At 40.6% G+C, this 72,089-nt stretch overlaps 2 protein-coding genes across 4 annotated transcripts in view; both read right to left on the bottom strand.

Annotated features, from left to right (window-relative positions):
• The window catches only part of CFAP20 (cilia and flagella associated protein 20), an 11,905-nt gene extending 4,366 nt beyond the window's left edge, over positions 1 to 7,539 (bottom strand). Inside the window, exon 1 of the mRNA XM_010967260.3 lies at positions 7,184 to 7,539. Coding sequence (XP_010965562.1) covers positions 7,184 to 7,267 — 84 coding nt within the window. The 5' untranslated portion in view covers positions 7,268 to 7,539. The remainder of the gene's footprint in view (positions 1 to 7,183) is intronic.
• Positions 7,540 to 18,352: 10,813 nt separating this feature from the next.
• On the bottom strand, positions 18,353 to 56,785 carry CSNK2A2 (casein kinase 2 alpha 2). 3 transcript variants are annotated; one of them, XM_010967258.3, is made up of 12 exons: positions 56,371 to 56,776; positions 55,488 to 55,599; positions 46,297 to 46,398; positions 43,853 to 43,903; positions 34,794 to 34,853; positions 29,939 to 30,022; positions 29,022 to 29,132; positions 27,343 to 27,444; positions 26,713 to 26,813; positions 25,793 to 25,941; positions 24,426 to 24,519; positions 18,353 to 18,800 (listed from the first exon to the last, which is right to left on the bottom strand). In XM_010967258.3, exons 1-11 carry the CDS (start codon positions 56,472 to 56,474, stop codon positions 24,443 to 24,445), a joined length of 1,053 nt encoding a protein of 350 aa, XP_010965560.1. In that variant the 5' UTR covers positions 56,475 to 56,776; the 3' UTR covers positions 18,353 to 18,800; positions 24,426 to 24,442. The 3 variants fall into 3 exon arrangements, with proteins under 3 accessions (XP_010965560.1, XP_045360479.1, XP_045360478.1); XM_045504523.2 differs by lacking the exon at positions 29,939 to 30,022 and having other exon boundaries at positions 56,371 to 56,785; XM_045504522.2 differs by lacking the exon at positions 18,353 to 18,800 and having other exon boundaries at positions 19,907 to 24,519; positions 56,371 to 56,781.
• Positions 56,786 to 72,089: the final 15,304 nt, after the last annotated feature.

Raw genomic sequence — 72,089 nt, 5'->3', positions numbered from 1 at the left:
CAGTGTTGAGTCTGATAGTCATATTGCTCAACATAGATTAGTATTAATATTATGGTATTCTGTCTTTAGATATCAGTCTTGTGAGCTCTGTTACTGTGAATTTGATCCACTCATGGTGTGTTCGGTGTTCCCCAAGTGACATCTGATATCACTGCTCATTTTTTTCTGCAAGATGCAAGTGAGCCTTATCGTCTCAAAAAATAAGCTCAAGGGCACAGATCAAGTGCTAAGCAACATTTGTATGTTCTACAATGCTTAGCACTCTGCTAAGCATAAACTAAGCATTCAAATATTTGCTGACTTCTGGATTTGTCACCCTAAGAGTTGGCACATATGAAGAGATTCAAGGAGGATTTTTTTTTTAAATTCCTGGATAACATATCCACCATGGACTATTATAGGAAGCCAGAGATCCTAGGGTATATCACAAAGCCACTGAGGTTGCCAGCATGAAGAATGCCTTCCCACAAATCATCCTTTGGTACCCACTGTCAGAGACAGAATGCCCCAGATCTCTGCCAATGTAGCATTTCTGGATTCTCAAGTCACAAACATCACATTGATGTGCTTCTCAAACAAAGCTGGCAACATCCAATGCCCTCCTGCTTTGAATTCTGGGCCTCTTTCCAAGGGAGATTAAGAGCACAAAGGCTTGGATCTGTATAGCACATGCCAACACTGCCCACCTCATTTCCCATATAAACGCTCCCAAAGTGACAATATTCCTCCTCTATTTGCTAGCCCACAGCTGCTGTGAAAAGTCAGGCAAACTTGTTGGTGAAGGAGGAATTCATCAAGAAATTTTTTCCAAATAATATGACTCAGCCACATTGATAAGAGCTGGCAGCATTCCAACAAAATGCAAACACTAATTTTATAACATAGCACTAATTATTCTCTATAACTTCATTCTTAAAAAGGCACAGAATGCAACAAACCAAACAGATGATTAAATTAAAAGGATGAAGTAATTAGGGCCCAAGGCAACACACTGCAATTTATCCAACAATGTTGAAAGCATGGCCTCAAATCTTACATCCCCTCAGGTCTCTCAGACCAGAGTGAATGGGAAGCTGCCCTCAGCTCCAGAAAACCCATCCACATTGCACAGGAAGAAGTGTTAGGAAACTTGCCTTCTGCCCATCTCAAAGTTTACAGCAGATGACATCGCTCCAGTAAATTTGACTAGTTAGGTCTTTACAGAAGAAAACAATGCCTTACACTGTACACAGAAGACAACAGACTGAAAGCCAAAACAGAGGCAAACTAACTTTTCAGTTGGATTTTCAGTTAACTTCTAAAGAGAAAAATGTCTTTCACAACACATCAACAACCACACTCAAACTTAATTCTTACCAAATTAATTAACACAGCCCATAAAACAAGAAAACCCAGAGGGGGGAAAAGGCAGCTTTTTTGAAGGGATGTCCATCAGTCCCTTCTTGTCCATCAGTCTTGCTAGAGTTTTAACCTGCCTGGTGGTGAGAACGAGCTAAATAGAACTTTGCCAAGGAGAAAGTTCAGTCCTCAAAGAACAAAACTGCAAGTAGTCTCATATCACATGCTGCCAGTGCTTTAAAATCATATTAAGCTGATTCCTTAGTGAATTATGATTTTTCTTCTTTATTAAGTTCAAAGGGCTGCAAACACAAATTGAATGGAAAAAAAAGAGTGGAGCAGGGGTGAGGGTGAAATTAATCAGCAATATGAGCACTTTGAGGATGGGAGGCCTCCCAAAATCTTTCTCTAGGCTCTAAAACTAAGATCAACGGGGAAAGGGAGGTGGACAAATTGGGGCAAGGCCTCTCACCCCTGCCCCACCTTGGCAATCTGGCTGTCACTGCCTTAAGTTATAAAGGTCTTCCAGGAAGCAACCCCCTCCTCAGCCCAGCTTCTGACAAACACGTATAACAAGATACATGGCCTCAGAAGAAATATCAACTTCCTTTCCTTAGTTCCTTCCAGTTCAGAGGCCAATAGGCAGGCCTGGCTTTGAAATGAAGATAAAATGAACTGGTCAGCATTCATTGCTCATGGTGGAAGTAGGTTGTATTTTACTTCCCTCTCTAAATTATAAAGTGCCAATTGTTCTAGAGTTGTTAATTCTTTTTATTTCACAACACATTCCTGCAGTGTGGCCTATGAGTGTTTTATTCCTCCAAAAAATAAGTCAATCTTGTATTTTTTAATTTCATAAGGTCCTCCTCTTTCTTCTTCTCCCCACTGCCAACTCCAACAATGAGCTGGAGGTTCTTTAGAAGCTTCAGAACCCAGACTACTGGCAATTAACAATCAGAATGGTTCTCAGACTCTGCAGACAGCAAGAAGGGAAACTTCAAGCCCTTCTTACGATCACTCTCCTGGGCTTTCCATGGTTGCTGGGGCAACTAATAAAGAACGCTGGGTTGTGTTTTTGTTTTTTTTTTTTTCTTTTTATTCAATGCAAGCCCCAGGGAGGAGGGTCAAGCCAAGGAGGGAAAAATACTACTAGGATAGGGAGGAAGCTGGCCAATGCTCTATATTTCGTTAAGCACTTTAAAAATAACACATGAATTGCATCCATTCCCTACTCCAATCTTTCATTTTTCTGGCCCCACCCACTTATCCTGGCAGACAGTTGAGCCCTCAGCCATCTGGCATGCTAGTCTTAAGGACACATGTTCCAATTTACATTAAGCCATTAGAGCTGTCCACTTCAGCTCTGGGCTAGGGCTGGGCTCTAAGTCAGAGAACAGGCAGAGGGAGACCTCTGTGGGGAGAGCTGGGCATAGCTCTGACTCAAGGCCTGGACCTTGCAGGCTCCAATGGATCAAAGGCTTCTCTCCCTTTGTGACACTTAACAGGGACTATCCTTCAGCAGACAGGCAACTCTGGGCATTTACAAACAGCCCCTTAGTTAAAAGTGAGGACAATTATGTGTATTACTAACTATTCTCTTCCTAACAATGCCTTGAAAGGGCAAGTGTAACTAAAACCCATGCCTTTGCCCAATTGTAGTAAAGGCTATTATTCGGAATAATGAAGAATATCCTCAGATTGACCCAGGGACAATCTGAAGAAAAGTTTTTGTACTTTCATGTCCAAATGCTCTCAATTCTACTACTGGAAATTGTATTAGTTTAACATGTACCAAGATTTGCTAATTAAAAGCTAGGGTGTGGAAACTTTTTTTCTGGAGAGAGATTTTGTTCATTTTTAAAATTATGAACTGGGAATGGGAATCTAATATTTTCAAGCAACAACCACAAAAATTCTGCTTCTAATATTTCATTTGGGAATGCGGGAGGACCAGAAGCAGCTGAGAGAAAGACAAGTTGAGAGGAGAGAAAGATAGACAAGCTTGTATGAATTAACATTCTCATCTAGTAGACTTTCAGGATATTATCAGTAGAGACTGAAAATTGTATGTTTTACACAGGCATAAGTGGGAATAGAACTTCCTGGTATTTTCTTTACAAACCAGAAGTAATGTTTATATTAAACATAAGAGTCCTTTAATAATGTATTATTTGCTGGTCCCAGAAGTTAAGGGAATATTAAGAAACCCTTAATTTCTCCTAAGCTCTTGGTCTGAAAAATTACAAAGGTCTCTATCAGGAAGCTTACAGTCCAGTCAGGAATAAAGACCTTGAGAAGCTAATTTCAAGTATGACCAGTATGATGAGAAGGAAGCAGAGGTTCTATAACTGGATTTAAATTAACTTAACCTGAGAAAGTGCCTCTGAGCTGTGACCCAGAGACTAGGGGTGAAAAAGGGGAGGACTGGGTCCCAGCAGAGGGATCCACAAGTAGAAAAGCCTGAAGCTGACAGAAAGCAGACTTCTCTCAGTTCAGGAGAAGGTCACTGCTAAGAGGGAGGCAGGCCTGGAGAACTAGCTAAGAGGCACTAGACCACAGGCTACGTGGCCTTAGAGCCCTGTTGAGGTTTTGGACTGGGAAAGCCATGGTACAATGACTAAATTATTTTAATTTCAGATGTCTGGTTTTACTGTACTTCCTATTCCTACACATCTGATAATCAAGCTTAATTGTAAATTTCTCACTTACTCTTGACCAAATGCCTCAGGTCCCTGCCCTATTTAATAATACTGTATGCCACAACTGTTGCTAAGCATTTTATATACATCTTCATTTAATTTCCATAACCATGAAAAGGAAGTGGCATTATTTCAAAATTAGAAAACTGAGTAGTTAAGTACTTGCCCAAGGTTGCACAGCACAGGACATATGACAGAGCCAGTATGCAAATCCAAGGTGTCTGATCACACTCCAGCACTGGGGTTTCAAGGTAAGATACTATTCTTCCCCTCAAGGAACCTGTAGTCTAGTGGGGGTGTACATTAAATGAGCAGCTGCCATACAGTGTGGTATAAAGCGCCACAGGAGCACAGAGGAGACCTAACTTAAGTTGCCAGTGAAATTATGTTTAAGCTGAGATTAGATGGATGAGATGGGAGGAGGAACGGAGTACTTCAGAGTGTCAGATAAATGCAAGTGTTGCAAATGTAGCCACACTCACAAAACTGCAGTTTGTAAATTCACTGGTATTGTGAATATGGCATTCACTCCTCATATTCATAAGGAGACAGAGTCTAAACAGAAGCCAAATCTAATTTTGCCAAGATTGTTCTTCATAGTAAACAAATTACAGAAATTCTCTCTCCATAAACTCAGGAAGACAAATAGTACAGCTTTGTGAAATCAAAATATGTAATGACTAAAAATAGACACTTACAGCCAATACGTACCTACTAGCAGAGGGCAGGATCATTTCCAGACAAATGTGGACAGTCCTTCCCTCCCTTCATCAAACTCTGCCCTTATTATAAGTTGGCCTTATTCCATGGGAGCAGGAAAAATGTCTTCTCCAACTCTGTATCTCCTCAGATCTACACAATGCCTGTCCCTTAGCTGTTGCTCAATAAATCTGTGATAAGAATTTCAATTCCCAGTGTTTCCCTGACTGAACTGGATTCCCAGCACTTTCTGAAGACTTTATAACATAGTCGAGAAATAGCACATATACACCACAGCCTACGGATCTGGCCCCAAACTATCCCTTTTTTCCTCCCTTTCCTTCTTCTGCCTCAAGGGGGGGAAAATTACATTTTTCAATCTAGTCTAAGAAGAAGAGTAGAAACATGTAATTCATTTTTTTACTACTATAAGAATTTTGCTTAAAATGAGTGTTCTTCTAAAGGTTCTCTTTGCCAAAATGCCTGCTTAATTCACTCCATGTAATTCTGCCAGTCGATCTAGCAATGTTTTCACACGTGTTTATGTCATTAAGTTACCATCCGACCTCTAGTGGTGTTGTTAAGGGACACAGTGCACCATGGTTACTTTGCTTTTATATTCCATGTGTAAACATGTTGACTAGTCAAAAAGCTGCATTTGAAAAATAAAACACATTTCAGAAGATCAAGCCCAGAAAGGATAAAATGGGGCAACTCTAATAAAAGTTTCACTTAATAGAAATGCTGAGGCCTCCCTGCACTAGAATTCATTCTTTCAGTGTTGGTAAATTCACTCACCTGCTCTGAAAACCTCTCCTCCTAGATCAAGTCCATTCTCTATCTCAATTGCCTCATATTGACAGTTTTTTTATAATTCCAAGTTCAACTAGGCACCATCCACTCTCTCCATCCCTTCTGACAGTCCATAACTAAGTCAAGCCACGGCTGAAAAGCCATCATCCTTACAAAGCTCCCAGGTATGCTCATTCCGGGTTCTCTTTGTAGAGGTACAATTTCAGAGTTTACAATGTTTTTTATTCCAATGTGAACAAAACCATGGAACTGAAAAGCTCAGTTATATAGGAAAACAATTAAGGAACTGCTTTCCTATGTAATGAGTAACTCTTGTCATTATCTCTAGCTTGAGGATAGAATCACTGAAAGAAGAGAGCTGGTCAGATTTTTCACATATGCTTAAGGCCAAACTCATTATATTCAGATCTTTCAACTATCTTATAAAAATAACATTGTGTACACACCACCCCAAAGCTGCTCTCAGAATGCAGACTTCCCTAGTGGTGACAGGCAGAAAAGGCCTAATCTCTACATGGCCCAAAACTTTTATCTGTGGATATGGGAAGATGAAAAAGATGAAATCCAAACTTCTTGGCCTCATTACCAATAAACTGCTTTTTTCAGATTATCCCACATCCACCTCTATAAAAACAGCATTCAACATAACCACCTCTCCGTATTTTCCCAGGAGGAGGGTAGTACTAGGGTTATATCCTAAATCATCTATCTTCCACAGCAGAGTGCCTTATATTAACTTACATTTAAAAAAAAATTCAGATGATTGAATGGGAATTTGCATGAAAAAGGAAATATCAATGTAATAAAATGCAGACCAACTCAGATTGCTAGACACACATGTCCCCTAATCAACATCTCCAAGAAAGTAGGCAAGGTTACCATCTCCTGGAGTCAGTGAAAGTATCATCCAGTGGATGCCTTAATAAAGATGATGAGGTTCGTACGTGGCTTTGAGCTTGTTAACCCAGGCAAGACTATCACCATCTTGCAATTTTCCTGAGGGAGAAGTCAGCCACTGAAGACAGAGTACAGACCCCAAGTCACAGTGAGTGTGGAGATGGTGCCAAAGGTCATCTAATTCTGGCTTCTTTGGGATCAGTGGGAGGAAGGGAGCAAATGAATGAACCCAAACATAACTGAGTTCTGGCTGTGCCTTTATAAGGGGGCCTGGAACAAAGGCTCTGTGTCTAGTGCCCAGTACAGTGCCTGGCACAACGCAGGGTATCAGTAAATATTTGTGAAATCAGTTAACAGCAATCCTTTCATCTGCACGTCCCCAAAGCAACCTCACGTGAAGGTGCGCTTTTCATGCTATGAGACGGGCACTATCAACCCCACCATTTGGATGGGAAAACCGAGGCCAAGTAACCTAACGGCCCAGGTCAAGTATGCGCCGAGGGACCACAGTTCTAACCACACCACGGCCGCAGGACATTTGAACCCCAGCCACGCCCACCCTACACGCACCCCAGCTGCTTACACCTGACGCCCCCATCTAGCGCCTCAGTCACGACAGGCTGGGGACGGCACAGCAGCGACCGCCTGGCCTCCCCCAGAGCCCCAACTCGACACAACTACCCGCCACTCCGGGCCCAGCCCCCGAACCCCACCCGCCGCCGCCCCCAGCCACTGACCTTTTTGTCCCAGATCTGCAGGGGCTTGCTGCCTATGCTGTAGAGGATGGAGAGGAAGCCGCTTTGGAACGTGTTTTTGAACATCTTGCCGCCGGCCTTCTCCTCAGCCGCGCCGGAGCCAACCTAGATTTGGGCACCAAGTGGCGAAGGCAAAACAGGGGGCTGGCTCTGGTCCGAAAAAGGGACGCTGAGTTCCCGAACTCTGTATCAGCAGCCACCGACAGCCGAAATTGAAAGGGAGACGCCACGTCTGTGAGCTTCAGGTCCCAGAAGAACTAACCCACCTCAGCATAGAAACCACAGCAACCGCCAACCGCGGCGCTCTCCCCTCCTTAAATGGTGGCGGCGAGCCGCCCGCCGCTTGAGATGGATCCCTCCGCCCACTTGAGCCCGCCCCCCCTAGAGCGCAGGACCCAATCCCGCCACAGGGATCACAGACTTCCTGTTCCTTCCGCTCTTAATCCCCGCCGTAGTCCCGCCTCCTCATGGAAAGAACTAGGTAGCAAAGGAACTATTTTCCCATCGTAATCTCTGAGCGCTGCTTTTAGAAAGCGGAAGGAGACAGAGGATTATAGAACGTCTTATTAGTACCTGCGTGGTGTCATGGGAACCTGGAGGGTGGGGTCAAAGGGCGTGAAAACCGGGCCCCATCCCCTACGGAGCTAGGAGGAGTTACAAGAGTGAAAGAAACGTGCGGAAAGGGACGGAAGGTGGCTTGGATAAGCAAGTGCTTATCTGGTGTCCTGCGAATAATAAATAAATGCTTTTTGGACAGTACAGGATAAGGTTAAAGCAGCTAACCAGTACTGCACACTAACTGTGCCCTGAACACTAAATTTGCATCATTGATTCAATTATTAACAGAATCGCTATGAATGCACCTTATTTGCATCATTTTTCATCATTGTTTTAATTATTAATAGGATTGCTGTGACTGCACCACATAGCTTAATTTGTGGAATGCAGTCAAAGCAATAGTTTGAGGAAAATTTCTCGCCTTAAATACATTAGAAAACAAGAAAGCCTAAACATTATGATAAGAGAAATTAATACAATTAAAATACGGTTGGGTTGGTTGACTCAACAGCTTTTTTTTTTTTTAATCAATTAATTCCTAGAACATTTTCTAAAAGACACAAAATGAACTACGATATTTCAGGTGTGGAAGAAATACCTAATGCTGGAAAAGTCATGGAGAAATAAAAAGATCAGTGCTTAAGCCAGGGGTTGTGGGTGAGGAAAGATGAATAGCTAGAGCACAGAGGATTTGGGGGCAGTGAAAATATTCTGAATGGTAACATAATGATGGATACATGTCACTATACAGTTGTCCAAACCCATAGAATGTATAACACAAAAGTGAACTCCAAAGTAGACTATGGACTTCGGGTGATTATGATGTGTCAATACAGGTGCATTAATTGTTAACAAAGGTACCGCTCTTGTAGGGGATGTTGATAATAAGGGAGGCCATGCATGTGTGGAGCCAGGGGATATATGGGCAATCTGTGTACCTTCCCCTCAATTTTTCTGTGAACCTAAAACTGCTCCAAAAAATAAGTTCTTAAAAAGAAAAAAATCCTTAGAAATATCTTCTAGACCTTCAGGTAGATAAGGATTTCTTAAATAGGACACCAAGTGTACTAATATAAAAGAAACTATTGAAAAATTGAACTTCACTGTAATTTTTAAAGTCTGTTAATTAAAAGACAACATTAGGAAAGTGAAAAGGCATACATACCACAATCTGGGAGAAGGTATATGCAATACATATATCAGACAAAAAATCTTTTATCCAGAATATATAAAAAAAAACTCCCACAAATTAATAAGAAAAAGAAAACCTAATTTTGAAAAATTGATCAAAGTCTTGGAGAGGTACTGTACAAAAGAAAATATCCAAATGATCAACAAGCTTAGGGAAAGATGCTCACCATATCTGGTCATCAGGAAAATGCAAATTTAAATCATGAAACATTACTACATACCAACCAGAATGGCTAAAATTAAATGGACTGACAATAATACCAAGTGATGGGAAGAATATGGAGCAGCTGGAACACTCATAACTTTTTTTTTTCTTTTTACAGTGTTTTTTTTTTAAATTGAAGTATAGTTGCTGTACAATATTATACATTACAAGTATACAATATAGTGATTCACAATTTTTAAAGGTTACATTCCAGTTATAGTTATTATAAAATCCTAGCTGTATTCCCCAGGTTGTACAATATACCCTTTTAGCTTATTTTATACCTAATAGTTTACACCTCTTATACCCCTACCCCTATGTTTCTCCTCCCCTCTGCCCGCTGGTAACCACTAGTTTGTTCTCTATATCTGTAAGCCTGCTTCTTTTTTGTTTTATTCACTAATTTGTTATGTTTTTTAGATTCCACACATAAGTGATATCATGTAGATTTTTCTTTCTCTGTCTGACATTTCACTTAGCATAATGCTTTCCACAGCCATCCATATTGCTGCAAATGGCAACATTTCCTTCTTTTGTATGGCTGAGTAGTATTCCACTGTATGTATATAATTACATCTTCTTTTTCCATTCATCTGTTAATGAATGGATAGGTTGCTTAGATTGCTTTCGTATTTGGCAATTGTAAATAATGCTGCTATGAACATTGGGGTGTGTATATATTATGAATTAGTGCTTTTTTTTTTTTTGGATATATACCAAGGAGTGGAATTGCTGGATTATATGGTAGCTATATTTTTAGTTTTTTGAGAAACCTCTATACTGTTTTCCACACTACCTGCATCAATTTACATTCCCACCAGCAGTATACAAGAGTTCCCTTTTCTTTGCATCCTCTTTTGTTATTTGTGTGGAACTTCATAGCTTCTTCATGGAAGTTTAAATTGGTATAGCCACTTTTGAAAATTGTTTGACCATGTCTAATATATATATACATTCTGTGACTGAGAAATTTTAATGCTGGGTACCAAACAGAAATGCTTGATAAAAGACATGTACAGGAATGTGCTTAGCAACATCATTTATAATAACTCTAAACTAGAAACAACTGAAATGTCCATCAGCAGTAGATGGATGAGTTGTGATATATTTATTCAGTGAAATACTATGGAACAGTGAAAATAATGAACCAACGCTCCACTCAATAACATGGATAATATGTCTCACAGAAATAATGTTGAACAAAAAATGTCAGACAAAATAAACCAGACTGTGTGATTTCACTTACTGAATATTAAAAAAAAAAAAAAGTTAAACTAATCTATAGTAATGAATCTTGCTATGGTCTCTAACTAGTATATGAACTAGTTCCTCTGTTCTCCATGGTCCCCGCTCCCAGACTCCAGGTCAGTCATCCCATAGCATTCTCTGCTCCTGTTAATCTGCTGCCCTTGGGTAAAGTCCAAATTCTTGCCCTACATTTAAAGTCCTCAGAACTCACCAGCTGAGTATCTAGGTTTCGTGGTGATCACCTCTTTATAAGACATAGGTTTGTAATATCATTTTTATAAAGAGAATAGGATAACTGAGTCTATCATGGTTGATGGAAGGATTCATAAAACATGCATCTTTTAAATAAATTAAAATAAAATAATTTTTAAAAATTTTAGAACAAAAAAGTTAAAAATAAAAATAATAAATTAATTTTAAAAAACATGCAACTTCACCCACATATGTGCCACTGCTTGTAGTACTGCTACTTGTTTGTGCCCTCCAAACACAGGGACTGATTCATTCTATTTTGCATGAGTTTTACTTCTTAAAAAAAAGTTTAAAAAGGAGAAAAACCCGTTGTATGTTTATAACTATATACCCTGCATTATTGATTTTATTTCTGATGGGAAGGAAGTGCCATTTTGACTCAGCTTTGATGAGATCCAAATAATCTGCTTGCCTTTGCAGATTTTACAAAATTGTATGGAACACTTCAATAAATTGCCAAGGCCCCTCCCAGGGCCTTGGTAAGGGCCCAGAAAGTGAGAGGTCCTGATGCTTGAGTTTCATCACAGTGAATATACCTCTGCTTCTCTCATATTATTCCCTTACTGGTACAAAGTTCAGCCAGAATGGTCTTTGACATTTCCCAGAAATAAGCACTTTCTCTCCTTATTTCCTGCCCATGCCACTCCCTCCTTCACTTTGTCTACTTATTCCCAGGAGGTATGGCTTCCCCCTCAAGCCTCTTAAGTGAGGGTGACTTTTCCTTTGTACCCCTCAACCACTGGGTCTAGAGGTGGGACATGCATCCTCCTTGTTCTTCATCACTCTTCCCAGACCACTGCCTTTTTCTCATTCCCAAAACCTCCATCTACCTTGAAATTTATTCACTCACGGTTCAGGTGGCTAGAAGTCCATAGTCAGGGTGTCGACAGAGTCATGCTGTGCCTAAGGCTCTAGGGAAGAATCATTCCTTGCCTCTTTCAGCTTCTGGTGGCCCTAGGCATTCCTTGGCTTGAGGCAGCATCACTCCAGTCTCAGCCTCCATCTTCACATGGCCTTCTTCTCTCTGTATCTGTGTCCTCTCCTCCTCTTATAAAGATACCAGTCAAGTCATTGGATTCAGGATAAGTCTGAATCCAATGATATCATCTTGAGATCTCCAACTAATTACATTCACAAAAGTCTTCTTTCCAAAAAAATTCACATTCCGAGGTTCTGGGTGGAGGTGAATTTGGAGGGGACACTATTCAACCCTCTATACTTCTTTATCAGGAAGGACTTCTTTTACAACCAATCTGAAATAGCACTCCCTCCATCCGAACTGCTCATCCCTCTACCCTACTCTGTTGTTTTTCCATAGCATTTATTATCAGTTGACATTCTTTGTAGTTATTTATTGTCTGTCTCCCTGCACTTGATTTTGAGTTTCTGGGAGAAACAATTTTGTCTGTATTGCTTATAGCCGTATTCCCACTGCCCAAACTAAGTGCCAGTATGTATGCAGTAAGTTAAGTGCTGAATCAGTGAATTACAGTCACAGACTGGGTGGGTCCTGGCCTCTGCAGGCCCAGCACAGGTTTTCTCTCAGCCTCAGCATCTCCATATCCATCCAGCCAGTAGAGGTTATTTTCTGCTTGGAATTAGAGCTCACCTCGTCTATTTGCCACCTCACATTTCTCTCAATAAACATGCAATGTCCCCAGTTAAAATGGAAACAGCTTGAGGTCTGTGGGCTTCATGCTTTGGACAGATAGCCAGTCAGTGAGCAAGCTGATGGAGAAAATGAAAATGCTTGCTTCTCCTAACTACTCATTCTCATTCTCGGTGAGTGTCCACATGAACTGTGTTCAGTTCTTCCTTAGGTTGGGATTCAAAGTTTATCGTGATCACAGCCTTGGCTACAGTAAAGATTATTTGGTCCAAGGTTTGGAGAACATAAGTTAGAGGGTTTGCTCCTATTGTAGACTTGACTTTGATGTGCTCCTTCTAGGTGTAGACTGTCTTCTGGCCATGTATCCCACCATGGCAGGCACACAATTAATGAATGAATGGATGGATGGATGGATGGATGGATGGATGGACAGACGGACTAGAACCAAATGGTTACCTCTGACACTTGCCTTCATTTCAAAGTAATGTAGACTAACATAACCTAAGACCACAGATATCTCACAGAAACATACATTAAGCACTATATAGTCACCGTTGAACAATGCAGGGGTTAGGGTCGCTGACCCCCCACCCCTGCAGCAGCTAAAAATCCATGTACAAGTTACAGTTGGCCCTCCATGTATGCTGTTCCTCCTTATATGTGGTTCCTCTATATCCCTTCCTTATCTGTGGTTCTCCATCCTCAGATTTGACCAACAGCAGATAGTATAGTATAGCCGTGTTTATTATTAAAAACACCCATATGTAAGTGGACCCTGTAGTTCAAACCTATGTTGTTCAAGGGTCAACTGTATTTTTTCAAGAGTGCTTTCTCTTCATCAACATGAAGGATGTAAGGACAAAACACACAAAGAAGTCTTGCTGATATTTTGCTTCTTTCAATGACTTTGCAATTAGAATGAGGTGGATGAGTCAGTTTTAAAAAGTAGTAAGTGAAAAGAGCAGAACTAATGAGGCAGTATAGTGATTACATTGTGAGGAGTGTGTTCGGAAGCTCAACCAATGCCAATCAGGCCACTAAAGGCTGCAGAAGACACAATATTGTAAACTGACTATACCTCAATAAAAAATATATAATATATAAAAATTAAAAGATAAAAGCTGCAGAAGAGGTAAAAGTGAAGTAATTACATGAGGTGCAAGGTATGGGGTGGTCTGGATAATCCCACTACTACAAGAAGGGGCTTAGTTTGTTAACCTGTTGTTTGGGTAGAACCATTGCAGACGCAGCAACCAATTCTGTGCCCAGAGCAGAATCTCTGACCATGAACCATAGTCCTGCGTTATATAGAATATCTCACGTTGGTAGGGTAAGTGTCAAAACACGCAGAGAGATTATGGCAAGTAAATCAAATCCATGACATCAGTAATCGTGCTGAATTGAGGAATAAGTTTCTGATCATTGTGATATTTGTTATTTAACATATTTGAAATAGTTCAGATAGCTCAATTAGAGGATTAGAGGATCTGATACTTTGAATTTAATTTAAAATGCTTAAAGGAATTTGAAATTAGATCTGTGGTTTTAATTTTAAAATGCTAAGAAAATTTAATTAAGTTTGTAAACAATAAAAGATTTTGATTGATTAAATCTCTGAGTTTAGACTTGGATATGTTAGTATTTGAATGCTTAGGAAGATTTCATCAGACTATAGGTCTTTCATATTAGCTATTGAAAGTGTTTGTGCAAATCAAACAGATTAAATATGTGTTTTTCCTTGAAAATGCCTACAGAAATTAGATTAAGTATGTGAGCAATGTTTAGGGTTTAACCCATTACGTTTTGAATTAATCAAGCATCAATCAAGAATTAAGCAAAATAAGTGTTCAAATTTATATACAAAACCAATCGCTTTGTAGTTAAGACAAGATCTGTAAACTGATCTTGAAGACACAAGACAAATTCGACTTTTAGATGTACAGCTTTAATAACTAAGATATTATTTAAAGCACCAGGAACTGTAAGAAACACAGTGCACAAAAGCCCCAGTCAGACGTCAAAACCCGGACAGCATCCATTCATGTCAGCCCAAGATGAGAAAGTCTGAGCACCTGGCCCTGAGACATAAGGGACTTATCACACACTGTAAAGCAGAGTTTATTCTTCACTCCTCTGTGCTGATGGGGATGGGGAGGTATAGCAATGAGGTGAGGAGTTGTGCCTGGAGACTCATCCCTTAGCTGGGAGCAAAGATGGAAGAGGGCCCATATGACTGGGGTGCTCAGCTGGCAGAGTGCGGACAGCTGAATCTCAGCTCCAGGGGTTATATCCAAAGACATGGGTAGAAGAGCCAGTGATGGGCAGATGAGGCTCCTGCTAGTCTGCGAGTGAAGTTGTAAGGGAATTCTGTTGGGTCCCTGCAGATTACTATTTTTTTTTTAATTTACTTTTAAACTTACATACAGTAAAATGTACTCTTTTTGGTGTATCATTTTGACAAAGTCAAGTATACAACCATCGCCACATTTAGGATACAGAACAGTTCCATCAGCCCCCAATTCCCTCATGCTATCCCTTTATAGTCAACACCCCCACCCTCCAAACTTCACCCCTGACAACCATGGGTCTGCCCTCCATTCCCCCAGCTTTACTTTTTCCAGAATATCATTAAATAGAATTACCCAGCCTTTAAGTCTGGCTTCTTCACTTAGCACAATGCTTTTGAGATGCACATTATTTTAAATGCCTGTAGAATATTCTGCAAAGGATTGATCATCCATTCCACCACCCAGCCCCCTCTGGACAAGGATATTTTAAAATATTTGTCAGCTGTCTGCATGCTTACTTTTGAAGGCTTCCCTACAGCATTTCAAACATTAAAAGGCAGCCATTTTTCATTGAAGATAATTTTTTTTTCTTGTAACTTTTTGGGGAAAAGAACTTTGGAATTGCTTTTGAAATTATTTGATTATTTTGTGATTGTCTATGACTCTTCACTAATTATCATGAGAAAAATATTTTTAAAAGTAAATACTGGAAGTGTCTGAGAGATCAGATTGCTGTCAGAAAAAGTTCATGTGATCTGTATGTATTAAACATAGTAATATTGCATTTTAAAAGAATTGTCTGAAGAGAGCAGACATGGCCCATCAAGGACATGACGAACATGGTCACAGTAAAATGAAACTTCCAGATTATAAACAATGCAAGATAGAAGGGACATCATTAAAAACTGTCCAGGAGAAGCTGACTGCACAAGGGTTAAGGGACCCATGGGGCCGCAGAGCAGCTTGGAGATACATGGGTGGCTTTGCAAATAATATTTCCTTTGTTGGTGCAACATTAAAAGGATTCAAATGGGGATTTGCTGCATGTGTGGTAGCTGCAGAAGCTGAATATTACCTGGAGTCCCAGAAAAAAAGATTAGCAGCATCACTGAAGATAATACCTGGAAGTATCTTTTAAAGTGGTTTCTTAACTCTTATAAAAAGGAGATTTCTTCACTGTAGCCAACTGGTCTGTGTGTTTGTCCTTTAAAGAATACTAGTAATATTTAATAAAATAAGAAAACATGTTTAAAAAAAGTAAATACTGGATTCACAGTTCACAGGATTGTAGAGACATTTCATTACATTTATTAATTTTTTATTTTGCAACTTTCTTATGTTAGAGCCAACATCCTTTTTTCAAGTCTCAAACATTTCTGTAGATCCCTGGAAAGCTCACAGACCCTGAGCACCATGCCCCAAGTTCCTGACAGAGTCCCACAAGAATGTCATAGCTGAAGGCAACACGGTGCCAACCTACACCAGTGAGAGAAGAGAATGGAAGACTGCTTTCTCTGAATCATAATAATGCCCTTCCAAAAAGAAAAAGAAAAAAGAAAAAGAAAAAAAAATGGCACAATAATTCTTTTCTAAGATTTTTTTTATCTCACAAACATAGACTGTGTAAAAATGTATGTGCAAATTTGTTCTTTGTAGCAATATTGGTAATAGTACTGGTAAGAGTATATCCATAAGGGATTGCTTCATCTGTGGTACATCACACAGTGGAATACTGTACAGCCATGAAAAGGGGTGAGGTAGATCTATACATGCGAACAGCAAAATTTTCCCAACTAAGTGAAAGCACAAGTCACAAAAAAGAATGTATAATCTGACTATATTTCTGTAAAATAAAAATCATTATGATTTTAAAATGTTAGTAAATGCACAGGAAAAAAAAATGGAAAGATACATGCCAAATTTAACTATGGTTACCTCCAAGGGAGGAAAAAGTTTTTTATGTATGTATGTGTATGCGGTTGAAGGGAGGTTTTCGCTATTTACTTTTATGTAACATTTGAATTTACCATGAACATATATTAATTTGGTAATCAGGAAAAGTCACTAAATATTACTTTAGACGATCCAAACACAAGCAGGACTACTGAAAAATGTGAATTGATGTTCTGAATTTCCAAGCACATCGTGGATGAGCTTTAGACTGTTTCGGGGTTAGTGGGTTCCTTGTCCCCTTTTCTCAAGGTCAAAACAACCTAAACAAAAACTCCTCTTTCGCCTTCTTTCTACAGCCGAACACTCCCACCCAACGATAATCATTCACAAAAACCAAGATTATCTTGGAAAATAAGACTTTCCCACTGATTGAGAAGGGAAATTGGATAAAACTAGCATTCAAGTTCTACATGGTATCAAAAGAACTCCCAAACTAACTGACCGTGCATGTGCTCTGAAGAGACCCTCCTTGTCTGGGAAGGCCCTCGAATGCCAGCGGGTCAACATGGAGATAATATACTATGTAGATCAACACTCATGTATGAAGCACCATGTTTATGAGTTTTGGGGATGTGCTCATTAAAACATGGTACTGAGATGCTGTCTCAGAGATGTGGGAGACCAACAGAAGCTTACAGAGCCTTGGGTCAAAAAGGGTCTTGTGACAGAGACCGCTTGAGAACACGAGGCCGGTGATGGAGCTGGAAAGTAGCAAGTCCATCCATTCAGTGTCCCACCGGCCTTACAAAGTCAGCTGGTGATGAGCCTGTGGGCCCAAACTCGTTTGTGTCCAGGGCAGGCACAGTCTTGAGCTCCCACATCTGAGGAGCTGCTTGGATATGACAGGAGCTGGTCCAAGGGACACTGTGATGCTGAGGTGGCCCTGAGAGGCCTCTGCTTTCCCCCCATAATTGCTTCAAAAATTGTGAGTGTCCACACGGGTTCCCACAGTCACTTGTTCAGGACAAGCAGCAGAGAAGGCAGGAGAAGGGATGTTCTGTGGAACAAGTGGCTTGGCTTTTGTGGAGAACTAGCTGGTGTCTCATCCAGCTGCCTGGGTGCCACAGTCTGCCCACCACTTCTGCTCCCTTCAGGTGGTGGGAGGATGCAGGCTTCAGCCAGAGACGAGGCTGGCAGCCACCAGGTTGTTGCTTTCACCTCCCTGGGGCACAGCTGTCCTGGGAGAGGAGGGCTGAGGGAGCCAGGAAGCTCATTTGTAAAACGGGTTTCATTTTCTCACTTAACAGACACATCTGGTGCTTCTACTCCACCCTCTCTTCACATTTGAGGGGCCTCTTCTCCTCCCAGTTTAGGGAGCTTCAGGATGCTCTGAACCGGAGACCCTGACCCCTTCCCTGCCTTGGGGCAGCAGACTCCACCTGCCTCCAAGGTGAGATGCTTTTTCAGAAGGGGGCAGGGGATGAGGGGGAAGGATTAAAAGGTGGAATGAAATATGGCGACACTTGCAAAGGGAAAGCAAACAAGGGGCTAAGGCAGCTTCCTGAGTTCACTAGAGGTGATCTTAACCTACGATCTAAATGGTTGGGAGACTCACCTGCTTTGGAAGGAGGGGCTCAAGGAGACCTGTGTTCAAGGCAAGGCCTGGCTTTCCTGGCTCACCAAGTCTACTTGAATGATCTGTGGTCCCCCATTGCCAGCTCTGCTTCACGTACCTCTTCAACATCTTGTCTCTGTAAAGAGCATCCTTGAAACCGCCCTCATCACCGCTGGGAAGCGCCCTCTTTCCTCTGGCTAGAACCTGGCATAAACGCTTTTCTATCTCACTCAGTCCTGGTGGCCATCGGTCTCGGTTAGTGGCCCCTTCCACACTGAAAACTCTCCATACATTTCTTTTAAAACCTTTTATTCAATAATATATACTTTTAAAATTATAATATGTAACCGCCCTTCATGCCACATACCCCCCGTGCCCCCACTGTGGAGTCTGTGGTCGGCTAGTTAACGTGGTCTGCTGGAAAACAGGTGGCCACGGGATGAGCCAGGGGCACGGGGGGAGCAACAGTAACCAACAACCATTTTGCATACCCTTCACATTTCCCATGCTTTCTGGGTCAGGAGGAAGTCAACAGGAAGCCAAAGGCGTGTGAACCTTTTACATTCGGAAGTGAGGTTTGATATACGGTGGTGGGCTGCCCTTCGGTTGGTCTAGTTCGTGCTTGCCAAACCTGCCACCATTTTGTGTCTGCTCACGGAACGTGATCTCTCTACACACGTTAAGACGTTTGATTTGGTTCTTGTTCTGCTTATGGAAAAGTGGGAGGAACCGCAACAGACCTGGGGAGAGATGGGAGGAGGGGAAAGACGGCATTAATCAATCTGACTGGGAGTGAGAACAGGTCTCCACTGGCTGGTGGCTCCCTTCTCCAGGGGAGTGCTGGGAATAGTATGCAAGCCCAACTTGCCCATGGCAGTTTGTGGGAAATCAGGTAAGAACCGATTTTACGATTTCAGGTTTCAAGTAGTACCCTTTTCCTTCCTCTTCTGATCACCACTAACGGGCAGTCTTTGTCCCAGCCTTGCTGTGACCCACTCCCTCCCTTTCTCTCAGTCCAGGAAGCTGATTTAGAAGCTCCATAGTCTCCTGACCATTCTGTGCAAGCCAAGCTACCAAGTTCAGCAGATCCGCATGACCTGATTTACAGAGGACACCTTGGGACCAAGACTCAGATGACTGTTTTTACACAGGGTAAGGGTCCAGTCCAAGAGAGCTCAAGTATTTTTAACTCTTCCCTGGAAGTGGCTGTCAGGCTTGGCCTGAAAACCTCATTTCTCCTTCCATGTCCAGCACAGCAGAGTGGGTGGTGAGATGCCAGAATTCTAGAAGCAGCATCTCAGGATGGTACGAGAGCATTGGCAGAAGGGACTATGCACCTGGGAAACTGTCACACAGAAACACTTCATGACTCAAAGTTCCTTTGGGCAAAGGAAGGGTTCTACTGCTTAGTACCTGAGAAAGGCTGCATGGTGCATATGGTTAAGAAAGAAATGACTCTTCAGCAGATGATTTTCAAGCTTTCAACTCCACAGAGGGATCAGTGAGAAACAAGCACACTAATGAAAGACACCACCATCTGCCAAACAACAGCATGTGCCTACTTGCGTTGCAAGGAATGGAGCTGGGGAGAGGTTTTCATAAATGCAGACACCCTGCCACAGTGGTTAAAGTCGTGCAATGAAATGGTCAACCCCCAGCAGCAGGTTCTGAGTGGTGTAACTCAGAAGCAAGAAGCAGAACAATCCCCACCACACCACCCTAGTCCTGCCTCTTGCTAAAGGAAAGTCATCACACCAAGGTAATTAACTGCAACCACCCACCCACATCTTTGCAGTTCAAAGTTTATCCCTCCTCTCCCCCAAGACACAGGAAATACAAGTTTAAGGTCCTTATGGCAGTGGCTTGTCTCCCACTTGGGAAGGCTGGTGATTATCAACATTTTTATTTATGAAAACAGAATTTAACATAGCATTTTTCTTTCCTCTAAGGGCAGCAGCACATAAATCATACATCAGTCATCCAGTGATACAAAGAGGTGGCCAATTGAGTCTGAAGTAGTCATTAGTAAAAGATCACAACCCAGGCAGTGTTGCTTTTCTGCAAACAGAAGGAAATGGCTCCATGGTTCTCGAAGATTTATCCAAGCTTTCCACTGGGTGTAAGATTTCTGTCCCAACCTCTTAGTCACCATTTACAGCAAAAAAAGCCAGCAAGTGAAAAACTGTTAATTTATTGATTCAATGAAAGTTTTTTTTTTTAAACAATCCCCAATACATGCAGTTCAGGATTAAGTATCACATTTGTAGCACATTGTTGAGTCTCTACACAAAAGTATGCATCACCTGTATAATCCCCTCACATCACGTTCCCCAGCCTCTACAATACCTGGTTGGGGTCATTTTCATGGACACATCCATAGAGCTCCAAAGTGTATGTTATTACTGGTTTTCTTAGCCAGATGTTTCCCTGCCACCTCCCCTCTCCTCATCCCCACCCTGGGGTTAGTTTTTAACGGCAAGATACTAGTCTTAGATTAATTAATAAGCTTACTGACAGATTTGGCTTCTTGTGTGCTCACACGGACCCTGCTTTTGTTTTCAGGCTTATGTTCTCAATGACCTTGACTCTGATCAGTTACTATCCACTCCTATTAATTTGCAGGAGGGAAGTTTGCTTTTTCTTGTGAGTGCTCATGCAGTAACACAGGTTTCTAAACAAATCATTAATCTGAACTGGCATTAAAGGAAACTGTCAACGGGGCTCTCTCAGATCCATTTCAATGCATATATAAAAATTCTTCCAATTTTTGTGTCCCCAAATAATTTTGCGTCCATCCTCATCATAGCAGCACCTGGGAGAAGCTAAGTCATTTCCCTGAGTAGGCGCAGACTGAGGCCCACGGCTGCCAGCTCTCTCCGGGACTCAGCATTTGCCTCGAGAGCACCACCTTGCAGCCCCACTGGGACCAACCCTGGGGCAGTGCCCATCTCGGCACATCAGAGAACTTCAACTTTGTGCCCCCTAGCTTTCTCCTCTCAAGAAGTCCTGTTCCCTCCTCAAGATCTACTTTTTGACTGTTTTTACTGGTTCCCTTTCTTCTTTTAACACCCTCCTCTCCCATCCTCTCTCCCAGCGCCCAAGGATTACAAGCTCTTTTGTCTCCTGTAATCAATCAGTTGGAGAGTACTTTAATTCTCTGTGAGGGAATACATATGCTTTGAGCCTTGTTAGTACCGACCTGTTAGAGAAATGCCTGTTAGGAGACCAGTAGAGTGACTGATGTTCACGTGCCTCACAGAACTGGCAACTGGCACCCCTCTAACTAGTAAGAAGCCCCGGGAATGCTTGGTCCGCATTACACACCTGATGGCTTCTCCCACCTGGTACCTACCACAGGGATAGGGCAGGACAGGAGCAGGCCAGCTGACAAGATCCTGGGAAGAGTGAACTGCAAGCAAACCTGATGGAAATATTAACACTTCCTCAGTTCTACTCTCACCATGAGATTTCTCAGCTAAAGCAAAACCTTGCAGTTATGCTCATCGTGGCCAATAAACCATGATACACCCATCTGTATTTGGCACAGGAACCTTTTGTTCTCACCATACAGGTCTATGTTCTTGAACATAGGCAGTACCTGAGATGACAGTGTAACACTACCCTGTTCCCCACATTTTTTTGCTTTTCTTTAGGAAATAAGTCCTTATCATAGGCACTTTTAACCTGTTAAGGTAATGAAGCAAACAAAATGTCTAATGAAAATTACTGAGATGAATTTAAGAAATAATATGCCAACCCAAACAGATATTGGATGGGTGAATCTATCATAGCTTTGTCTAAATGTAAGACTAGATTCACACATGCACACACACACACAAACACACACAGGCATACTTTCATCCGTCGTTTGGAACTCTGCAAGACCGCCTTCTAACCCAGGTAAATACTCTAAATCTCAGGGGAGCTAGGTCCATCTGGACACAAAATGGTTTTGGTGATTGGTAAAAGAGGAAAGGTCTGGACTGGATTCAGTTCAGTTTGGGCAAGAACCACGCACAGCCAACCAGCCAGCAAGCTGAGTGTTAAGACCAGACCCAGAAGAGAGCACTTCAAACTCAGTTATGCTGTATGTCTAAGGCATGAGAGGTAAAAAGTATAGGTGGTGGAAAAGTAAACTACATGAATAAAAAGGAAGAACTACTCCTTTGCCAAGCCGCAGTCACAGCCCAAGGACAGGCAGGCCAGCTGTGTTTGCACCTACTACCTCATGACCAGAGGAGAGAGGCAGCAGTCAGTCACCTGACTCTTCTCCTCCAGATGCTTTTATTGCCTCTGGGGGACCCAAGAGAAAGAAATGGGGTTACCACTTCACCAAGACCATACAGTAGGCTAGCCTGCTTGGTCCAGACAGGAAACATTTAAAAAAAAAAAAAAAAAAAAGGTGGTGGGGAAAGGGAATGCGTGACAAAGCAGGAGATGGGTGGAGCAGGAAAGACACACAGTCGCACATCTCCCTGATAAATAACAACCAACAGTTTGGTGTTGCCTAAAAGGGAGCAATAGAAGGCTTTTGATAATCCAAAACACTGAGTTTCACTGCCTGACGTATCAATATGGGTTCAACCAAGAGCTCCTGTCTTGTCTGATATTCAGGTAGAACAAATGTACACATTAATACACAGAATGTGCAATGCAGGTAGGTAGCACTGGTACAAGAACCTTAACTGAATGCATTTCCTGGCTTTGGGATCTTATCTTTCATCTGTAACCTATAATAAAAGTTTTATTTGTATTTTTAGTCCCCACCGACCAAACAACAAAAATAGAATCTACATTTAGAGATAGGACCTGCTACCAATACCAATATGATTTTATTGGAATATGGAATGTAAACAGATGTTCTCAAACAACCTCACCTTATAAAAATGTATGGCATTATTAAATAGTTGATAAAGAAATCCTAAAGTGTGATGTGGTGGTAGACACCTTGACCTCTAGCCTAGGTGTATGAGGTCCCCACAGCTGTGGCATGGCTCTGCAGCTGGGGTCAGGGGATTGCTTGCAAACCATGTTGATGACAAGTCCCCAGAATGAAATCAGCCTATTTTTTATTTCCTTAAACAATATCTAGCTTCCTTTGCTAACATGAAGGCTAGCATAATGGATCCCAAGCTTTGACACTTGCCCCAGGAGCTCCACTCCCTTCCCCAAGCCCCTCACATGTTACTCTCTCTGATCACTTGGGTTATCTGCTGGTCCTGCCCACACAACTCCAGTCCCTGCATGTGAGAAAGACTTATCTTTGCCAACACATTCCTGTGTTAACTACCAGAGCTTAAAAATGCAGATTACCCTGATTACAGTGGGAAACTGTTTCTCATGGGGCTAAAAAGGAACAAAGGGTGGGAAGGGAATATTTTTTTTCCACCCAATAGGCCTTTCTTGCCTAAATTCTAATAGGACTTTTTTTTCTCCCTCTCTGACTTCCCTGAAGACTGACTTTCCAGCTTTAGTTATGGTTGTGAACAGAAAATCTTTGTTTCTGAGATGTGCATTAAAGTAAGTGCACACACAGGGATGTGCTGGGAAATAGTGAGGTTTCCTTATAAGGCTGGGAAAAAAAAAGCTACATAAAAAAATAGCAACAAAGTTTTAAATTAGGCAAATCAACAAAGGTTACGGTGAGCTCCAAGTTATGCACTTAGCATCCAACTTTTGATGAGACAGACGGACCTGTTCATGGCATCACAAGGTTTAAAGTGATGCCTCCTGACCCATCAAAGGGGACTCTTGTGAGAGTGACTGCAGTTTTTTCCCAAATGAATACACTTGGAAGAAAACTGCAGGGATGAAGGTACATTTCCTAGAGAGCTCATGTCATTAAAAAAAAATACATAAAACATGAATTTGTAAAAGAGCTTTAAAAAAAAATACTGTCACTGTTTTAATATCTCCTTTTCATAAATGAGGCTGGTGTGTCAGAATAGACTGCTGATGCTTTGCTAAAACTTGAGCCTGAATCTCACCAAAAGAAACCCAGACCACAGTGGAATAGATAGGAAGTCAGATATTCAGAGCTTGTTGACTGAACGGGTTAATTCAACAGTGGTCTCCTGTTAAATAAAGGTAAACGTGCAACAACTCCGAGTCTCTCGTCTCCCATATGCATTCCAAAGGGAGAGGCCCCTCAGATCCTCAACTATGTGCATCGTCAGGCTACCAGAACGGCAGCTCCCTGTAGACTAGTACTGGGGAGTTTCTTTCTTTTTGACAGACTTTTAGGTCTTTACTCTTCTTTGCGTTTAGAAGGAATGGCTAGAATTTCTTTTTATCACACTGTAGTTTTCCTTCAAGGTTTGTGTTTGGTTGGTTGGTTTTATTGGCAAGCATCAATGCCGCATTACCCGTCGCTTTCCAGTCTTCATCGGGCCGCCGTGAGACCACTGGAAAGTACAGCATTATCTGCACAAGGCTGGGACTGCTCCTTCACCACAGGGTCTGTAAGAAACAGGAGAGTCAGCCAGTGTAGGGGAAAACATCATGACAGACCCAACCCCGTTCCACAGTGAGATCGAGATAGGCCGCCAGGAAGTCAGGGTCAGGAGGGCAACAGAAATTACAGACACTGAGATGATCAGGGAAATGCTAGTACAGTCAACTTGTATACTTCTTCAGAGTACAAGTTCAACTGCTGAGACTCAGGGAAAAGAGGCACAGAATCACACATCTGCCACTGTGCAAAATGTCTACTAACTTCTTACGTGTTATTTTCCTTGAATATTAATATCATATCCAACTCATGATTTCTTTAAAGCATGTTAGACAATAAACACTTTGGAGGAAAGGGTGAACAAAAGGAACCATTAGACCTATCAATTAAAAAAAAAAAAAAGAAGACCTATCAATTTTAAGCAACAGTATAAAAGTTTTTTATAGAAGTACAGTATATATTCAGAAAATCAGAAAGATTATGATTTACATAATCAGTGTACTGGAAGAATGAAGGGTAAGACCTTCTAAATTTGCTGTCTACTAATGCTTAAGGGCCAGTAGGTTCAAGACTATTATCTTGAGAGGGGGATAAAGGAAAAGGAATGAGAGTACATTTTCATCTCACTTCTGAGAGAAACGGAGCAGGTCACTTAAACTCCCTTACTCTCGGTATCCTCTGTGACTGGACTAAATGACCTCATGTTGCCTGAAATAAGAGGAAAGTCTGAGACACACTTTATCAGCAGGGAAAACTATATGCACACAGACAGATACGCAACCACATAAACTGAATATATACACATCCTGTGAAGTGAAACACCTAAGAAGTTGGTAATTCAGAGAGGATTTTAGTGAGATCTTTCCATACTTGCTTTCCTTTCCTCAAATTCTTTCTTTTTATTTAACTTACTTCCTTCTTTAAAAATACACTATGGTCATCTTATTACTTCCAACTAATCACTTATTTTTTCTGAGGGGGAAAAACCTTTGATTAGATTTCCACACAAATGTATATATTTGAAAACAAAATTTTAGATACTTGTGATCCATCAACTCAGGGTCAAGGGCAACAAACAGGCCAGACTCAAGGGAGCTACAGTGGGGAACAAGCAAACATCTTTGGGCATCAAGAAGCAGATCTGCAGAGTTCTCAACAGCCTAGAACTAATGAGACCAAATCCCAAGGACGAGTCATCCAAACACTCAGAATTATCCTGACTGTCCTCAGTGATAAAGGGTGGAAGAATTTCCCTTTGACAATCAGGCCCCGGAGACTCACAGAAGTACGGGTGCTCCATGGCCTCTTTGGCAGTCAGTCTCTGTTGATGGTCATATCGCAGAAGTTTGTCCAGAAGATCTAGGGCCTCGGGGCTGACGAGATGCCTGTTCTCACTATGGATAAAGTTTTCCCAGCGTTTCCGTGAATGTCTGACAAAAAGAGGAAAGCATTAGTGTCCTGAGGTTAAGTTAAACAAGAATCCTTACATATTAGGGCTAAAGCCAACAATGTCTTAAAACACTGTGCTGATTACAAGCTCATTAAATCTCATTCTTACCAGTACCTGCCTCACTCCCCAGTTATGATTATAGCATCCTTAAACAAAACAGTGCCGACTGATAAATAGAATTGATTACAACTTCTACATCTGATTTAGGACTTTGTGGAACCTCTCTAGATAATTTTCTAGGTAATTTCTAGATAACGCTCCAGGCTTTTAGTCAATTCTGGGTGAAGCATGGAGATGGAAATGGTGAAAGTTGTCCACACATTTACTTTTCAACACTACTGTACTGTATCTGAAAAATGTGCTTTAAAATTTGCTCCCTTATTCAAAATCCATTACACAGAACAAGAAAAAACTATAAATCTCTTATTCAAAGAAGAATCACAGCTTTCTAAGATTTTTCATTAAAATAAGCATATGCTGTCCAGAAAGCTTTTTTCTGTTACATGATTGTCTCTCATTTTCTACCGATAAACAGGTTATTTCTTACAGAAGTAAAATGATTAGAAGACACATGTAAACAATGCCCAATTATCTCATGATAAGATAAAAAAAAATACAGATGGGGAAAAAAGAGTATTTCAATTCTGGTATGAGCAGAAAGGGGAAAGAGCTTTAAAAAGTGATTTTGGCTAACCTTTCCACTTCTGATATGGGTAAGTTAAAACCCTCTTTCTTTCTCTCTCTTACTTACTGTCCCAGGATATCGTTGAAGTGCGGATCTAGGTCTATGTGATACTTCTTCAGATACCCATACAGCTCGTCTGTACCCAGAACCTTTGCAATGCGAACAAGCTGAAACACAAAACAAACTGACCAAATCACTGAGCACAGAACTCACTGCAAGCCCACGGGGATGCTGGATCAAGAAATTAGGAGACTTCCACATCACTAAATCTCCAGGGACTAGATACAGATCCAAGCCTGGGGCAGACAGGCAGCAAACCACAGATAGGAAGTTTACATGAATGCAAATTTCCAAAATGCCTTTAAAATGGTAACACAACTTATGACAATAATCTTCTAGAAGCTGATGATTATGGGGGCATAAAATCTAATGACCAGAATCCTGTTTTATTAGACAAGGAGGTACATGACTTCATAAACTCACTTTGGAAGTTGGGCATAACACAGTACTATCTGTCTCTATCTTTGGAGATTGGCTAACCACAGACAAGATTTTGTGAAATTTTTTACCCTGAAGAAAAGCTCATATGCAGACACAGAGTGATTTTTAGTGCCTCAAGGACAGCATCCCTTATCAAGATGCTATTTTCTTGGCATCTGCCCCAAAGTAGATAGGATCCAGACAGTGCTTGCTTACCTGGTCATAGTTATCCTGTCCATGAAAGAAGGGCTCCTTTCGAAAGATCATGCTCGCTAACATACAGCCCAAACTCCACATGTCCAAGCTATAATCATACATCTGAGGAAATAAAGACAACCAGTCAGTCAAGGATGTTACAAATGCCATTTTTCTGATCTGAGTTTCTAGTCTTTAGTTGACCTTTGTAGATATTTTTAAATTCAAAGTCAAAAAAAAAAAAAAAAAAAGGCTGAGAAAAATCTGTAATTAATCATTTTGCAGTAGAATAGACTGGATTTTGAATATATCCAAATCCAAATCAACTAAATAAAAACCAGGCTTTTTAAATAAAATGGCTTAAAGACTTAAACATAAGACAGGACACCATAAATCTCCTAGAACAGAAAAAGGCAAAACATTCTCTGACATAAATCGTTGCAATGTCTTCCTAGGTCAGTCTACCAAGGCAACAGATATAAAAGCAAAAATAAACAAATAGGATCTAATTAAACTTAAAAGCTTCTGCACAGCAAACAAAAACATAACCAAAACAGAAAGACAACCTACCTACTGGGAGAAAATATTTGCAAACAATGGGACTGACAAGGGCTTAACTCCCAGAATATACAAACAGCTCATACAACTCAATAACAACAACAAAATTAGCAATCAAAAAATGGGCAGAAGACCTAAACAGACACTTCTCCAATGAAGACATACAGATGACCAATAGGCACATGAAGAAATGCTCAATATCACTAATTAGCGGAGAAATGCAAATTAAAACTACAATGAGGTTATCACTTTACACCGGTCAGAATGGCCATCATTATTAAAAAGTCCAGAAACAATAAATGCTGGAAAGGATGCAGAAAAAAGGGAATCCTCCTATTCTGTTGGTGGGAGTGTAATTTGGTGAAGCCCCAATGGAAAACAGTATGGCTATTCCTTAAAAACCTAAAAATAGTTACCATATGATCCAGCAATCCCACTCCTGGGCATATATCTGGAGAAAACTCTAATTCAAAAAAAATACATGCACCTCAATGTTCATAGCAGCACTACTCCCAACAGCCAAAACATGGAAGCAACCTAATGTCCATCGACAAATGACTACATAAAGAAGTTGTGGTATATATACCCAATTTACTACTCAGCCATAAAAAAGAATGAAATAATGCCATTTGCAGCAACATGGATGGACCTAGAAATGATCATACTAAGTAAGTCAGACAGAGAAAGACAAATATCATATGATGTCACCTATATTTGGAATCTAAAAAAGAAAAACACAGATGAACTTATTTACAAACCAGAAACAGACTCACAGACTTACAGAAAACAATGGTTACCAAAGTGGGAAGGGGGGGAGGGATAAATCAGGAGTTTGGGATTAGCAGATATAAATTAATATATACAAAATAAATAACAAGGTCCTACTGTAGAGCACAGGGAATTATACTCAACAGCTTATTATTACCTATAATGAAAAAGAACATGAAAAAGGAAATATATATATATATATATATATATATATATATATATATAAACCTGAATCACTATGCTGTAAATTAGAAACTAACACAACATTGTAAATCAACTATACTTCAACTAAAAAAAGAAAAAACCAAAATACCTCAGGCAAAGCCCTAAGGAAATATAAAAAGAATCCAGAGGTGCTTCACTAGCCATCTTACCTGATAGTCCACAAGGAGCTCTGGTCCCTTGAAGTACCTCGAGGCTACGCGGACATTGTACTCCTGAGCAGGGTGATAGAACTCTGCCAGACCCCAGTCTATCAGTCGCAGCTATAAATATGACAGAAATAAAACATGTGAAAGGAGTGTTTCTCGATGCCTGTGCCTTACAACAAGGCCACGTATATTAGAAAACAATTATTTGACCATATAGAAAATGTCAGCAAGTGCACTGGCTAAAATCTATACTTGCAACTGCATAAGAGGTCATTTCTAGAGCAGAGCACTCAGAATCTTATTTGCTGCTGCTTTTTTCTTTTTCAAATTTAAATTATCCTGGCTTACCACTCTCTCTAGATCAATAGAGCTTAAGCATTTTTTCTGCCTCCATACCAGCTTCATGTGTTAACACATCCGCCCATTACTGAGAGTTCTTACTATAAGCTCTAGTCATAACGGAAGGGTTGGGGACATACGCCCACTCCTGGATTGAAGTGCTGCTCTAGCCTTCCATTAATCAAACACTAGTTGATTCATTTACTCACCAGTCAGGGACAACCAGAATTGGATACTGAAAATAGGAAGGACTCAGTGTACTTGTAAGGCCAGGCAGATTAGTCTGAGGGTCATTAAGAAAGGAAGTAAAAACCATCAACTGTAGTTTCTTTCTTGAGGCCCTCCAGAAAAACATGACCGAAGTAAACAAGTGACTACAGTTAGGGTTAGCTGTCTACTTTCCTTGTGTACTACGCTTATGTATAGTAGAAACCAACACTGGAGACTGGAGAAATACTATTATCACAAGTCTGCCAAAGAAAAGAGAACGAGTCTTCAGAAATCACCTAGTACTGGTCAGAGTTTTGACTGGCCCTAAGCCTTCCAATGAAAGGCTTGTGGCTGCCTGGCTGTAATGGTACCTTTTTCTGTTGGTGATCTATCATGACATTGTGAGGTTTCACATCCCTGTGCATGATTCCCTTGCTGTGGCAGTAATCCAGAGCCTATTAGATAAGAAAGCACAGAGAAAAGTAAGCAAACCCTCTACCACCCCCTGCAATGTAAACATATTCTTATTATTTGTTTGTGACAGCTTGATTTGAATACAGTCTCCCAGGGGCAGTTTAGTGTCTGTAAAAAAAGAGAAAAAAACATGTTCAGAAGGCACCCCTAGCTCTCTGAGCACACGATGCTGGCAGCTGGTAGAAAGAGGGCTATGGAGAGGACGTCAAGGGCTATGATGAAGGTTTCTTAAAAAGGGGCATGATATACTTCTTAAGGTACTCTTCTACCTGTCCCTGGTGGCAGTGTCTCAGCCACCTGGATTTAGAAATCATACATTAATCTGCAGATGTGTTTAAAACCAGATCTAGGAACCTCACTGGAGTCACTTCTTATAGTTGTTCAAATAACATGTAAGGGTCCACGTGGACATGAAGAATGACATCCAAATATATCTGTCAATGTGGCTTGTCTTTCAGGTAAGTGTCTCTGGGTTTTCTAGATTTACTTGCATTCTAATATTAGTATTTTCTTTAAAAACAATCCCTGAGCCAGCTGGTCTTTAAGAATCATGATTATGTTATTACTCTAAGAGAGAAAATTACTTCCTATAAGATTGTTGGCATGCAGCTAAGATTTTTAAGTTTACAAGTCAATGATTTTTTAAGTAAACTTCTCAAGTTGTGCCGCCATTACCACAATTCAGCTTTAGAACTTTTCCATTATCCCAAGAATTTCCCTTAGGCTGGGCTTGCCTGCAGTCAGTCCCACTCCATCTACCTCCTACTTCCTCCTTCCCTCCCCTCTCCTCCCAGCTACTCATCTACCACCTAATGCTACAGATATGCCTTTTCTGAACACTCATAAAATGAAATAACACAACATATAGTACTTTATCTTCTTTCACTCAGCACAATGTTTCTAAGATTCATCCATGTTACTTTTTTCCTTGCTGAGCAGTATTTCATTGTATATATTAGTTGATAGACATTTGGGTTGTCTTAACTTTTGTCTATTATGACTAATGTTATCTATAAATGCTGCTTACAAATCTTTGAGAGGACATATTTTTTTTCTTTCTTTTGGGTAAATTCCTAAGGGTGAAAGTGTTGGGTTGTATGTAAGTTTACATTAAACTTTTGAAAAATCTGCCTAATTGTTTTCCAAAGTGGCTGAACCATTTTACAATCTTGTCAACAACATATGAGGGTTCCAATTTCTCTACATTCTCGTCAGCACTTGCTCTTATTTATTTCTTTGATTACAGCTGTTCCAGTGGATCTGAAGAGGTATCTCATTGTGGTTTTAAACTGCATTTCTCTAATTAGTGATCAAATTAAACATCTTTTAATATGCTTTGGGGCTAGCCTTTATCTCCTTTGGACAAATGTTGATTCAAAATTTTCACCCATTTCTTATTTGGGTTAAGTCTATTTTTTGTTTTATGTAATATAAAAATTTGCTCCTAAATCTCCCTTTTCCAACACAGTAACTATTTCCATAAACTTCAATGTTGGTTGCTTTGTCTTATCTTAAAAAGCTCTTGACGTCAACACGAGTCCCATAATATACTCCTTGAGTAATGATGCTATCAATCCATAATCTTATGGTATCTATGATGTGCTTGGCACTGAGTACTCTTGTAAGAGGGACAAGATTAGGGTTTCTCACCGTTGGCACAGTTGACATTTTGGACTAGATAATTCTTTGTTGTGGGGAGTGTTCCTGCACACTGTAGGATATTTAGCAAAACCCCTGGCCTCTACCCACGAGATGCCAGTAGCACCCCTCCAATTGTGACAACTGAAAGTGACTCCAAACATTGCCAAAGTCCCCTGGGAGACAAAGTTAACCTGGTTGAGACTCAACGGACTAGACTAGCAAGGACACTCTACTAGGCATCTTTACATGGGAGGGAATACACAAACTAGAGGATGGTCCTAAGGACCTCATTCTAAGAACAGGCACACTTTGCCTTCCCCAGATACCATAGAGTATACCCTGTATGATGCTTTTTACATCAAGGTCAAGAACAGGCAAAACTAAACTATGATGGTAGAGATGAGAATATAATCTATGCAAGGAGAGAAATATTCTATATCTGCACTGTCCTGTATGGTAACCATTAGCCACATGAGGCCACTGAATGCTTGAAATATGACTAGTGTGACTAAGGAAGTGAATTTTTAATTTTTAACTTAAATAGCTACCTTTGCGTAGCAGCTACTATATTGGACAGCATAGTTTTATGTAGATGTGGATGAAGGTTTCACATTTATGTAAAATCCAGAAAACTGTACTCTTAGATCTACTCATTTCATCTATGTAGGTTCTACTTCAGTTTAATTTTTCTCTGTCTTGTTTTACACCAACACTTGTAGCAAGACTCCACAGTGGCTTTGTGGCAGTACCTTAGGAAACCAGGGCTCCTGAGGACAGACCTCCCTAAATCTGAATCAGGAGCTCACACCTGGTGGGAAGCCTCAGCAAGTCACCATGCAATCACTCTGATGCCCTCAGACTTAGTTTCTTCTACATTTTTAATGATGTTAAGTATTTCCTCTTCCCCAATCCTGTTTTTCTTCCCTTTTCCAGGAGAAAATTTAGCAAGTGTTGATTTTATTATTTTGCCCTGTCTTTGCCCAAAGGAATAAAGTAATTAAAACCACAGTACCTGGGGTGTGAAAAATACCTGATGAAAGCAAAGGCTGAACAGATACAGTAAGGGAATTAATTCTTCTGCCAAGTTCACTAGTCAAGATGATTCCCTGTGGAATTACTGACTGCTTTTAAATTCCTTGGGGAATTATTTCATTTTTAAAAGCTGATAGTTTCTGACTATTAAGCATGAAGGAGGTTTTTCAAGTTTCATCTGGGGTTCTAAGTCTCATTAGCAGAAAGTATGCCCTTATCCCTAGCTGCTACCCCCGGAAGGCAGAGGGAACATCAGATACTGCGTGCCATCGGAATGACTAGCCTGAAGACCTGCATCACTGGGATGCTGTTACCTGATCAAAGGACAATTGCACTAGGTTATAAATATTACCTTTAGTGTGCTAGCTAACCACAAAATCTTAATCCTTACTTAAAAAAAAAAAAAACCCAAAACAAAAACAAAACAAAAAACCCAACCAAACCTATCACTATGCCCACCCCCACAAAAACAAACAAACAAAAACAACCCTGTAAGAGATCTGGATTGCAGCTTTCATGGAGTGAATGCCTGGGGTTTTCTGAGAAGCACCTCTAGGAAAAAGGCTAGCCTGACAGTTCACAGGGCCATAGCACTGCACACCCCTGTCCCACCGAGTCCTCCAATTCTAGCCCGGAGAAGAGATGGAGAAAGATGGGATAGATCAAGCTCTACCTTCTTCATCATTTTGCTTATTGACAAAAGAAAGACCCGTGAGCCATAAGAGTGAACCCTTAAACCCACCACTATGGCTCTAATGATAAGTGGTTTGTGCAAGTGCTTGTAAAAAGAACATGTTTACTTCAAAGAGCTAGTTCTTCAAATCCCCATTTCCAAAAGCTTTAGCCTTAATTTAACTTGGTATTTTGTTCCAGCAACTGTTCACAATCCCATCAAAACTCCATCCTGGCAATTTTCATCAATAATGCCAATACCTTAGTCTCCTCTATATTCTTCCAGAGTTTCTTATATTGAGATCCACATGTTTCACTCTAAAGCTGTACATAATGCTGTATGTATATTTTCATATGCATTTTTGGGGAGAGTTCATAGCTATCATTACACTTTTGGTGATCCATGACCCTAAAAAAAATTGGTCTATTCTATTTTACAAATCTTTTCAGAATTCTTAAGTGTTTACCTAGACAAACTAAAAAAGATCTTTCCTCTATTTATCAATAATGCTTGAAAATTTCAGTCTTGGGATTAGTAAGTCTCCAAGAAGGTCCACCTATCACCTCTCCCTGCATGTTAAGGTTAACCAGCCAGGGCTAAATAGGTAGGCTAAAGGGTATGTTGTCTCAACGAGACAGGGGAAGAAAAGGATGGCTGCAAAATGCCTGCCATCCCTGAATGCATGTCCTTCCATGATGTGACTTCAATGCTTTGCTCAACCAGAGGTGGAATCTACCTCTCCAACCCCCTGAATCTAGGTTTGGTCATGTGGTTTGCTTTTGCCAACAAGGCATTAGCAAACATGACACAGCAGAATCTTGAAAAGTGCATACATGTCGAGGTTTCCCTCTTTTGCTGTCAGGACCCTCAAGACCACCACAGGAAGCAGCCCAGGATAACCTCCTGGAGAATGAGACCTCAGCTATTACAGCTGCCATCGTAGATATGTGAATTGGACCATCTTGCCCCAGTCAAGTGGACTCAAACCAAAAGACTCATCCATTCAACCCACTGAATTATGAGAATTAATAGATCATTTTAAAAAGTCATTAAGTTAGGGGGTGATCTGCTATGCAATGAAAACTAATAGTAAGTATAAATTAAGCAGGAAAAAAAAAATCCAAGTACCAACAGGAGTTATGAAGAGTGAGGTTCTAACCTCTGGTATAATGTCCCCAGTACCCCTAACTTGACCATTTTCAGTTCCACTGGAAAATTTCTATGTAAAGATCCCCTGATGGAGACCTCAAAATAAGTTAAAAAACAAACAAACAAAACAAACAAACAAAAAACACTATAAATTCTCTGGGTATCAAAAAATATTCCTGAGGTCTCTTTGTCCTCTCAAAAACTTCTCCTTTAATGAATAAGCCTGAAAAAATTCACTGTTTAAGAATGTCACTTACTTTAAGTAGTTCATACATATAAAACCGGATATCAAAGTCTGTCAGGATCTGGTACAGTTGCTGAAACAGATTTTAGAAAACAGAAAGTTTATTTAGTCTTGTTGTATCTTGTCATCCCAAAGTTGGTCATTTTTCTCCATAAACTTAGTGCTTAAGTCACTCAAGAATCCCAGAGCATTTTACTACCTGATTTGGAACAAATAGGGATAAAAACATAAGACAAGGCGCTAATACTTCAGTCTTCAGAAGAAAAAAAAAGAGGAATTCCAAGGGGAAAAAAAAACATCTATACCAACATGGATCTTTCAAAAACTCATGTAATGCTCTATGATTTCAACACCACAATTACATTATTATGGAGATGAAGTCCAAGTTGTCCAACTGACCTCGTATTTTTACCGCACTTCAAACAAACTAAACCCATTGCAGCACCATGGTTTAGATAACTGACTTCTGAGTGGACAGCGGAACTTGAAAAATTTCATCAGCCCACATGGTAAAATAGTGACAAAACAGTCTGCTTGTGAAACATGAAGGAAATGAACTGCTATAGCATTTGGAGATGGCAAGAGACTAAAAAAATCTGTACCTTCCATTCCCAAAACGAACTGCAGGCTGGAAAAAAAGAACACCTCATAGGCAATAACTGATGGGAACTAAAGAAGTAAAATGTTGTAGAGGGGAAAAAAGGAGTGGTGGGGTGAGATGTTTAAAAAAATAAAGAAAAGAAAATATAGAAAAGGAAGAAAGTAGGGAAGGAAAAGATACAGGTACTGAAAATGATTCAAGACCAAACTGACATACAAATGAAAGTATTCATAATTGATAATCCAAAGACCCATCCGATGGGAGTTTTTAAATTCCAATTTCTAAGAGAGACAGCAGAATTTACACATCCAGGTTCATTTAAATTATCACAAACCCTTATCAGAAACTATACTATTATTTTTGATAATCAATTCCAAGCAAATCTTTCCCCACCAGTCAAATAGTACCTTCTATAAAATTAATTTGCACACCTTTATCAAACTTATTTTGTTTCTCTCTTTACTGGAAGACTCAAACCACGTGGGGAATCTTTCCAAGGTGCACAAAACAGCATAAACAATCTGTGTAAAAGGAGGGGAAACTTAAAACTTTACATGCATATTTGTTTGTATCTGGAAGAATGATGTAAGAGATTAATGAAAAGTGGTTTTGTGCACATATGTCTAGAGGATGGACAGTTGGACACAGGAATAAGGAGACTTTTTACTGCGTACTATTTTATATTTTAGATCTATGTAAAGATATTACCTGTTCAAAAAAATTTTTTTAGGAAAAATAACAGGTTTGCCAAGAACCTAACACTTTCTATCACCAGGACTTTGCCTCTTTCTCAAAATTCCATTTACTAAGATCTGATTTCATGAATCTCAGGCAGTGCCTAGCTAAGGGCACTACAGGGAATGAAAACATACTTTCCAGTACACTGGTGGTGCCTTGAGCTGCTCCACTACTGGAGGCTGACCCTGGTTGGGAAAGAATCACATTCAGGCCCAACAGCAAACACGCCACCACTTCTGCTCAGGAGACTCAATCACCTAACAGCTAAACACCCAAGTGTTTTGTTCTCCCTCAGCTCTGAACAGCAAGAAAGGCTTCTCAGCCAGCACATGAACAGCCTGTATGGAGACACAGGCTGAAGATACCATCTCTTTGGATGCCAAATCAGCTTTTCCTCTGACAGTTAAGGAGATCATTCCCAGAGACTGGGCCAAGTTGAACCTCAAGTCAATAAACAGGCCATGAAAGTGAAAAGGACATTTTCTAAACCCTAAAGGGCTAGAATATTTTATTTCCGAAAAACAGATATGGGCTATTTAATTATTTGGATTTCTATCTGTGGGAGGCTTTCCTCTCATATCACGTGGTATCTATACCAAGCACCCATGTGAACAGTGTAAGGCATAAAAATTGCCTTGGACTGCTAACATAGTATTTCTGGCTACTCCAACCAATATCAATTTTATGTAATACAAAAAACCCTAGCTGACTATAGCTTTTAGGCCTAATACATTATAAAGACCTAAGCGACAGGCTGACATTCACTCTCACTTTTCAGGAGCTCTGGGTAGGAGACCAACTATACCTGTAACATCTGACCACTGGGGCCTGGAAGTCAGGCCTCGCCAGGGTCCAGTCCGGATTCCCCTAACTCTGTAGCTCCTTCTCCACTGCAACCCCCAGGAGATCCCCACCCTGACCAAACAAACCTGTGTGTGCCACTTCCATTCTTCCCTCTCCAAAACCTAGAATACCTGCCCCTCCCCCTTAGCATCCCATCCCATCAGGGTTCTACAGAGCTGACAGTGGTCTCTTCCCTCTCTGAGCCCCCATGATGTTTACTGTCCTCTGGGGAGCCCACAGGACGCCAACAGCAGCAGCATGCCCAGAGTTAACATTTCTCACTCAGGTACTGGCAGTGACCTGAAGTTATCAAGATAATTTCTCACTCCGCTGGAAACAACAAAGGGCTTCTTCACCTCGTCCACATCCTAAGAGTCCCATGCCAGCATCCTTGCACATTGTGGCATATGCATGATGGGGAGGAATGAGTGATGTGACTGGTGGCAGTCACCAATTTGGTGATTCAAGATCTCTGAACCTTCCCTCCCCCAAGTATGTCAAGGGCCCACCGTACAACCCAGTCCATATTCTAAGTCCTCACACAGCAGAACAGCCTATGTTTTATATACCCTACACCACACGTGGCGTGATCCTCTGCTTGCACACAGAAGACAGTCAACAAATATTTGTCTTTGATGATCTTCACCAGTCAATGAAACAAAATTGATACCTTTCCAAGAAACAGAAGTAATGAGTCAACAACACATTAGAAAGGGAAATTTCACAAGAACTACACTTCTCCTCCATTATTCTTAGTCAGGTACATGGACATCATTAACCAACCAATGGCAAAACGCTGCCAGGAAGTTAGTTTTACTTACATTTTCATAAAGTAAGTGACTTACCAAAAACAAAACAAGCCTATGCTTCCCGGAAGACTACAAAGGTGCTGAGGAAGAAACTATTCACCAATCCTAGTTTGGGTCCAAAGCCTCAAATATACTGGCATTTCCCTAGAAATCAGTTATACTCCAGAACTATTCAAAGAACCCAAGGTGGAAATCTCCTGAGACCTTTATTAACCTCAGAAAGTCTGGGGAGAAGAATGCAAAAAATACAATTTGATCAAGAAAATCAGGGCCTACTTGGTCAAAAACCAACATGCAGAATGGAATGGCTGCAAGGCCCCAGCCCCAGTGACTGTCATTCAGGAGGGCTTCTCACTTTAAGAAGGTTCCCAGCCAGATATGGGAATTACCAACACAGCGAACTTTCACCCTGAACACACAGCTTGCACATTCCCTGACATACACAGCTTGGTCTATGTCCATAAACCCCAGTGGTCCCCGTGTAGGGAGAAGACAAAGTGGGGGAAGTGTGATATAAAGTAAAAGTGAAAGGTGGCACCCATTTTGCCACTATTTACACATAACCCCAAGATTCAGAATGAGACCAAGGGAAACATTTTTAGAAATTTAAGGAAGCAGAACAAATCATTAATCAAGTACATCAAAGTTACTACAAATCACATGAAAATGTCTTACAAAGATGACAAAATAATGTCAGTGACCAATAATAATAAAAGTAGATTTTGTTCCCCCAATTAAGGAAACTTGAGACTGTGAACTCATCCTCTCCACATCAAACTCTAGCAACATGAACAAGACCTCAAAACATCAGGAGTTCAAGGCCTCCTCTAGGAGTGATATGAAATTTTCCACAGATCAATATAGGTCTACCGTCTTCTTAGGATGGGGCCCATTTGGGATGTCTCATTAATCTTTAAAATGCCCACATGATATATTTTACTTAAACTGTATATTCATTTTTATTTATACTCTTCCAAAGGCATAGAAAACTGAGAAGCATGTCTCAACGAAAACTCTTTCTACCTCAAAACAGTATCTGAACCTCCTTGGGATAATTTTGAGTTTGAGAGTTTTCTGTAACTATTCATCCCAACTTTTAGAAATTGGCTTTGTCTTTTGTTCTAAGTATCACCACGTATCTTTTATTATCACTTTGACATATATGAAGCTTAACTGTTGATTTCAAGGAGAAATTGATCAAACTAGTACCTCTATCATAAAATAAAGTATCAAGGAAAAAAAATCAGCAAGGCCATAAAAGATCTGAACTAAATTAACAATATAAAAAATATGACTATGTACCAAAGTCACAAAGCAACCATCAACAAGTTCCAAATAATCAACATTATATACATACAGATCATGTTCTCTGGCCACAGTGCAATCAAATTAGGAACCAACAAAATAGAAGAATCATTTTTTAAAAAAAACCAAGTAGATCCTGGATATATATTCACAAACATACAGCTATGAAGGCCATTCCTAGGATAATAACTACTGGGAAACTTTTGAATTTAAACTCTGTATGGTATATTAGATGGCATTATTGTATAAATATTAAATTAAGTATACCAATAGTATTGTAGTTATGTTATATTAAGTTAAGTTATATTAAGAAAATATCCTACCTAGTTCCAGTGCTAGCATATTTAAAAATGAAGTATCATGATGTCTACAACTTACTTTATGATGACTTCAACAGATAGAGACAGAGATAAAGAGGGGAGGGTGGAGGAGAGAGAAATAACTGCAAATGTGGCAAACAGTATTAACAACTGGTAAACCTAGGTGAGTAATTTAAGGGTATCAACTGTGCTATTCCTCCCAATATTCAGTGGGTTGAAAACTAAACAGGAGTTCCATAATCATGGAATGTAGCTAAAATGGTTCCTGGGGTTGTACAGACGTAACACTTACTACCGATCAAGAAAGAAAGAAACAAATCAAGTGAGTTGACTTCAACTTGAGAAGTTAGTAGGAAAAACAGTGAAAACTCAAGAAAGAAGAAAGAAGGAAGGGGAGAGGGTATACAGCTCAGTGGAAAAGCACATGCTTGCCATGCACGAGGGTCCTGGGTTCAATCCCCAGTAACTCCAGTTAAAAAAAAAAAAAGGAAGAAAGGAGAGATGGAAGAAAATAATTAAGATAGGAGCAGAAACTGAATGAAATAGAAAAACTAACAAAAACTATCTGAGCAACAAAACCAAAAGCTGGTTCTTTTGAAGGTATGAATAAGAGAATTCTAGCAACGCTGATTTTTTTAAAAAGAGGGAGAAAACACAGCAAAGGTACAAGTAATGTTACAAACGTAAAGGAAAGCATAAATTACAGATGCATTATGTTTTTAAGTCCTAAGAGAATTCTATTAACTTTATGAAAATATAATCAAAAGTAGACAACTTTAGAAATAGATATTATCTAAACAGACTTGGAAGAGATAGAAAGCTGGGATAAAACTTTAGCCAATATTATGTTTTAAAAAGGAAAGTTTAGTCCAAAGTCTCCTCTCCCCACCCCAAAAGACACCTACCTAGATAATTTCTATTTCATGTAAACTTTCAGAGAACAGAAAGGAAAAGCTATCTAGTTTATGTTATGAAGTTAGTATAAGCCTGATACCAAAACCAGAAAGGTTCTACAATAAAAGGAAATCAAAGATCAAAATTTATTATCAATTGTATTCATAAAAAATACTGAAAAGAATGGGCTGCAGGCTGTATCACTGTTGATTCACCCCTGATATTTAAACCAGGGATGGGGGGAAGGTATAGTTCAAGTGATAGAGCACATGCTTAGCATGCACAAGGTCCTGGGTTCAATTCCCAGTACCTCCATTTAAAAAAAAAAAAAACTAATAATAGATAGACCTAATGACCTCCCCCTCAATAAAAAATAAAATTAAAAATTTAAAAAAAATGGACAAACCTCTGGATATCTAAAAGCCAGCTATTAGTACACTTAACAGTAAAATGAGAAAAAATAAAAACAAACTTTCCTAATAAAATGGACACTGGACATTTAATCAACTGATTTTCCCACCTGTGGCCTGTTATACCATCTGGAAAAGAAAATAATTTTTCTGTCATGATCTGTTCTTCCAAAGCACACAACTGCTACCTAATATTTAATGATCTTTTAAGTTACTAAAATGGCATGGCTTGAACATGTCAAAGGGACCTCCAGTTTAACATGGCAGAACAAACCCATCCTACCTCTGCTTCTTCCCAAAGCTCCTCTAAAATAACAGTAAGAGGAAAAGGGGGGATTAACTCACAATAACTAAAAGAATGGAAGCAATAACAAATTTTGAAGCTATAAAACAGATGTCCAGTTGACTTAGCAGACCACACAAAAGCTGGGAATTCTGCTAACATTCTGCCAACAGAGGCGGTCCAGTAGCAAACACTTCACACTGAAGAACTACAGAAAGGTTCAGGAATTAGTGACCCCAGGGATCCCCGAAAGAGGGCAGAGATTGAGCTGAAAACAGGAAAATGAGTTTAAAACACCACACTGAAAAGGGGGAATTAAGTGAAAGTCCACATGACACTCCCCATAGCTCTCCTTAACTTGAGAAGTTACTAAGACGCTGGCAGCCAGACTCGCATCCTCGAGATAGGAGCTGACAATCAGTAATCATTGAATTCATTACTCTGAAGTATGAGCAGACATTTAATAAAAACTATGACATTTCAGACAACTGTAAGAGGCAAAAACAGAGAACACCCCCCAAAAAAGGAATTTAGAAGAAAAAGAGAAAAAGGAATGAAGAAAACATAATGGGAAAAAGACCACATATTCTCAGTGAGAAAATAGAAGATATTACATAAAGCATAAAAGAACAGGATACTATCTTTAAAAATTCAGAGAAGAAAATAGAGTTCTAAGATATGAAGTCTAACTTTTGAATGAGTTCTAGAAAATGAGAACAAAGAAAGAGAAGAAAATAAAAGAACATTAAAAATATTTTTCCAAATGGAAGGACATGGGTTTCTAGACTGAAAAAGCCCAGTAAGTCCCCAGGACAAAAGATGAAAGCGACCCATACGAAAGCACATCACTGTGAAATTTCAGAGACTGAGAATGGAGAGAAAATCATAAAAGCTTTCAGAAGAAAAACCAAAAACAAAAACCAGATCACACAAGATGAAACCAGAATGGCTTCAGTGGTAGTAGTGGAACAATCTCTTCAAAATTCTGAGGAAATTATTAATTACAACCTAGAATTCTATACCATGGTAATTATATTAATTGCAAGGATAGAATAAAGATGTTTTCATATATGCAAGCCTCCAAAAGCATCAGTTTCCCTTTTAAAGGAAGCTCCTAGAGAATGTACCACATCAAAACATCCCCTTTGTAAGAAGGAAGACTTCTCTAGGAATTAAAAACTGATCTTCTGCATGTTGTTAAATCAAGAGAGCAGCTGTCAATTTAAGAAATACAAAAATGCTGAAGTGAATATTTTTACATGTGTGGCTAGATAATTGGTAAAAACTCATTAAGGAAGCAGACGCATTGAAAACTGAGGGATTTTACTATGAAGTCTCATTAAGACCAGCTTTAAACTTTTGCATTAAGAGAATGTTTGGTTTCATTAAAGCCCTAAGCCTTCTTAAATGCACACACATTCCCAGCCACGGACATCTTGCACAGCAGAAGCGTAATCATCTACAAGCATCAGCACGGTAGTCTAGCAGCTAAGCACTGCTCTGCTAGGTAATGAAAAGTTTACATCCCACCTTTTAGAATTCACTATTGATTTCACCTTAAGGAGTCACATCAACAAGGAAATTTGTTACATATGGGAGAAGCTATACAACTGGCCCTCCACATCTAAAGGATTCAACCAGCCACGGATAGAAAATATTCAGGGAAAAAAAAAATCCAGAAAATTGAATTTGCCAAGCTCCAGCAACTATTTACATAGTATTTACATTGTATTTACAACTATTTACACAGCATTTACATTGTATTAGGTATTATAAGTAATCTAAAGATGACTTAAAACATATGGGACATGCATAGGTTATATGAAAATATCATGCCATTTTATACAAGGGACTTGAGCATCTTCAGATTTTGGTATCCCTGGGGGGTATCCTAATCCCCCGTGGATACCAAGGGATGACTGTATATAAAACTTCCTTATTGTTTTATAAGTCATACAATCCTCTTTTGCTTACTTATCACTAACCTTATTTTAGAGTGATTACCTAATAAAAAGTAAATGTGAGAGTAAGATTCTTTTATTTTCACCCAAAAGTATCACTCCTGTTACCAGCGTCTTTCAGCTGCTGTGTTGGTTTTGCCATACCTTCTATAACAATAAAACCACAAGCCTTTTTTTTCACTGATAGAGAATTATAATCACCTAAAAGTTCTCTAACTGCCCATAAAAATCAACACGACTATTTATTTTTATATTGGTTTTCATATTATGCTCTACCATGTTCAGTATGTCTGGCCCCAAAAACCTTATCAGAAGGTTGCAGTGTTTGAACAATAAAAACATATTCATGAAAAAACAGCTTAAGACCATGCTTTTCGAAGAACACTTCAAAGTCTAAATTAACATGCATTATAAGAAATGTAAACACCCCAAAATAGGGCTTTTCTAAAGCACAGTTATGCTGCATCATTTGCTTTGTATACAGTGTGCCTGACCAACACACATCATCTAGATGACAGCTTGAATCCAATGTACTATACTGCATTTTTTCACACAAGCTGTGGACCCATTTACCATTTGCTATCAGGAATGTAAGATTCCTATAAAAAGTAGAGTTAACATCTACCTAAAACTATGTTGTCTAAAACATGAGTGCTATAGATGACGCATTAACTTAGAGCCAGACCAGCAGCGATTCCCAGAGTAAGCAAGGCAAAGGGTGATAAAAATGTAAGAACCTAACGGCTTTCTGCATCCTGTACTAATGCTGTAAGGAATCCAATCTGTTACTTCCTGCTCTCACCAATGACCTTTCCTGCCCGCCTTGTGTTCTAGACTATCAACAGTACTTATTACCACATCCCCATTCCCCGTTAACCCCATGCCACAAAGAAAAAGTACATACGCACCTTAAAATCTGTATTATTGATATATTCAAATACCAAAGCTGGTGTCTTTGACTGCAAGAGAGAATAGCAATGCTTTATAAATATTCAAAAAATAAACAAATTTGCTTCTATCATATTGGCCCATTCCCAAACCCTACTCAGATGAAAGAGATTCACTCATCAGGGAACGCCTATTAAGAAAGTATCCTCCTGAAATTTTTTGTTTGGAACTTGCTTCAAAATAACTGGGGATGGTGGGCGGTGGGGAAGTGGGTGGGGTGCAGATGAACAGCGCTGACCACAAGCTGATTAACTTGAGCTCAAGTTGGGTGATGTGTGCAGGGAGACTCATTGTATTATTCATTTTACTTTTTTAAATGGTTGAAATTTTTCATAATAAAGGTTTTGCTTTGTTTTTTAAAAGAGACATATCCTCTGACCAACTTGTTAGTGTGCCTGGCACATTATGTGAAGATTTATACTCTGCAGTGTTCCAGTTTGCCAACCACGAAAGAGTGATACATTTTCATCTTGGTTTAGTAAGCCAGATGCATTTCACAGAATTATCAGAGGTCTTGGGAATTTATCACAGGTCTTTTCAGGATCAAAAAAAAATCTGTGATTATTATTAAGTTATAATGTGAAATTACTGCCTTGCCTTGGCTAGAGACAATTAGAGAATGTCTCACTTTACAAAGATGCATTCCTCAAAAACTCATGTAAAATCAAGTATTTTGAAAGCACTATGATCTTTAATGCAATAATAACAAAATGTTCAATATTTCCTTGTTTAAATACAGATTTTCAAATGTCAGGTTTACTTAAGTAAGGTAAAATAAGGCTAATTGGCAGTGGAATAAGCTTTCAAAATTGAGAGAAAAGCAGGGGCTTAAAAGGTTATAGAAAGTAACAAAATCATCTTGGAAATCTTTATGGCTAGGAAAATTTTGCTCAAGGAAGCAGGTGAAAGTTACCTAGGAAATAGGCTACAATGCATGCATGCAGGTCTTTGCCAGAACAAGCAACAGCCCTGGTCCAGGGATTCCTCACTAGCCCAACACTGAAAGGGCTTCATCAAGACCACCAGATCTGTCTACAGGCTGGGAGCAAGCCTGTTCCCGTACAAGTTATGGGACAGAGGTTCCCTGTTGGTTTCCATCCACTTCAGTTTACTTGAATTACATATCATGTAAAACACACACATGCTTTAAATAACGGATTACCAAAATAGTAAGACAGGAATCACTAAGTTCTAGGAACTTAAAAAAAAAAAAAAGCAAAATGAAGATGTTCCAGGTATAAAACTACATACTGCTTCACAATGCAGGCCATTTTCAAATATTATATAGTTCAGAGTTAGTCATCACTGTAAAATCAATCTGAGCTTATAAGGCTGGGATATATTTTTAATGCCAACTAGACAATCTAGATTACAATCATCCTTCTCAATCTTGTCAGGATCCCAAAGGAAAAACTTTCCTTATTCTTCAGTTCAATGATACTGTGTAATCTTGGGCAAATAACTTCTGCAGACTTCAGTTTTCTTATCTGTACAATGTGACAGGATGGACAATGATGGTACCTACCCCACCTGATTGTTGTGAGGATTAAACAATGTGATACAGTTAAACATTGAGAATAGTGCCTAGCACACAGTTTCAATGTATGTTAGCTACTACATTACAAGGATGTCTTTAGCAGATACAAACAAAAACCTATTTCTTAAACAAAAAGCTATCATGGGAGAACAGAGAAATATCTGAGGTAGAACAGGTGAAGAACAGAAATGGGATGGGATGTGCTATAAGCATGGTACCAAAAAACCCTCAGCTAATCATAAACACGTGAGGTTAAGTTCCTCCCCTCAGGGAGAGAAAACAAAATTAACAGCACATTTAAAATGGCTAAAAATCAAGCATTTTAACAAAAATATTTAAGTTACATCTGCAAATACAATGTGAGTCCTAAAGATGAATGCTGAATTAAAGACCACTATGAGAAATAGCAAGACAGCCTTTCAAGGGGTCTGTGGGGCTGTGGTCTGTTCAGCTCTCTATGGCAAGGGTCCACAAGGAAACACTTGATATTTCCTTCTGTAAACCCAGATTTTCAAATGTCAGGCTTACTTAGTGAGGTAAAATAATGTTAATTGGCAGTAATAAGCTTTCAAAATTGGGGAAGAAGCAGGGGCGTAAAGAGATTCAGCAAACGTTTGCGGACCATATCAAAATAATGAGGTAACAAACCTGGGACAGGAATTTTTTCTACATGTGCTTTTAGGTTCCAAAAAAGTGGTGGTGGCTATTTTATCACTAGGCCGCTATGATTTTTTCTGGTTTTCATAACCATTCAGTAGTAAAGACAAACTCAATCATCCCCAGTAGATTATAATGATGTTTCTCATATTCTGAAATTCTGTGACACACTCACTCACTCACTCACTCTCAGAACCACCAGGCACCTACCACAGGGTCCTTCACAGTGTCAATCAGCTTAATGATATTTGTTCCACCACGAAGGTTCTCCAGAATCTTAACCTCTCGTTTTATCTTCTTTTTCTTCACTGGCTTAAATACATAAAAGTAATCAAAAGTGAGACTCCTTTTGAAGTTAATAAATAAAACTTTAAAACCATGTTTATATCAAATGGATACTGCATTATCTCACACACTGTGTTATGCTAAAGGGCATGTCTAAATCAGGAGAGAAAAAAAAAAAGAGAGATAAAAACGGGCCTGCCCATGAGAACTTTTAAGATTAAGTTAAATAATTCACAGACTCATACAGCTTATGTGTCAGATCTTTAAGTAGTTACATTTAGGGCACTTAAAATTTTTGAACACCCATGTCATACTTTAAAAATAAAATGCTTACTAGATAACTGCCAAATGGAAACTGTTATAGCTCTGAACAGCTGTCTATCACGCACTCACAAATAGAAAAACTGAAACAAAATGGTGAGACACCTGCTCTTACAACGAGTTGCATGTAATTTTGTCTTCTAGGAGGGAAGACCAGTTCACTGACATCAAGTTACAAACTTGTTTCCCAGCTGCTGGCTCCCATTTCCTGTCACCACTCCCATTTCCTTAACATCTAGAATCTGAAATCAGCACAAAGCCAGTAAAACTTCCCAACAGATCCCATTCCTACAGAAAAACATGATGGATCAGCAAAGGAGAAAACTGATCTCTGATACAGCAGTGATTGAAAAACCTCTGCTACTTGCTAACCTCTTAACCTACTTGATAGCAAAACTGAAGACCGTAATGAGAAACACTAGCTTTGCACACATTATTTCTTCTCTTAAATGGGCTAAAGAATTTGCAGAAGAATAAAAGTAGTTCCAGAAAAGTAAGTATCACAATCAATTACATTTTATAAAGTATTTAAACAGTGACTGGCATTTAGTAGCAATCAATAAATGCTAGCTTTATTATTTTCAAATTTTTAGTTAGTCATAAATCATATTTCATCCTCATAAAATTTCTATGAAGACTCAGCCAAGTTGAGCTATTTGCCCAAGATTGCACAGCTAATAGTAAAGAGTGGAGGCAGGATTCAAATCTACACAGTCTGACTCTGTCGGCCTCACTCAGCCACTGTGCTTTTACTTCCCAAGTGTGGCTTTGGGAGAAATGTAACTAAGGAAAAGGAGTATTCCATCACAGTGTTATACTAGCTATACTAGCACAGTCAAAAAGAGTTCAATGGATTGGCCATGAAACAAGATTAAAAAAGTCTGTGTGTATGGTGCATTGGTGGGGAGGGAAGGGGAGACGTAACACATGCATATGCTCGAGAAACCATCATCTCTTGCTGGTCACCAAGCTACAGCTTTGAACACACAACAAAACAGAGATTATGAAACACAGAACACCTACATCACCTATAACAAGGTGCTCAACTGAGGCTCTGGAATCTAGCTGCATTCTTTTAAGCCAGCTGCCACAATCATGACCACTTCACTTGGTCAGGGTTCTCAGCGGAACAGACCTCACTACTGTGGTTCTTCCCTATCTTCACTTGGGAATTTTACTCCTTATTTTCCTTTTTCATAATTACAGAGCTCAGTACTTTGGGAAGAGAAAGCTCTTGAAAATAAAGTACAACTTGATCAGAAAACAGCCAGAGAAGGACATATCACAATATTTTAGTCGATAAGCTTCAAAAATGTCAATGTCATGAAACATACAGACTGAACAACTGCTCCAGATTAAAAAGATATGAAAACTGAATGTACCGCATGATCTGAGGTTTCCCTTTGTGATAAAGAACACTGTAAGGACAACTGAAAAATGAGAATGGGGGCTGTAGATTAGCTAACAGCACTGTATGTTAATTTCTGACTTTGGATCATGGCACTGTGAGTTATGTAAAAAAAATTGTTCTTGATTTTAGAAAATACAGGAAATCAGGGATGACTGCAATTACTCTCAAGCACTTAAAACATGTAAAAAATATAGTTATATAGGCATATACATACATATCTATGTGTGTGTGTATACACAAGAGACAGTGTGAGAGAGAAGGATAAAAACAAATGTTGATACTTGAGAAATCTGAGTGAAACATACACGGGAATTTTTGCACCTTTTCTGTAAGTCTGAAATTTTGTGAAAAAGTTAAAAGGAAAACAAAAGCTGGGTATTATATCTAAAAATTTACTAATGCTACCAGTATATTCAATGTAAGAAAATTCCAGTTTTCATCCACTACTGGAAAGCAACTACAAATCTGTGGGATTAGGACTGGTAACAGAGGGAGAAAAACACCACGGCCAGAAGCAGCCTATATTCACCAAAAGCCCTCCTCTCCTTCTAACAGTGGGTGAGCACAGGGGTAAACCATTAAATAAGTTGCTTTCATGACAATGCCCCATATAAAGCCTTGCTTTGTTCTCCTGCTATTCAGCAACTGATCAGACAGGCACACTGTTCCTGGACAACCCAGTTAAGTTAAGATGAACGTATCTTTCATTACGTCTAAAGGTAACTTAGAGAGCAAGTGAAGCATATTTTGTTGCTGAATTGTCACCTGTCCAACAACTTCTCGAACCAGAGACTGGGGACAGCACGGTAATTCTGAAGTCACACAATGGAGTTATACTGCAGCTGGAGTCCTCATATACTGACAAAAGACCAAGAGACTGTAAGAAAGGAAAGTGATGCACAGCTCAAGGCACAGCTCAAGACACACCTCTGCAAAGCAGGAGCAGCAAGTCTCTATAGGAACCAGGCTACAGGTAACTTCCTTTAGCCTCAAGATTACTCTGCTGAACCTGAGAGATGCTCCAGAAGCTAAAAAACCAATAAACTCCCAGGAAGTGAAAGCAATGATTTAAATTCTATAAATAGTAACTGAAGAGAAAAAGTTAGGATTTATAAGGGACCTTTGCCATTTAAAGGAAAAGAGACCATGAATTTTTACAGAAATAAGGATGCTTTGACCCTCTAGCCCAGAGTCTGCACTCATTCACCACCAGGAAGGTGGCGAATACATTTCTATCACAATCTCATTATTTCACCCTGCACATTAGAAAGAGCCTCTCTCCTACCCAAGGTTCATTTATTCCAGTTCAGAGAATTTACCTGATTCTAACTGGATCAGTTTAGCAGTTTAACAAAGCAAAAAAAGGAAAAAGAAACACAAAGTCTAGTAGATAAAATGGTAAAAAGCTAAAAAAAGAAATTAAAGTATTAAAATAAGTTTCAATAATAAATGAATTTTGGCACACACCTAGAGACAATATTTATGGGGAAAAAAACACTCATTAAAATTTTCTGTGCATGAGATCTGAAAAGAAAGAAAAAAAGCATTTTTTTCAGGTTTCTGCCCACAGTGAAGAGTCCCAGCTATTTAGGAGAAACTTGTTCAAAATAATTCAAGAGTAAGCTATTTTTTCTCTTTCCCCATTCACCAACTTAAAACATTTTAAAACAAAAGAACAATTTAGTGATGGGCTGCTTGGAAAGGAAAAAGTTGATAAAGTCAGTAATCTGTTCTATTTATTTACTCAGAGCTGGTTTTTAAAAAGCCAGATGTGAGAAAGGTTTCAACTACTAGCATTTAATTGTGATTGAATTTGCAAAGTAATGTCTACCAAAGGCTTAAGAATTATGACCCCAATAAATCCCAGCAAATATTAACAGGCAAAGTCCCATCTTAAAGTCTTTCCAAGCACAACCGACCTGATAAATTCAAGGAAAGTGGGACTATAGCTCAGAACTTTCAAACATGGGATTACTTTTATTCCACCACGAAAGCAACAACTGCCCGACTAAGATACTGATTTCATCACCAGTAACAAACAATTACAATGAACAATGGTTGTCAGGAATGTATGATAGGAGAAAGAAAGCTCAGTCTAGATGATAGCTTTTATTTCATTACCTTGGTAGCATCTCTAAAATCTACTGCAACTGACCTAAATATAAATATTATCTGAGCAATGTTAATTTCTTCACAGCAACTTTCCCCCTAATCTTTCAACTCTCATCTTTCCAACCACAATACCAACTCCTTAAGGGTAACTGTTTATTCTCAGGATTTAAAAAATGTTTTTTATTTTAAAAAGCGAGATATACAGCAGGTCTTTTGAATCTCATTGAGAGGATGGTATAGTCCTTTCTATGACTGGTTCTGCCCTCTAAAATCATTCACCTGGCACAAATGAAATATTGTTGTAACCATATTTTACTGCTTTGTAAGTCCCAGGCACCGCTTTAAGCACATTTAATAGTACTCTGAGATGAGTACTACTAACTACTGCAATTTTACATGAGGACACTGAGGAAGAGAGTTTAAGTAACTGCTCAAGGTCACAAAGCTCCTAAGTGTTGGAATTAACACCTGAATCCAGGCAGTCTACTTCACACTCGAAAAAGAAAAAAACTTTGTAGATTACTCAAACACCATCCTCTAACTACCTACTCATCTATCTGCATCTCATCTGATTTTCCCAACAACTTGTGAGTCAAACAAGAAAGGTATACCCATTTTACAGATAACAAAACAGTCAAGTGGGTATAAATGAAGAAGCTGGTTCTAGAATCCAAGTATTCTGCCCTCCATTTGCAGTACTTCTTACACTATATCACCCTGATTATGAGGTGACAGATCCTAAAATTAGGCTCTAAAAATTATTTGGAGTCATGCTCTACACATGAAAATAGGTACTCTATATATACCAAAAGATTCTTTTCACACATGGTGCACTCTCCAATAAACTCTAATGTATTAAAAGAACAAAACTGTTAACCCCTAAACCTTACAAGTAATCAGGATGAGACTTGGAGAAACTGTATGGGTTAAAAAAGTACAAAAACACTGGTTCTTGTGGTATCAGACCAAGAAAGGAAAGTAACATTTCACTTATGCATTAAACATGCTGCTGTGAATACAAACCAGAGAACCCAAATCTGGGTCTCCATAGCTCTCTGGGTATTCATCTATTCCACACTTCAACTAGCAACCCACTGACATCAAGTTATTTCCTTTCAGAAGAATAACTCCAAAAATCATTAGAAACAAAGTAATTCATTTGACTTCTGCTGAGTGTTCGTCCATCTTTCCAGCAAGATGTACAGCAAGAAGTCAAATATCCAGTAAATGTCCTACCCTTGCCCTTCACATCTACCAAGACCCCGAAACAGGGACAGAGGGTTGTGAACCTAGTGTTTCCCCTCACAGCCATGGGACCCTGAGCAAACTGCAGGCACTCCTGGGTCTTGGTTTATTTGTGAAAAAAAGGTTTGGGTTCTAATCATTTCTATGTTCCCCTATTCTGTGATTGTTTCACAGGTTAACCACACTCTTAATCTCTGACCCCACAACCACAATATTAGAAACAGCACTGACTAGTTCACACACAACTTTTAAAATCTGTATTACTTTTAAAGTCAGTGATACTTAGGGAGGAAGGTATATAGCTCAATGGCAGAGTGCATGCCTAGCATGCATGAGGTCCTGGGTTCAATCCCCAGTACCTCCATCCAATCAATAAATCAAATTACCTCCCCCCTCCAAAAAAAATTAAAATGAGTGAAGTCAGTAATAGTTTAATAATACTTTTAAAAAAAATTTGTATACTTTGAGACGTGTGGAAACTAGAAATCATGAAAAATTCTGATGAATTAACATTAATGTCTTGCTTCAGGAAGATGTCTTGTTACACTTGCCTAATGAAGTAAATGGAGGGGTAAAAAACCTTCCACCTGAGAAAGTAGAAATAAAGGAGAAAGCACAGTATCAGCATGGAGAAAACATCATTTTGATATAAGATAACAGCCACCAGCTCATCATGAAGTAACTAAAAAGATCTATAATCAACAGATATCTCATCCTTCTTTTAATACTACCTCCTGACAGCAAAAAATTTAAAAAATATCTATAAACAAGTAGGCTAAACATGCTGAAAAAATGAACTTGTATTACTACCACTCTCTGAAGCTTGAGAATTAATTTCTGGGGGAAAAAATGGATAGTCAAGCTCTTTATAAAATAATACTAGCAACAGGAAGCCTCATGAGGATTTCTAGTCATCACAGCATGGGTCCAAAGTCCTGTACATCTGATTTTTAAAAACTGGTATTGCTCTTAACTTCTATTTAGGAAATAGCAGTTTAATTCGAAGGATCCCAAGGAGAATCGAAATCCATATATAGGTGGTACTCACAAAGGGCTGGAAGTTGCCCAAAATGGCCAAATGCTCTCATTTTTGTGTAATTTTCCTAAGAGTTACCACAAAAGAACTGAAAAACTGATTTTTTCAGAATCAAAAGATGAAACTTTAGGAACAAAAATGGCTTCCTGTCATACTACAGTAACCCTTACCATCTGCCCTCCTCCCTTTCTCCTCAAAACAATTTGTCAAAAAAGATAACCTCCTTATTTGATTGGAAAGTTTAAGACTTCAGCCTCAGAATTTCACTTCAGCATAGACAGAAGCATTTTGCTCACCAGTTTCTAAGTTCCTCTTAACAGCCCTAATATGTTTTGATCAAAAAAAATTTAGAAATCTGATGTAAATTAAATGATACAAAATTTCTCCATGGTCATTCATCATCCAACCATTCTCATATATGGAAAAGGACTGGATGGAAATGTTACTGACCAAAAAGATAGGCAGCTCCTGTCCTCGAGGAACATACCCTCTCTCTTGGTCACAACGTGCACATCAATACGTAAGTTCCTTCCTGCAGTTGAAGTACAGTAGGTCTACATGAAGAGGAAGCTTTTTCTAGATTCCTCCAAATTACGAGCAACTGGCATTCTATTGAGTACCTAATTTCCTGTGGCCAAACACCACAATAGTAGGCAGTAGTCATAACTTTGTCTCATCTGAATAGGTACATGTAACTTAGAATAAAGATCCTAATCTTTAAAACAAACAAAAAAATCCAGTATTTTTAATCTACTTTAATTCAGCCTGTCAGAACAATGGGAAAACCCCAAAAATACAGTTAGTACTTTCTTACCCCATCATCCTTCAGACAGAACAAAATCTGGATAGAAATGATACAAGGCTTTGAAAAACAAAAAGTGAGTATAGTTTTTCACCAGTGGAAAGAAGGTGGTTCAGGCCATAGTCTGAAAGGAACTTGTGTCAAAGAGATACAAAAGAAACAACACTTCATGGACTAGAGCATCAAAGGGGCCTCCCAAGTCTTATTCCAGAACACTGGGACTTCCTCTGTGCTCAACATTAAGATACAACCCAATGGTAAAATGAGCAGCAAGAGACAGGAAGAAACAGGAAATGGGAGTTCTGGCTAAAGGTTATTTCAACATAGTGATGTGAGATATGTTTCTTTGTGCCTACGTTTCTTGTTGGTAAAAATAAACTTCAGCTTCCATATTGGATTCCCTAGACATATCCCATGAATTTTTAGAGCAGGGGAAAAACTATCCAACTGAGGTTATGAGGTTCTCTAGAAGGATGACTAAGGGGCAATAAGATGTCTTCCTAAATCAATGTACTATTACTTGCACGTACATCTGAGTGCTGTTCCTTTTCAAAAAAGACACCATGGGAAGTTGTACATTTACTCTAAAATGCTACCATCACACAAAAGTTTAGACATTTTTCTGGAATTTAGTCAGAAATTCATTCTTCTGAATGCACAGCAGTGGAATAAGAATATTCCTAATTTCAATTTATGTCTTGCTTACTTCCTAGAGAGATTTTAAGCAGCTTTTTAAAAAAACATTTATGCTAATGTATAAAGGAAAAAAATGTATAGCTTTCCCAGGTGACTTCTCTGAAAGGAACATTAAATATTTATGCTCGTGAAAAAAAATATGACTTTGTAGGTGCAATTCATATTTAGGGAAGAGGGGAGTCAAACGCCACATCTTCAGTATCAGTTCCTCACTTCTCACCCCTACTGTTTCTGGCAGCACAAGTAACTTGCCTGTTTCTCTCTACTGCAATCCTGCTTCTCCATCACTAAGCTAGGATGGTACTGAGAGACAGAGTAGACCACTTTTCTGAAAGGTGATTTTCAGACAGTCTAAGTCTGACTCTTCTTTCTAAACAGGGACACAGCTGCCGTAACTCTACTTAAAACTTTTCAATCCTACATTCTTATTTACAGAGCCTCTCCAAAATGGCCACATCTGAAGTCCTGTACATGTAAAATGCTTGTATGTATATATTTAGACATTAAAAAAAAAATCTTTACTTATTTTTTTGTGGAGGTACTAGGGATTGAACCCAGGACCTCATGTATGCTAAGCATGCACTCTACCACTGAATTATATCCTCACCCCCTAAAAGTGTTTGTATTAATTAATTAACTCTTTGGTCTTATCAAGATTTCACTGAATGACAGCCACACACAACAAGTGATCTGGTAATGATGAATAACCTTCACAGATTCTAAGAATTATTTTTTAGTACACCCTATAATACATTATTAAAGCTACAAAATCAGTTACCTGAAAGAGAATTTAGCCAAATCTTCACATTTCATCCAAGAGATGACAGAAGTTGTCTCTTTAACAAACTTAGGCTGCTAAACCAGACTGAGAGGGTTTTGTTCCAATTATAATGTTAGTGATTATAAGTGTACTCTCTACCGCTCCCAATTTCACTTTTACTAGATGATAAGCAACAAAGAACCTTCCTGGCACTAACAGCTCACCACGTCCACCCCACCTGAAACGTTTATCGCTAAAGGAGAAAAATAAAGTGATAATCCACTGAGGTGTTTCCCTCCACTCAAGCTTCAAACTTATCTTTAGAGCTGCTCCAATTTCTTCCAGCTCTCTTTCTGGAATAACTTAGAGCACCAAGAGTAACGAACTCAGTGCTCAAGAAGCCCTTGGATTGATGAGATCTTCACGAAAAGGCTCTTCTTGCTTCTGAATACCTATTTATTTTGTAACAAATGGAGCCCCTTTGGAATAGGCACTTTGGGAGCCTATAATTACATTTCAGAACGAGAATGTTCCCAAATTCTCAAGCTTAGATTTGAAACAGGTCTGCATATTTTCTCAAAAGATTACAGGAAAACAGAGGGTGGGAGTAGAGGGACATCAGAAGATAAGTAAAATGAGACCTAGTACTGCTCACTCTAGAATGTGGCTGGAGTAGTTTATATCCTTCCGACCTGTGAAAAGGAAATTTCAATGCGACTCATAAGACACTCACCTTGAGAATTTTTACAACCACTCTCTCATTGTTGGTGATGTTAATGGCCTCAAATACTTCACTATACTTTCCCCGACCAAGTTTTCGAACCAGTTGGTAATCATCTTGATTACTGTGAAAGGCAAGAGTGACAGATAAATGCCAGGATTTGGAATTAACCAAACCTATGCCCATTACATGCCCCCATCTAACCGCCTCCATTAATCAGGCATTTGGTAGTGTCTAAACATCACGCCACAACTCATTCCCTAAATGAAAGCCACAACATAAACTTGGCTCCTTTCACTGGACACAGCTCCTAACGTAATCAGTCCCTCACAACTTGGTGGAGATGAGGTAGGAAAGGTACAGCTCTAAGCCAATCTAGGGGGGAGAGCAAAGCGTCCATCCTCAAAGGGTGCCCCTCTGCCCACAGCACCTGCCTTGTATTTCACACCCGGAAGGTAGACTGCGCCTGCCTTGAGAATCTGGACGTCTTTAAAAAATTTCCTCCCACCCAGCCTCATTTCACGAAACTAAAAAAGCAGAGAATTTTAATAGCTCAAGAGGACAGCTGCTGACTTCCCACCCCAATATAAATTAAAAAGCGTGAGAAGGAAAGGCTGCTCCCTCACTTCCACCAGGCTCTGGTCCCTGGACCACTGTACTTCTCAGTAAGATAGCATTCCCTGGGGTAAGCGGGAGAAAGGGGGTGCGCACGGCGGGGAGGAAGAGGCAAGAAAAAGGGAGAGGGAGACGAAAACATGTAAGGGGGTGGTCTGCTTCCAACCCCAGACCCAAGGAAGCGCGGGCCCAGCAGAGGGGCCGGCTGAGAGACAGATCGCTGAGGTTTGCGCCGGGGGGCGGCAGGGGTTGGGGTCAGAGGGGCCGGCGGCGGCTTTACCCCCAGCTCGGGACGTGAGCCTCATAGTCCCAGTACTCGCGGCTCCTCAGGCTGTTCACCTCGGCGTAGACCCGGGCCCTGCTGCCCGCGGCCGGGCCGGGCATGGCGGGCGGGACCGGGGGGCGCCGCGGGGCGCAGAGGGCGGCGGCGGCGGCGCGGCGTGGGGCGCGGGGCGGCGGGCGGAGGAGGCGGCGGGCAGGGGGCCGCCGAAGTAGGAGGAGGAGCGCGGCGGTGGGCGGCCGAGCCAGGCCGGGCCCGCGGGGGCGGACGGGCTGGGGGCGCGGGGGGCGCCGGCCGAGCCGGCCCGGCCCTGGAGCGGCCGGCGGAGCGGCGGGGCGGGCGGCGCTCGCGCTCCGCGGCGGCCTCCGCTCGGCTCGCGGTCCCGAGGCGGCGGCGGCGGCGGCGGCGGTGGTGGCGGCACCAGCAGCGGCAGCCGCCGGCCGGGAAAGGGGCAGCGGTGGCGGCGGCGGCGAAGAAGGAGGAGGAGGAGGAGGAGGAGGAGTAGGAAACCCGGAAAAGGGGGCGCGCTCACTAGGAGCGGCCGCCGCCCGGCCCGGGGCTGACCAGGCTCACAGCGCCCCCTGCAGCGCTGGGGGACCCGCCCGGCGGCCCGGCCCCGCCCCGGGTTCCCCGGCTTCCCCAACCCGGCTTCCAAATCTTCCCATCCTGGGGCTGGCTAAACACGTTCAACCCAGGGCCTACCCCACCCAGGCTGCTGTCCTCGAGCCTTACCCCTTATACCCTTTCAGCACTCTCCTAGAGACCCCTACCCCAAGCTCTCTACCCTCTTGTCATCCAGAGTTTACCCATCCCGACCTCCCATATTGACCCTGTTGTGACCCTTTTGTCACCCAAACTGTTCCCATCAAGCCCTCCCTAATGTCTCGCTCTTACCACTCTGAACCTCCCCCAACTCAAGATTTCCCCATCCCTCCCAGAGACACCGGCTTCCCCAAATGGAGCCTGCACTGTTACCCATAAACTCCTCAACCTCCTCAAGACTTCCCCCTCTCTCTTCATCCAGAGCCTTCCTCACAAAACCCTTCTCTTACATTTCCCCCCAAATTTCCTTCCAGAACCTTCCCTAAGATCTTTCTGTGTGTTCACTTCCCTCACTTGGTTAACCTGGAGTCAGCCAAGTTGCTGAATGTAAAGTTCCTGTTTTCCCCTTTGTAATTAATAAGCAATTTGTGGGGAAATACTCTGAGACTCAGTAAATGCCCTGGTTTTGTTTAGGAGGACAGAGAGCAGGAAAAGAATTGTGAGAGTCCTGCCTGAAGGGACAGGCTAGAGGTTGAGCATGGACTGAGGGTGGGGTAGCCAACCAAACTTTGGCTCATTTTATCATGTTGCCTTCTAGCGCTGAACACTCTTCTCTCTTTGATCTTCTGGGCCTTTCTTTTGTCTTGCTTTCCCATCCCACATTTTTTATCGACAGATCTTCCTCACTTAGTCCAGGCTGCTCTGACTCCAATCCTTTTTCACATTCTGTTTTCTAGGTGAGACCCTTGATACAGTTAAGAGCACAGACTATGGAGGCAAATGAATCCAGGTTTGAATTGCAGCTCTGCTACTTACAAGCTGTGTGACCTTGGGCCAATAACTTAACCTTCTGTGCTGTAGATTTTACTGCATAAAACTACTAAAGGCATCTACTTCAAGGGCTATGGGGAAAATTTAGACAAGGTAAACCATGTAAAACACTTAGAACAGTATCGAGCAGAGTCTAAGTGCTCGATATTATTATTACCAGACCAGGACCTTTCTCCTATCACTTTTCTTTCCTTGAAATCACCACATGCTCATCTTTCAGTTCTTTCTACCCTCCAAGCTTGTCCAGAGGCACCTCCATGCCCACCACTCCCATCTTCCTATACCTGACTCCTTCTTCCTTTTCAAGTCTCATATTTAAGTTCACTTTAAGTGTTAGAATTGGTAATTTCTATCTCAGCACTCACCCACATTCTTCAGAAAACTGCATATTTTGTAATTATTTGTTTCCTAACTTGTTCTCTGTTTCCTCCACTGTAAAAACAGCAGGAGAGCAAGGACTGAGTCTTGATGCTTGCCACTGGCTCACCCAGCATTTGCCACTGCTCAAGGCTTTCATTGAATACAGTGTTATCCTACAGAGCACATGTTAATTACAAAGGGGAACCTGGAGGTCATCACTCTAATCATGAATCAAACTTAACATCATCAGTAAGGGACCAACTGACCCTCTGATGTGATGCACCAAGAAGGGGTACAACATCTGCCCCAAACCTTAACTTGAATCTAATCAGAGAAATCCAAACTGGGGAGCATTCTGCAAAACAGCTAGCCTGGACTCTTCAAAAAGATCAATGTCACAAGAGAAAACAATACAAAACTCCAGAGTAGTGCCCTTGATTAAAGGAGCCTGAGTGATATAACTAGATGAAGTGTATAATTCTGGATTCGATCCTGGATGAAAAAGATAGGAAGGGAAGGAGGAAGAGAGGGAGGGAGGAAGGGAAGGAGAAAGAATACAGCTAAAAAGACACTACGTATTGGAACCAGTACGTATGAATATAGGATGTACATTACATAAAGTATTGTATCAATGTTAAATTTTATGAGTATGTGGTTTATATTGTGGTTAGGAGATTCTCTTAGGAGTTACATGCCAAGTGTTTAGGGATGAAGTATCATAATATCTGCAACTTACTCTCAAATGGTTATGCAGAAAAACATGGGTTTCTTAGAGCACAAGCAGACATGGGGAGGGGGAAGCGATTAGGGAGAAGTGTAGACAACTGGAGAATGTGATTGAAGATATGAGCTTGCAACCTTTTGGTAGACTTGAAAATTTTCAAAATAAAAGCTGGAGGAAAATAAATAGAGCATGTATGGAATAAGTGGGCTTTGGAATTTAATTCCCAAACCTGCAAACCTCCCTAAATCTCTATCACATGAGAAGACATAAACATTCTCAAATTTTTAATGCAGCGTTAGGATTTCTTTCTGACAAGTCCCCGTGAACTAGTCTAGATCAGAGGTTTTTAATCCTAAACTCTTGGATGAGCTTTCTAAGTTCAAGGAACCCCTGACACTGTGCAAAATTTGTGGGTTGGTATGTGTGTGCATGCATTCTTTCCTTAGCATCCATCTGATTCTCAAAGGAGGCCATGACCCAAAAATGGTTCCAAACTACTGGTCTAACTACTAGATCCAACCAGAGCTGGGACCTCATTCCTGGCCTCCACCCTCGCCCACCTCTGACCCCACCCACCCTCCTTGCATCTTCCTCTCATCCCTCACCGCCTAACCCACACCCATCTCCCATTACCTGCTCCCACACCTACTGGGATGCCTGAGGATTCACCCACAGATGACTCTGGTGCAACATGCTCTTGGATTTGGCTGACACTTCACTAACTCAGCCCTGAAACCTGCGGTCGGTCCTCCCACAGCCAAATGGAATATGCTTCTCTGGTTTACTGATAGGTAGATTGGGCACCCTGTGGACTTGCTGGGGACCTACCTCCTCTCCTTCCTGCCAGATTGCCAGTGTGCTTGGTGTGAAGTAAGATGGGCAACTGGAGATGGTACCAATGCAATTCTCACTGAAGGAGTCTCATGTGGATATGGAGAGGGACAGGCCAGTGGCTCTGCAGGGGTGGGAGACAGGGCAGGGACATTCAGTGAACCAGAATCAACTTCCCCTAATTACTCTGTGAGTGTGTGGGTTTGGGGGTGAGTATAATTCAGAGTTATGCAAGGGAGAATGAAAGAAGGCATCTTGAGTCAATTAGCCCAACGATTTCCTACCCACTCCTCCTATGCCTCCGAATTCTATCCAAACACTAAAAAATACCCCCAACCTCCCAAAATTAAAAAAACCCTCATAAGAACACTTTTATCTTCACAAGTACTGTTTCCAAAACATTTGAGAGGTTTACAGGCTTTTATGCTATATTTGCTGGTTCTAAGAACCTAGCTCAAGAAAATAATGAAAATTATGATCAAAGAATTATTAATAGAAGTGACAATTTTTGTTTTCAGTATGATTGAATCCTGCAAAAACCCTGAGACTAAAAATCATTGAATTTACCCCTTAACTGGATGGATTGTGTGGTATATGAATTATATGTCAAGAAAGCTTTTTAAAAATCCAGTGAGATTGGAGCTGAGGTCCCTTTTTTGCAGTTGAGGAAAACAAGACTGCAATGAAGCAGATAACTGAGGCTTTGGCTGGATTTGAACTCTGGTCTTTCTGATCACCAAGTCTGTTTCTTTAAGCCATTTATGATTCAATATATCCCCCCACAAAGACCCAAAGATGTTCATCATGAAAATCATCTTTAAAATCATGAAAATGTAAAACAACCTAAATATCCCCAGTTGGGGGACCAGTTCAATAAATCGTGGTGTATCCCTACTGAAATATTCGGCATCATTAGGAATTATGATTATTAGGGATTTTTAGTGATGAGAAAATTTTTATAATACAAGGTTTTTTAAATAGTTTTTTAAATTGCACAAGTATTTATGGTAAGCAGAATAATGCCACCCTCCCTGCCTTGTTTCTCAGAGACCTACTTCTTAATCTCTGTAACCTGTGAATATATGAAGTTATTACTTTACATGGAAAAAGAAACTTTGTAGATGTGATTAAATGAAGGATTTTGAGATGGGGAGATTATCCTGGATTACCCAGATAGGCTTAATGTAATCACAAAGGCCCATATAAATGAAAGAAGGAGGCAGGAGAGTCAGTGAAGTACATGTGATGATGGAAGCAGAGATCAGAATGAAGCAATTGCTGTCTTTAAAGATGGAAGGAGGCCAGGAGCCAAGGATTGTGGGCAGCCTCCAGAAGCCGGAAAAGGTAAGAAAACAGATTCTCACCGAGCACCTCCAGAAGGGATGCAGCCCTGCCAATCCCTTGATTATAGTCCATGATACCCATTTCAAACTTCTGACCTCTTGAACTATCAGATAATAAATGTGTTGCTTTAATCCACTAAGTGTATAATTTGTTACAGCGGCAGTAAGAAACTCATACAGTACATTTACTAAATATGTTTTCAAGAAATTCATTCAGTGAGCTAAAACATTGACAGTGTCCTTCTTTTCCCTCCACATTCCCATAACGGGGTGTATATCCTTCCAGGTCTTCTTCTCTGCAATAAGAACATGTAATACAATGTATGTTCTTTTGTTTTGTTTGCTTTGTGCCAAAATTTATGTATATATTTAGTAGGTGAGTTCTCAGGCATGTAACAAATGCACAGGAAAAGAACTGCAAGGAGATACATTAAGTGCTTTTGAGTCTTGGAATCATTTGATTTTACTTTTATAATCAGAAAAAAAGAACCAATGTTTACAGGCGGTTGACTATCTTAGCCCTTCCCCCAGCAATCTCTGGGTTAATGGAGGCTTTTCACCAGTTGGGAGGTTGTAGAGGGTGGGGGGAGTAGGATGTTAAATTCTCTCTGTAAACCAAGGAATCCACAAGGAATGCTGGACTCTCACCTTTGCATGTCTCTGAGGCCCCAGAAAGGTGAATAAAGTGTGTTCATTAGGGGCTCCCTGGCAGCACTCCACCTGGGTCTATTCACACAACTTGCTTAGGGTTATCACTTCTTGATTCTTTCTTCCTTAACCATCCTTAAAGTATGACCCACTCTGCCGTCCAACCAGAAAGTGCCCCCCCACACACAGTGGGCAGGAGGGGATGTGACCTAACCTGCCAAAGCTAGAAGCAGTAGAAACAGAAATTTCCTGCTGGTGCTCCAGTGGGGTCCCCTTTTATTCAGTTTTGTTTGACTAGAAAAGGGGAAACAGTTTTCTCCCCCAGTTCTTCATTATCCGTCTGTTCCAAGCAGCTCAGTGAACTCAAACCTTTCTATTATTCTCAGGGAAGGATAAATAAACTCATTCAGACTAAAATAACAGCTTTCTAAACAAGATTTGCATTTTAAGGAGGATCAGGATTCAGAAGTCCTGCAGCATAGTTCCTTAATCCTGGAGTTGCAAGTGATAGGTGGAGGCAGTATTCTGGAGGGCAGGCACTTCTTCCCTGAGAGCTGCACACAAAAGGTTGGGGTGGGCAATTGGAGGGGAGTGGGCTGAATTCTACAGTAGCAGGCATCATACCCCCTGGCAAGGCTGTTGTACTTCACAAACATTTGTCCTCTTCCTGGCAAATCAACTGCTCTTCCAAATTGTCCAAAATCACCACCAGCTCCCACCTCCCATCCATCACCAAGTCCAGCTGGCTTTCTGTCCAGACAGCCACTTGCTTCCACCCTCCTAACTTGATGCCCATCCATAGCGTTGGCCCTGATTTAAGCCTGAATCATTTCCTCCTTGGGTTTTCTGTGGATCCTTTTCTGCAGCCATTTCTGGGCTGTCAGGCTCACCAAGTGCTAACCCAGGAGTATTTAACGTGGGTCTGTGGCGAGAGCTCAGGGCGTTCATAAACTTGGATGAAAAAAATTACACCTTTATTCACTAACCTCTAAATAAAATTTAGCATTTCCCTCTGTTATGTCTGTAGTAAAAAAGAAAAAGTTTTTTTTTTTAAGTAAAAAGAAAGCGCAGTAGCATTAGCAGTCCCTGCCAGTTTGTCGCCAGTAGAAATCACAGATACTTGCATATCACTTTACAGTTGGTGTTATTTTAAAGCAGGAAAGTTTGCTCTCCAGAGGACCAGCTGCTCTGATTGTTGGAGGCAAAAGGATACGGAGGAATCCTCCTGGCATTAGGCTTTTCCCCGTGCATCCAAGCCCCACCTCTTCCTCACCTTAAGGCATCTGTTTAGAGGACTCTGAGCCTGAGAATCTGGGAGTTTTTTATTTCCCCCAATAGATACTAGGGGCTATCCCCTGAGGAATAACACACACACACACACACACACACACACACACACACACACACACACACACACAACAATAAAGAACAAACTAAACTAAAAGATGATGCACCCACAAGCTCTACTTTTTATTTTAGGAAGTGCATCATGTCTGGATGCTTGCAGAAGTCTTCCTGTTTGGCTGGAAGATGACACAGAAAGCCCAAATGCTAGCAATGGGCCGGCCCTGTGAACACAGGGGCCTGCCAGCTCTGCTGCCCAGAAGAGCACAAAGTACAACAGAAGTTCCTGTGGGTGACCTGCCAGCCCCAGAAAGCACAATCCAAACCCAAGAAGAAAATCCAGACTCCACACCCCTAAGGTGGGGACCAATCCTTTCACTGAGAAAGTGGAGGACGAGATACAGACAACAGTGAGAGAGAAGGCTGGGAGAAGATGGCCCTGGTGGCGAGCACACTAGACATCCATGGTATCGCTGGGGCCATCGCGGAGTTGAGCAGGGACTCGCCCTAATTAGTGCAAGAACCGTGTCATTCTACCAACACCGTGATCCTTAGGGCCCCTTCTAATTTTGCCATTTACCCCAGTGAAGTCCTTCAAAGGAAATGAACCCCTCCATAACCACATGTCATTTCATTGTCATGTTTCTTTTTTTTTAAATTGAGATATAATTGACATATAACATATTAGTTTCAGGTACACAACATGATGATTTGATCTATGTATGTATATTGCAAAATGATCACCACATTGAGTCTAGCCAGCATCCATCACCACACAGTGACAGTTGTCATGCTTCTTTAATCGCTCTCAGTTTAGAGCAGTTCCCCATTACTTTTAGGAAACGATAGGCCCGTACTTTTGTAGCTTGCTCCTCAACTTGGGATTATCTGATATTTCTTCATGATTTGATTCAGATTATGTATCCTTGGCTGAAATATGACAGAAATAATGCCATGTCCTCATACCATCCTATCAGGTGACGTACAGTTTCTATGGTCCCATTACCTGAGGTATTAACTTCAATCACTTGATTATCAGGGTAGCATCTGCCAGATTTCTCCCCTATAAAGTCACTCTTTTTACCTTTTTAAGGAATATGTATTTCATGGTGTTTTGAAAGCTCTGTAATTATCCTGATCCTCATCAAACTTTCTATTTATTTCTTTATATTAGAATGAACTCATGGATTCCTATCTTATTCAATGAATTATAATGAATTCTTGCTATTAGTTATTTTGATGTTCAAATTATCTCTTATTTGCCTAGTGGGAGCTCCCTCAAGCTGGCTCCTATATCCTTTTGATGTTCCATCATCCTTTGAGTACTTTCTTATTTTTGGCACAAGAAAAATGTTCCAAGTTCATCTTGTACTTTCCCTGCCCCAGGCCTGGAATCAAACATTTCTCCAAGGTGTCCTGATTCTTTTTAGTGGAGAAGAGTATTGAGAAGCCAAGATCAGGCCACAACGTATGCTCACTCTTACCGGACTGCTGCTGTTCCCAGGCCTTCTCCAGTGGACTGAACAATATATATATGTGTACACACACACACACACACACACACACACAATCTATATTTATCTATATTTCTATCTATATTTATTTCTCTGTATATCTGTGTATATTGAAAACCATGAGTTCACTCCATATCTCCAATTCCAATCTAACACCATAGAATTCATTCTAGTTTTCTCCCTCTCTATATTTGCAGCCATCTTTTCTGAGAGTGGGCAGTCTGGCACATGCAGGCTCTTTTAGATGGAGTGGGTAGTGGTAAGAAGGGCTTCTCTGAGGAAGTGACATTTAAGCTGAGACTCGAAGCAAGTGAGGGCAGGAGCCATGCAGATTCTGGGAGAAGAGTGTTCTAGTCTGAGGCCCTGAGCAGAAGCACGCTGGTGTGCCTGAGGAAGAGTGGGAGCCCTGTGGCTGAGCCGGCAGTCAATGGCATCAGCCAGGTAAGAGGGGAGAGTTCAGGTAGCACTGTATAGACCGGTGTAAGACTTTGGTTTTTATAGTGACAGAGGTCGGGAGCCATTGGAGTCTTTAGAATAAAGGAGGAACGTGTTTTATAAAGAATTCCTCTGACTGCAAATATGGAAGCAGGGAGACCAGCGGGGGAGACCTGCCGGAAACCAGTGGGTGAGCAGCAAGGCTGGAAAGGGGATGAGAAAGGGTCAGATTTCTGAAATCATTTTTCAGTGGGAGCCAACAGGATCCGTAATAAACTAGGTGTAGCATGTGGAGTGTGAGAGGTCGGTGGTGGCACATGGTGCTATGTAAGTGTTAATGAATAAATAAATAAAATAGAACACTGGTTTGCAAAGTGCTTAGCACAATGTGGGGCATATGATAAACTAATATGATCACCAATTATCACTTGATGAGTGGAGGTGAAAACTTTCCCATTAGGCCCCTTATCCCAATTCTGGCCCCCTCCTAGTCTCTCTTGAGCAGAGCTAGCCCTTTTCAACCAGAGCTCCCTCCTGTCCCTCCCTCATTCCTCCCAATGAGTCAAAACTCCCACTTCCTCTGAGCCCTGTCTCTGCAGGATGTGGGTGGGCATCTGATAAGCTAATTCACAATAAGGTATTGACTTCTTGCTAGATGCCTACTCCTCCTGGGAGCATTCACATTTTTTAAAAGGCGGCAACTTATTTACTTAGCTCTGGGAATGTGGTGGAATCTCTGACAGTGTGGCAGGGTGTTGAAGGAGGCATTTTGTTCTGGCTGGTACTCAGAGGACAGCTTGCAGAAGTCTGGGACCTCCTTGAAGGGATCCAGTCTAGGGCCAGGCTACAGTCCTCCGCTCCCTTGCCTCACACAGCAAGCCTGGCATTTCCTGCCTCTATTTACCACAAGAACATGATCCACACTTGGCCAGAAGTCCACACATTCTAGACACTTTCTCCAAGGTGGGCAGGGCTTGGTTTAGCTGCCCTGCCCCTCTGGGAGCCCCCATCACTGTCCCGCTGGTTCCCTTGTTAACAAATTAAATTTATCTTTGGTGCATGCTCATTTGCATGAGAGTCTTATTTTTAATGTTCTTCAGGTTATACTTTAACAGAGAACAGAGGTCATTTGCTGTATTTCAAAAATGATACAGACAAGTGATCGCCTTAATCAGCATAAACAATCAGAACTTGAACGTTAAGGATAAGCTCTCTGGATGTATGAATAGAGTGATTGCAAAGGACTCTGGTGCTTAAACCAAGGAGAGGTATTACAATGTTAAATGAAAAAGAGTTTTGCTTAAAATGTTATATATACACACATGTTCTACACAGAGGAAAAGAAAGTAAAAAGACTGGGGGGCTCTAAGAGTAATAACAAACATCATGTTATTGATGACTTTCTGGAATGAGCCTAAAAGGAGATGTAAAATTTTCTTCCCTGTGATTTTCTGTATTTTTTAATTTTCAACAACAAATATGTATTACATTTAAAATTTTTTCAAAGTTATTTAAAATAAAACCAGCAAATAAACTTGATAGGGAAAAAAAATCTGGGAGTAAATTAAGAGAGTAAATTAACCCCCTATCTGGGCACACAGGAAACTGACATGGTGAGAATATAGATCCTCTCCTAAAAAATCATAAATAGCTAGTTTTACCAGAAACAAAGGAAGCAAAAACAGCTAACTGGGTCACTTGTTGCTAAGAGAACTTCAGATCAGTTTTCAGCCAAGGGTGAGTTTGCACTAGGGAGCATTAGGCAAAGTCTGGAGACATTTTTGTTTGTCACAGCTGGGTTGGTGGTGGGGGGGGAGAGGTGGAGAAATGCTACTGGCATCTAGTGGGTAGAAGCCAACGATGCTGTGAAACAGCCTACAACGCACAGACCAACCCACAGCAAAGAATTCTCTGGTTAAAATGTGAGTTGTGCCAAAGTTGAGAAGTCCTGGGTTTTAGCAATAAAGTCAAGGGGAAAGTAACAGAATCTGACATGTCCACCCTACGATTATGATTACATACGTGGAATCAATGATATAGTTAAAACTGTACACTCCATCCCCACCCACCAAACCCTCTCCCTGAGGGGGAACTCTCCTGGGGAGTCATCCCTCCACCTGGGGGATAAGGAGTGACAAAAAGGAGATTTTTCCCCCCTTTTCTCTCCCTTGGAATAGAATTCCTATCCTTCATGGAATATTATACAGCTATTATACAGAGTAAAGTAGATCTATATAAATTGACTTTGAAAGATGCCCAGAATACATTAAGTGAGAAAAGCAAATTGCCCAATAACATCTATACCATGATCCATTTTTGTAAAAGTAAACTATACAAGAGGTATTAATACTTGCTCATGTGCACAATGAGGCATTATTGCACCAATTTCTATTCAGGGAAAAATTAGAAATGTGGTGCTTTTGGTTAAAATAATAGATTCAGGACATGTATTTTCCTCTCCCTCCTCCCAAAGCCCTACCAAAATCAAAGCAAATGAACCCAAAATTTATCAACCTACAAAAGAATGAAAAAGAACAGGTGAGAGGACAGTAGATGAGAGGTGTTCAATTTTGAGCAGGTAGGGAGCAGGTGAGTTAGCAAAGCTGAAGTTATCTGCAGAAGAGGGTGCCAGCAAGCAGCCAGGCTACCCAATAGCCTTACAGCCTCTTTGTATGAAGAGGAAGGAAGTAGCGCTAGATACTTGACTTCCATCTGGTGGGAAATTGACATAATATGCTCTTTCCCACCCCACCCCCTTTTACTGCCATCTGCTGGAAAATGATCATAATAAATAGACAAAGTGACAATGTTTACAAGGTGAATAACACCCCTAAGATATGGTTCCACTGTGTACTGTCCAGCTTGCAAATCTGTATGTGGGTCCCCCCACCATAAGAAGTCGGAAGATTTATGGACTAAATCCAAAAATACCAGGAACTGAGTCAGGACGACGTGTTGGAGGTGGAGAGGGATCACCAACAGAAGGATGGCTGGGAACGGGGTGTGAGAAGCAGTGAGACCACTGTGACACATAATATTTTTCAAAGATGGTCACAGCAGCATCTCTTATTCCACGTGGATTTCAAAATGTGATCATAACTCTCCTCTTCTGAGAGCTGGAATCTCTGTCCCCTCCCCTTGAACTGGGGCAGGTTTGTAACCACAGAATGCAGTGGAAGTGATGTGTAATTTCCAAGGCTGGAATTCTTGGTGTTGGAATCCCATGTAAGCACTGTGAGTCTCCTGAGACCACCATGCTGTGAGGAAGCTCCAAGAAGCCCCCAAGCCCCATGAAGTGGACCTGAAACTAAGGAGAGAGAGAGTGAAAGAGAGACAGACTTGGATGCTGGCCACCTGCTGTTCCAGCTTCAATCATCTTCTGCTTGCAATCTCCTGAGAGATCTCAAGCTAGAAGCACCTGCTGAGTCTTTCCCAAATTCTTCAGCCACAGAAACTATGACAGATGATAAAATGAATGTTGTTTTGATTAGTTTGGTGTGACTTTTACTTAACAATTATAACTGGAATAATAACCACCTAGGGACCCCGTTCAGATCTGATGCAGCCAAGTGACTACCCTTTCCCACCCTCGGCAGAAATTTGTTCCAGAGAAAAATGGAACCAGGGAGGCTCCAGACCTAAGGACAGCAGGCACAGTGGAAGTTAGGGAGGAACACCACTACAAACAGGGATGTGGTAGGAAATTCTGTGTGCTGACTGGGAAGAACCCTGTTCCCTCCTACCACTTGTCTCTAAGGCTGCGGCTAGCCGGGCACATAGCCTCATCACAGTGAGAGATGGGTGCGTTATCTCTAGAGAAACTCCAGAAAATCAACCTGTGGATATTGTGGGCCAAGCTAAGTCTCCATGTAGCAGCAGGAGTGAAACTTTTTAAAAATGTCAGATCTCACTATAATTAATATCCTCAGAGGGATGATAAGGTCTTGCATCCATGAAACGTGAATAAGATTCTATTAAATCAAGAAAGGAATGTCTCGGGTGGGTTTCCCTAGAAGTAGAATCTGAGACAATGATTCCAGTGCAAGTGATCTTGGGTAGGTAATCCCAGAAAATACTGATTGAGGAGATGGGAGGTAAGACAGGGAGGGGAAGAAAGGCAATAAAAGGTGTGTTATTCCAGTCAGTTTCTCTGGTTGGCACTGGAGCTTGATCTCGCTGGGGAACTCTTGGAGACAGTATAGAACATGCCTCAGAGGTATCCCAGTCAGTGCACAGGGATCCACTGCCTCCAAGGGAAGTGACATTCATTACCTCCAACTCGTCCTGTACTCTGAGGATGCTACGTAGAAGAAAACATCCCTTGGGCAGAGAGTCATAGGTATTTGCAGTAAACAGCCTTGGGCAGCACGCAGGGGTGGATGCCAAGGGCTTATGCCAGCAGTGTCTGCTACAAGAAACAAATCAGACAACAAGTAAGAGTTCTTGCAAATTAAAATGTGAGATTAGAAACAAAGCATCCGATGGAAGGTTGAGAAGGAAGAATCTGACGACAGCCTGACTTAATCGATTTGGGGTGCAGACTGGGCTTCAGGATGATTTAAATCTCCATGGGTGTTTTAAAGCTCCCTGGGTGCAGTTAGAGTTGAGAAACACTGCTTGGCAGGAAAAGATACTTCCACAGTCACAATAACGTGAACAGAGAATACTGATTTAACCAGAAAATTGTAGCTACATGGGAAAGACAGAGAGAGGGGAAGCAAGTAAGTGAGTGTGGTACATATAAAGCGAGAAATTTGTCTCCACCACAATAGGAAAGCAGTAGACCATGTCTCAGGTTGATAAATCAAGAAATAGCACATAAGCATCTTATTCAAAAATATGGAGGTAAATGCCAGAAGAAACAGCTGAAAGAGTAGTAAGTCATTTTTTCAGAAGAGGATTATGGAGGGATATATGTGGGGGTGCGGGTGGGGTTGGGGAATGCATAACTGATTTTGGCTATAAACATTGGAAAATTATTTAATTTTTAATATCATTAACATGCATAATAATTTGATCAAAATGGGAAAAATGTAATTTTTTTAAAGGGACAAAAGAAAACCTTGGCAGCAACCCAAGTATCAACCAACAGGGAAAGCCTAAATGAATTGTGATATATCATTTAATGGAGTACAATGCTATGCTTGGAACAAGATAGTCCTGACATGGCTGAATCTTCAAGACTCAGTATGACTGTGACTGGCAAATAATAGGTATGATATGCCAGCATTTATGTAAAACACATGCACACAAAATAGAGCTGTATATTTCCCACAGGAATAGAAATCTGTACAAATAAAAGCAAAAAGACGAAAGTGGGGAAGAATACTCTTAGAAGAAGGACAGGCATAATATATGGGCCATGATGAGAGTAGACTCAGAGGGGGTAAAAGTCATGGCAGATTTTGTCCTGTTTCATATTTTTTTCCCAAAGAAGGTAAAATTTTGTGTTACTTGTTAAATTTTCAAAGTTGAATATACATCAAGAGACTGAGAGAACAAGCCACAGACTGGGAGAAAATATTTACAAAAGGCACATCTGATAAGGCACTTTTATCCAAAATCTACAAAGAAATCTTAAAACTCAACAATAAGAAAACAAACAACCCAATTAAAAACTGGGCCAAAGACCTTAACAGGCATCTCCCCTAGAAGACATGCAGATGACAAACAAAACAAATGAGAAGATGCTCCACATCATAGGTCATCAGGGAAATGCAAATTAAAACAACAGTAAGATACCATTACACACCTACAAGAATGGCCAAAATCTGGAACACTAATAACACCAAATGCTGGAGACAGTGTGGGGCAACAGGGAATGCAAATTGGTACAGCCACTTTGGAAGACAGTTTGATGGTTTCTTACATAACTAAACATACTCTTACCTTATGATCCAGCAATCACATACCAAAACCTGCACACAGATGTTTACAGCAGCTCTTATTCATAATTGCCAACACTTGGAAGCAACCAAGATGTCCTTCAGTAGGTGAATGGAGAAATAAACTGTGGTGCATCTAGACAGTGAAATATTATTCAGCTTTGAAAATAAACATGCTTTCAAGCCATGAAAAGATGTGGAGAATCTTTAAATGCATCTTATTAAGTGAAAGAACCAATCTGAAAAGGTTCTATACTGTATGATTCCACCTATATGACATTCTGGAAGAGGCAAAACTACAGAGACTGTAAAAGGATCAGTGGTTGCCAGGGGGTGGGGGTGGAGAGGGGTGAATAGGCGGAGCACAGAGGGTTTTTAGGGCTGTCAAAATACTCTGTATCATACTATAACGACAGATGCATGTTATTATACATTTGGCCCAAACCCATAGAATGCACAACACAAAAGTAAACTGTAACGAAAACTACAGACTTTGAGTGATTGCAGGGCATCAATGTAGGCTGATCAGTTGTCACAACTGTACCACTGTTCGGGGAGGCTCTGCCATGTGTTGGAACAGGAAGAATATAGGAAATCTCTGCACCTTCTCTTAGGTTTTGCTATAAACCTAAAACTGCTTCAAAAAATAAAGTCCTAATAAATGAAATTGAATATGCATTGTACAGAATCTGGGATGTTCCCAAGCTCTTAATAGTGGTTTCCTTTGGGGCATGGATTGAGGAGGAGGGCAGGGAAGGAGAGAAAACTCCCTTTTTCCACTATGTCCCTCAGTAATATTTGACAAAGACTGTGTTAGTCTGAAGGAATTTTGAGTAGAATGGGGTTCTGGGGTCCTGGTATTTCTGGCTGGCGTGTGTCTTTGGCTTTCGACACAGAAGGAAGGTGAGGGTTCCGGCTTGGCAAGGGCAGGGCCCAGCTCCAGGGGGATCTGGTAGAACCAGCTGTAACTTCAGATGGGCATGTTGACAGAGTGAGTCACTTTCCAGGAGGGGTGGAGGTGGCTACCTCCTCTCTTCCCTGT

This window comes from Camelus bactrianus, chromosome 9, assembly GCF_048773025.1.
Source record: "Camelus bactrianus isolate YW-2024 breed Bactrian camel chromosome 9, ASM4877302v1, whole genome shotgun sequence".
Taxonomy (NCBI): Eukaryota; Metazoa; Chordata; class Mammalia; order Artiodactyla; family Camelidae; genus Camelus; species Camelus bactrianus.
This window is presented reverse-complemented; position numbering and strand designations above follow the sequence as displayed.

Bases quoted from the DNA above. Each gene is read 5' to 3' on its own strand.
- CSNK2A2 (XM_045504522.2), bottom strand. From the start codon at position 56,474: ATGCCCGGCCCGGCCGCGGGCAGCAGGGCCCGGGTCTACGCCGAGGTG. The intron at 34,854-43,852 runs GTGCGTATGTAC...AATCTGTTTCAG, and splicing joins TCAATAATACAGATTTTAAG to CAACTGTACCAGATCCTGAC. The intron at 30,023-34,793 runs GTAAGTGACATT...CTTATCTAATAG, and splicing joins ATATGTATGAACTACTTAAA to GCTCTGGATTACTGCCACAG.